The sequence below is a fragment of the Callithrix jacchus genome, chromosome 3, assembly GCF_049354715.1.
Source record: "Callithrix jacchus isolate 240 chromosome 3, calJac240_pri, whole genome shotgun sequence".
Lineage (NCBI taxonomy): Eukaryota > Metazoa > Chordata > Mammalia > Primates > Cebidae > Callithrix > Callithrix jacchus.
Window position 1 is genome coordinate 182679977 of NC_133504.1, and position 72089 is coordinate 182752065.

The 72089-nt window shown below is 38.8% G+C and overlaps 1 long non-coding RNA gene across 1 annotated transcript; it reads right to left on the minus strand.

The window, feature by feature from the left end:
- Positions 1-18151: 18151 nt before the first annotated feature.
- Positions 18152-53954, minus strand: LOC118152351 (uncharacterized). Its single transcript, XR_004741077.3, has 3 exons — positions 53830-53954; positions 49089-49204; positions 18152-18850 (listed from the first exon to the last, which is right to left on the minus strand). It is a non-coding gene; the product is annotated as an uncharacterized LOC118152351 (long non-coding RNA).
- Between the last annotated feature and the right edge of the window lie 18135 nt (positions 53955-72089).

Below are 72089 nucleotides of genomic sequence, written 5' to 3' on the forward strand. Positions count from 1 at the left end.
CCCACAGACATGTACACGTACCTATGTTCATTCATTTAAAACAGAACAGCAGGATACAAAATGATGTTATTTCTCATTTTATTTTAATCAGTAAATGAGTATTTATTTATTGTAGATCACAATAATAATACAGCATGATTAATAAGAAACAGTTCCCTGCCTTCAGGGAATTCTGAATATAGCTAGCAAAATAAGGGTGTCAGAGATCAATACAAAGTACAGGACGCCTTATAGAAGATTTTCTTGAAAAGTATCATTGGGGTTAAAGAGTCAATTCTGCAATAGCTGGTAAGGAATGTTCATCAGGGAAGACCTGGTAGGGGATATGGTCTGGCTCTGTGTCCCTACCCAAATCCCATCTTGAATTTTAAATCGAATTGTAATCCCCAGGTGTTGGGGGAGGAACCCTGTGGGAGGTGATTAGATCATGGGGATAGTGAGTGAGTTCTCATGAGATCTGATGGTTTTATAAAGGGATTTTCCCCCTTCCCACTTCTCTGTCCTGCTGCCATGTGAAGAAGGACATGTTTTCTCTCCCTTCCACCAGGATTGTAAGTTTCCTGAGGCCTCCCCAGTCATGTGGAACTGTCAGTCAATTAAACTTCTTTGTTTTATAAATCATCCAGTTTCAAATATTTCTTTATAGCAGCCTGAAAATGAACCAATACAACAAGTAGAAAGATAGGAAATGGCACTTCAGACAGAAGAAATTGTGCAATGACATCACACTGCAGTAGAAGAAGGAGAGAGCAAGGTTCAGTGAATGCTGAGTATTCTGCAGCATATGGAGCAAGCTGTGGGAAGGGATGGGGAAGATGAGTTGGGAGAGAGGGAGTGTTTTGCACCACATGTTGAAAAGCCTTGGATGTCTGCTGAAGGAGCTCAGGCTTCATCCTCGATGTCAAGTAGCAGGGGTATGACATGTTTCCATGTATGTCCTAGAAGATGGGTGACACCAATAATAGATGCGAAGATACTCATGAGAAAAGAAAGTCCAGAGGCGAAATATTCCTTTAGGAGACCATGGCTTTAGCCTAAATAAGACTTAATAAGAGCTTTAACTGGGTTTATCACAAGCTGGCAGCCTACTGACAATGTCATCTCATAGAAATGTTTTCTTTGACTTTCACATGGTTAAACAAACAAATATATTGTCACTTCTTAATGAAGACTTCCCAAATTGAAAAAGGCTCCACTTACAGACAACTTGCATATGTGTAATAGAAAGAAGTCAGAAGGCAAATCAGAATATGACTTGCAGAGTTCAAGTACATGTAATGGAAGGATGAATGTAAAACTGAGAGTCAATAGCAAAAAACCATCACGTTAAGCAATTGATGATTTGTGATATTGATACAAATGGTGTATATATGTATATATATTTTAGATAAAGTTTTACTCTTCTTGGCCAGGCTGGAGTGCAAATGAGCAATCTCGACTCATTGCACTTTCTGCCTCCCAGGTTCAAGTGATTCTCTTGTCTCAGCCTCCCAAGTAGCTGGGAATGCAGGCACATGCTACCATGCCCAGCTAATTTTGGTACTTTTAGTAAAGGTTTCATCAGACTGGTCAGGCTGGTCTCTAACTCCTGACTTCAGGTTATCCATTCGCCTTGGCCTCCCAAAGTGCTGGGATTACAGGTGTGAGCCACTGTGCCCAGCCTATGTAAATGGTATCTTTTAAATTTTCTTTTCCATGTCTTTCTGATATATGAAAATGCAATTAACTTTTATAATAACTTTGTATACAAAGGGTTTGTTCGGTTTATTTATTAATCCTAATAATTGCTTCATAGATTCCTTTGGATGTTCTATCTATAAAACATCATGCTGCCTATACATAATAAGGATTTTATTGCCTCCTTTTCAACTCTAAACAATTTGTTTAATTTTCCTTCCTTATTACATTGGCTAGGATTTCCAGTAAAATATTAAATAAAGTTGTGATTATTCATATTTTATCTCATTTTTTATTTCAAGGAGAATTTTTTCATCTTTATTGTTGAGTGTGTTTATTTGCTTTAGATTTATTTGTTTGTTTTTTTAAGATTCTATCAGATTGTGTCAGTGTTTCTGCTCATTTTTGGAGCTTTCATTATGAACAAATATAAAGTTTTATCAAATACATTGTTCATGTCTCTTAAGATAATTATGTAATTGTTGTACTTTTTTTCTTTTTGTTTTTAACTTTTTCATATTAAAATATTACAGTTTTAGAATAATCCCTACTTTATTGTCAGGCCATCCTTTTTACATTTTTCAAGATTCAAAGTGCTAATGATTTCTGTACAACTTTGTATTTATGTTCATTAGATACCAATCTATATTTTTCCTTTTTTATGTTACCATGAAGCTTTGATATTAAGGTTTTATTGGCCTTATAAAATGACTTGAAATATTTGTCTTCTTTTTGGTCTCTGTTTTTGAAAAAAAAAAAAAAAAACAACATTCTTTTGAAAGATTATACCAGTTTATGATGTGTCTAAAAAATAGCTTGTCTTCAATAGTGGAATTTTAAGAAATATAGAGAGATGATAGATAGCTTCACAGACAGAGGTAACACACTCACCTAGCAGAAATCAGGTAAAACCAAAGAGCTATGTTCAAGCCAAAGTAAAGTTGCCGGAAAGCAAAGGGGAGAAAACATAACACAGAAAGGTTTGTATCTCCTTGAAGTTGCTTGGAACCTCCCGTTAAGGAGACCAGGAAGTTTTGTGTCTCTTCTAAAATTCACAGCTAAAAGTGCTAGAAATAAATGTGTCTTTAAGATAATTAATGTCAAGGAAGTTATAGATATTAATAATAATAATAATTTAGTTCATTGAGCAATGTTAGCCAATTTTCTGGATTGAATATAGCATATTATTTGTATCAAATTCCTTAAGTTAACACAAAATTAAAATGCTGATGACAGGCAACACTGCCAAAGTTTTGATGAAATCAACATATTCAGATATCACTGGTGATGTAAATTGTCAAAACCGTCTTGGAAAGAAACATGAAAGTTAATTATTAAGAACAAAATATACAGTCATTTCATTTGAAGTAGCAGTCTCATTTCTGAGAATTTAAATGAAGAAAACTATCATCAAATCAAAAGCACTGTATATTTAAAAGTATTTATTGAAGCACCATTTACAATAGCCCAAAGATAAGGAAATATTCTTCAAAAGGACAAGGATGAGTAAGTGGTGGCACATTTGTCAACTAGGAGATAAAACACTGACATAACTATTGAGACATGAAAAGTTTAAATGATATGGTATTTATAAATACAAGCACACATGTACATTATTTTTCTTGCTATGTGAAAATTATGTGTGTGGAGGAGTAAAAACTGGAAGAGAACAAAGACAAATAAACACTATGTAATGTGTTTGGGAGATAACATTTTTCTCATATTTAGACATGCATTAATGTTTTTATAATTATGTTTATGTAAAAAATAGCACATAAAATGGCTATCGTTCATTGAAATCCTATATTAAGCTAAGCACTGTGCATGCTTTATCTTCTTTAATCCTCACAACAGCCTAGAAGGGAAATGCTATTCAGATTCATCTTTTAATTGAATAATAATTTTTATTTTCAATTTAATGCAATACATACTTCAAAAGATCAAGTGTTGTGACTATGGTCATCAAGCATAGAAGCAATCTCATGTCTCTTCTACCTTAATATTTATAAATCAGATAATACTGTAATGTTTATATTTCAGCTTTAGATATTATTCATTTATTATAATGTAGCTATTATTTTTAAATGATTCTTTGAAGAAATGCGTACAATTGACAAACCCTTGATATCAATAAAAAAAGAGAGAAAATATAAATTAACAATATTAGGAATGAAAAGAGGGACATCATATATACTCTACAGATACTAAAATTATAAGACAATATTATGCACAATTGTATAAAAATGTACTTGAATATTTTCAGAAATGGGATAAATTTATAAAAATATTAAAACTATGGGGGAATCAAAAAGATGAGTGGTTGCCAAGTGCTGAAGAGGCAGAAGGAATGGATAGACAGAGCAAAGAAAAGTATTAGTGCAGTGAAATTGCTGTGTGATTTTAAGAAATTGGATACAACCATTGTGGAAGACACTGTGGCGATTCCTCAAGGCCTTAGAAATAGAAATTCCATTTGACTCAGCAATCCCATTACTGGGTATATATCCAAAGGACTATAAATCATTCTACTATAAGGACACATGCACACGAATGTTCATTGCAGCACTGTTTACAATAGCAAAGACCTGGAATCAACCCAAATGCCCATTGATGATAGACTGGACTGGGAAAATGTGGCACATATACACCATGGAATATTATGCAGCAATCAAAAACAATGAGTTCGTGTCCTTTGTAGGTACATGGATGAATCTGGAGAACATCATTCTCAGCAAACTGACACAAGAACAGAAAATGAAATACCGCGTATTCTCACTCATAGGTGGGTGATGAACAATGAGAACACGTAACACGTGGACACAGAGAGGGGAGCACTACACACTGGGGTCTATTGGGGGGAATAGGGGAGGGACAGTTGTGGGGAGCTGGGGAGGGATAGCCTGGGGAGAAATGCCAAATGTGGGTGAAGGGGAGGAAGGCAGCAAAACACACTGCCATCTGTGTACCTATGCTACTATCTTACATGTTCTGCACATGTACCCCAAAACCTAAAATGCAATAATAAAAATAAATAAATAAAAAATAATGTATATTTCTGGCTAAAAAAAAAAAGAAATTGGATACATGTCATTACAAATTTGTTAAAATCCATAGGATGTACAACACCAATAGTGAGCCTTTATAAAAACTATTATCTTTGAGTGATAATGATGTATCAATGTAAGTTCATCAACTGTAACAAATATTTCACCCTGGTGGGGGTATTGATAAGGAGGTAGGCTATACATATGTGGAGGTAAGGAATCTATGGGAACTCTTTATACTTTTCTCTCAATTTTGCTGTGAACCTAAAACTGTTCTATAAAATAAAGTCTATTAAAAGTCATCTTCAGCACTACAAGGCTAAAAAGTTGATGAGGAATGACCAAGCCAAGTTCAAGCAAAGATCTAGAACCCAGACAAGTGAGCCTGGCATTTGATTCGCCTTTATCTTGGGCCAACTTTCTACTCTGGAAGAGGAAAGTAAGAGATGAATTGTAACACTGGTGTTTTGGATGACCTGGGTGGACTATAGGGATAGAGTCCCTGACAGGCTCCTAGCTACGTAGTGCTGGACTCAGATGGGCTGTCACTTGACTATTGCTGCAATAGCATAGCAAAGAAATCACCACAAAACCAGTGCCTGATAGCAATAATGCATTCCTAGCTCAGTTCTAAAGGTGGTGGCTTCTCTGCTCTTGGCTGAGGTCCCTGGGTTCTTAACCAGGATGTAGGTCAACTCCAGCTGTGTTTCTTACATCTGCCATCCTCCTTCCATCACTGCTACCCAAGCTGGGGAACAAGAAGCACCCTCCAACCACATGTAAAGCTTTCCTTGCTCATGTCAGCCCCACTTGCATTCTGTTAGTCACAGGAAGTCACAGGCCAGGCCCAAGTCTGTGCACCCTTAAGGGAAGTGGCAGAGGAGTGAAACATTTCTGGTCGAAATTCCAATCCACCCTAAAACCTAAATGTGAATGACATAAAAAGAATACTTTTGGAAGTCAATCTTGAGAAATATCTTAATGGGTTCAGGGCGGAGAATCCTTTCTCAACCACAATGCAAACACAAGAGAGATTGATAAGACTAACTGAATTAAAATTAAGAATTTCTGTTATTAAAATATATCACTAAAGAATGAAAAAGATAAGCCACAGAAAGGGAGAGCATTTTTGCAACACATATAACTGAAGAGTTACTTGTTTCTGGAATCTATAAGGGTGTATGAACAGTCAATAAAAGATGAAAAACAAAAAGGAAATATTATGATGTGAATGAACATTTAATTAAAGAGAAACTTCAAATAGCGAATAAAAATATGGCAAGGTGTTCAAACTCATTATTACTTAGGGAAATGTAAGTTGAATCAGAGAAAGGTATTATTACATGCCCACCAAAATGGCTAAAAGAGAAAAAAAAATATCAACTGTTGGGGAGGAAAGTTTAACTCACTAAAGAAGAGAATGTCCCTTATTCTCAGCAACTGAGAAAAGAACAGAAAACCAAACACGGCGTGTTCTCGCCCGTAAGTGTCTGTTGAACAATAAGAACACGTGGGCACAGGGAGGGGAACATCACACACTGGGGCCTGTCAGGGGGTAGCAGGGGTAGGGGAGAGATAGCAGGCGGTGGGGGGATTGTGGAGGGATAACATTAGGAGAAATACCTAATGTAGATGATGGGGGGATGGATGCAGCAAACCACCATGGCATGTGTATACCTATGTAACAAGCCTGCACGTTCTGCACATGTACTCCAGAACTTCAAAGTATAATAAAAAATAAAATAAAGTAAAAGAAGAGAGTGTCTATTGGGAAAACCATTTTGGAAAATTCTGGCCTTATCTAGCAACCTGGCAATCCCACCTCCAAGTATATACCCTAGAAAAATGAATGCATATGCACTCAGAAAGCATGCTTGAAAAAAATTATTGAAATTTTATTATCAATAACACAAATCAGAAAAAACATAAATGTCCATTGATAATTGAATGAATAAACACACTGCATTTATAAAATGGCATTTTAATGAATAAAATACAGGCCCATGCAACAGTGTACATGAAACTTGTGAATGTAATGAAAAAAAGCCCGATACAAAGTTAACGCGTGTTTATGAATCTTTCCACAGAAAATGTTTTAAATGATAATAAAAGCAAAAGCAAATGGCATTGTTCATTTAAAAGATAAAGGAAGGAGATACCGGAAGGTGATGATATGTGCTTTAGACTTATAATATTTAGAAAGCACCACACTTATGTTTTGTATACTTCACTGTGGTTTTTTTTTTTCAATAAGAGAATTAAAAACACACAGAAACCTTGGTGATTCTGTTCGTGTCATAGGACTGCCATAACAACATCTTACAGACTGAGTGGCTTACACAATGAACATGTATTTTCTTGCAGTTCTAGAGGTTTGGAGTCTGACATCAAGGTGCCACTTGTGCTGGCTTCTTCCAAGACCTTTCTCCTTGGTTTGCTGACAGCTGCCCTTTCCCTGTGTCCTCATATGACATTTCTTCTATATATGTCTGTGTCCTAACCTCTTCTTATAAGGACACCAGTCATCTTGGATTAGGGCCCACCCTAATGATTCTATTTTCACTCCATTACCTTTTTAAAGATTCTATCTTTAAACACAGTCACACTCTTGAGGTCCTGGAGGTTAGAACTTAAACATATGTATTTTGGAGAGACACAATTCAGTCAAAAATAGTGCCTAAGCGTTCCTCATAAGAAAAGTCATCACACCTCTGAACTTACAACAAGAAGTTCTGCTAGTGATGATGTTTCGTGGGTAGCATCAAGGTGGCTCGCCATTAATGCATGTTGACTACATGCCAGGCACTTCTCCGAGGGCTTCAGCCACATTCACTCATGTGGGTGAAAACAACAAAATAGGACTATATCCCACCAAATCTGCAGCTGGAACCACGCAAAAGCAGCAGCAGGGTAATTCCTACAAGAGAGTGCCTCAAGCAATCCCAATAGGGTGCCGGTTGGGATTCCAAAAAAAGAAGCGTTACAAGCCAGGGTGAAGGCAGCAAATCACACTGCCACGTGTGCACCTATGCAACTATCTTGCATGTTCTGCACATGTACCCCAAAACCTAAAATGCAATAAAAAAAAGTAAAAAATAAAGAACTTACATAGAGAGTGGGCCACAGCAAACCTTGTGACGAACAACGAGAGAAAGGGATGTTCCACCCAGGTGTGTCTGCAGCAAGGGGTCAGTGTATAGAGCTTAGATGACCTCTATAAGCTCATGTAAGCACTATACACTGAATTTTGCTTGGGGCTGTGGCTAGATTCTTCTAGTGTTTGGGGCAACATCCTAGGTACCTGTGAATATATCTAGTATCTGGGAATGTTGAAGGCCTTGGGTATGTTTAGTGCCTTGGAATGTTCAAGGCTCTGGTTTGAGGTGCAGACTGCTGGGGAAGAATTTGCAGCTGGCTATGATACAGAAGGGTCAAGACACTCTGTGACTTTTAGTCAGTACACAGAAACAAAGTGGCGGGGGTAGGCGGCAGGAACTGGGGACCCTACAAGGGACTTTCATCCTTCCCATTTCATAGATAACACTACTGATGTACAGAGATTCTAGTTTCATTAAGCAAGACCACATAGATAGGAATTGTGTAGACAGGATTTGAATGCAAAAGTTTAGATTTCAAAATCTTTTCCTATCTTCTGCACACTGTGCTTAATCTCAAGATAAAACTCTAGGTGGAAGGAGGGAGGAGTGGTTTTAAAGGTGGGGTATGTGTGTGTCCCTGTCTGTTTAACGGTGAGGGAGAGAGACATGAGAAATTCAGAAACTAGAGTTCTTGGGAGAAACAGAAAGGAGGAATTAGGAAGGCGTAAAATCTTTGAGATGCTTTGTAGGAAGCCTGGCCATAGTTTATTTGACATAATCCTCTCTTAGTCATATCTTCATGGCATTTGTAAGCACATAACTTGCTTCACAAACTTTTTCAACAGGAATTTGCATTTCTCTTAATAAGTTTTCCAACTGAGACAGGAAAAGACTGCACAAAACACAAAATGGTGCACATAATTTTAGGTGATCTTGGTGTCTCCAGGGTCAAATTTCAGAGCTCTTCGTGTGATTATTGTCATTCTAATAATGAAAGAGAAATAAAAGGAAGGCACAACAGAGCCTGTCCTGGAGAATGATTCCTTGCAGTCTGTTAGCCTGGAAGACAGGCACACACCATTTCTCACCGCTGTGCTCTGTTCACACCATGCGTTATTAACCGACCTTACTGGGCACCTGGGAACACTTTGCAGATAATCACACATGCTTCCGTATTAGATACAATAATCTCCATGTTCTTGGGGCCCACAAGAGAATCAGACAATTAGCATACCAGAGATATTAATCTATAACGTGAGCGTACATACATTTTCTTGACAGATTTAATTTTTAAAATCCATGTTCTTTTCTTACCTGCTAATTCATGGATTATTTAAACAAAAAAATAGTTTCCGTTTGTAATTTTTAAACAAAATGATCAGCAGAAACATTACTAATATGTCCAATTTAATGCAGAGAATATTTACTGGAGAATATTCTGCCCTTCGTTTCCCTCAAAGTGTACATCTTCTTAAATGCCGCTGTTACCTCCTCCACACTTTTAAATACTCATCCAAGTTCGCATGGCATAGTGGTTAGTGGCACACACTTTCAAGTGAGAATGGAGATGTTTTGGGAATGTTCAAAGCCCTGATTTGTGTTCCAGCCTGCTGAGAAAAACTTGCAGCTAGCTAGGTCACAACTGGATTTAAAGCCAAGACTTGGCCATTTCTCAACCAGTCAATTACACTCTGAGCCTCTTTCCTCACATTGAAGTGGAAAAAATAGTACTATCTCCACATAGGGCCATGTGCATATTAAATGAGAAAGTTCCCATCCAGCACTTGGTATGGGTGTGCCGCGCAGTGAACTCTCAATGAATATCATCATCATCGTATCACTGACTGCCTGTGTCCGCACTTTTCTGAACCTCCTCTCCTGGCTCTTCCCCCTTCTCTTCTCCCACACTGCAAAATAAACGAAGTCCCTTAAGTCATCACATCTAAGCCTCTGAGCATTACCTGGAGCAAATCTCACAGTTAAAAGAAAAGTCATTATTTCATCATCCTATTTCTTATCAGGAAGAGTTTTTTTTTTAAATCATACTTCTTTCCTTATGTCAGTCCCATAAAATCATAGTGTTGGAAATTTGTTTTTCTTCCCTTCCTAATTCATCAAAATGTCTCCCAAATAATCAGACTCTATACCCACCCACCCTCTCAATAGCTAATGTATTTTATGATCCTCTCTTAGCAAACCTAGACTGCAGATTTTGATTCATTAAAATTCATTAGAACCTAAATATTTATCTCAAATGCCACCATTCAAATAAAAACTCTGCCTATTTAGTTGTTTTAAGATTCAGGAAATCCTGTAGGGAAAAATAGATGAAGATTGAAATTAACCTGTACCCAGCACTTGAAAGCACTGGGATTTCATAATAGCCAGGGCACAGGAATATGTGTTAAGTAAAAACTAAAGTGGCTGCAATCATTTTGTTCCTGAGACAAAACTTTATCTCCTACTTAAAGCAAGGGTAAGTAAATAAATAAATAAGCAGTTTGACATAGGTTTTATTTGCTCTTCACAATTTCTAGTAAAATAAATTAGTCCATTTGGACCAAAATTACTGCCATTTAGATATTTGAAAACAGCCTAAGGATGTACAATTCTTTCAATAAGCTTCAGAGGAAGCATCTCAGAATAATGGTAGTAACAATGAGAGTTACAATAGGTAATGTGGGTGGCCAGAGAGAGATTCCGTTGAAAGTTCGTTTCCTATGCAGTAATTATTTGCCATTCAGATATATGGTAAGCTTTTGAGTCACCCAGATAAACAAAAGAGTCTTTTTTATTTTTCTTAAGAATCTAAGCTGTTGCCTATTTTAAGTGTTATTGTTTCTAAATGTTACGCATAAAAATAATTTGTCTAAGAAACACTTAGGTAGCATCCATCATTCCCTACACTCAAGCATTTTTCTCCATACTTTTAGTTTATCCTGTTTAGTTCCCTAAAAATCTGCTCAAAACTGGTTTAATTTCTCTTTCTCTCTCTCTTTGTTTGTAAGTAACATTTATTTACTTTTGTACTTTTTACTGGATATTTTCTTTTTATTTAAAGTTCAAGAGTTTATTCAGACTTGGCTATTTCAGTATTTATTTTCTGGTATATACACCTTTTCTAATCTTCAGAATTAGTTTTCTCTCCAGCTCAGAGGATTTTTCTTCTACTAGTTCATTAACCATTTCTTCTGTTTCATTTGCTCTGGTATATTTGCCAGAATAACAAAGGAAGGGGCTGCCTCTCAGAAACAGAACCTGATGGTAATTTTTGCAAGGACAGAGCTGCACTTTAAAAGCACAGTCTCTCTGAACAAAATAAAACTTGGACTTTATTTGTGGTTTTAATAAACATGGGACTAAAAGTTTGAAGACTTCTGGAAATGGAGGTTCCTGAGGATTGGTTAATATTTTGGCTATGGAAGCCCGTTATTAGATTGTGGCTGTTGCTGATAGGCTGACTTTCAGAAGCATGGGATTCTCATTGCCTGACGGGCTTTCAAAAGTGTGGTTATTGAAAGTTTATTCATTTTCCAAAATATCCTCTTGACTTATCTTGACAAACGACTCCAGGCCCCTCTTCTGGTGTGATACTGCCCCATGAGTTCCTGTTCCATTGTGTCCGACAGTGCAGGTTATTAGGGGATCAGGTAGACACTATTTTTCTAAATGCTGACCAAACGTAGTTCCTGCATTGTCATTCCACAAAGCATTTATTTATCTCTGCCTGTGCATGTATTATTTGTCAGACTTGAGCTCCTGGGAAACAGAGATTGTACAATCGAGAAATTTGCTAGAATACTGAGATCTAGTAAAATTATAGTTTATTAGAATGTGTGATATATTGAAACTGTCAGGATTGAAGTTTAAATAAATATTGAAACTGTCAGGACTGAAGTTTAAATAAATATTGAAACTGTCAGGACTGAAGTATAAATAATAAGTATCTAATGGTGAAGTTTTAGATACCACTTGAAGACACTTTGCAGAATGAGTTCTTCCTAGATATGTCATTTGGGTATCTGCATGTTCTCTACTGTTAAAGTGTTTATCAGATGGGTGTTCATTACGAATGAAGGAAAACACGGTAACATCCCCACCAACAAAATCAATTCAAGTCACACTGACCTCTAACCTCACTTGTGCCTGCTTATAGTAAAGTTCAGTTTGAGAACCTTACTTATTCTTTCAGAATATTTGTTATAATAGGTTATTGTGTGTATGTGTGTATTTTTCATAGATTCTGCAAAAATATAGTTTTATTCTTTTCTATATTACATATTTTGTTCAATAAAGAACCATTGTAAATGAGATTCTTGCAATAAAAAACTTTTGTAATTTTTAAATTATGTCAAAATTTTAATTTAAATTTTTGAATAAGTTATAATTAAAATAAAAATCGGATTAAAATATAAAGCTATTTGTTGAGTATTAGGCAACTACATGCATAAAATTCGCTTTCAAAAAATTAAGAGACTGAAATTTCCAACATGTGTGATTATGAGTGTTAATAAACATTCAATTTTCTTCATTATGAATTCCATATTTTCATTATGTATTTAGAGGGGTTAAGGGAGGCACTCACACACACACACACACACACACACACACAATTAACATGTAACTGTCTGAAGGCTGAATGAGGATTTGTCATTGGCTGAATGGCAATGAAAAATTAATGAATTGCAGTTGTGTATAATCTGAATCGTTCAAGAAGCTAGTCCTTGTGTCACTGCATTATTAAAACATCAGGCAGTCCATGTTCTAGCAAAACTATGTTAGAAACAGGAACAAAAGAAAATCTATCTTGTCTTCAGTCTGTAGTTTACACCATTGAACCGTTAGCTAGGTCGAAAGCCTGGCCTGCTTTAACCTACACACCCTTGGCAAGAGATTCTGAACTGTCACAGCCAATCTGCCTTTATTTCCTGACTTCCCATTTTCAGGAACTTTCTGGCATGATGCCAGATTGGGAATGGCATGCAGTTTGCAAGAAATCATGGGTTCTAAAATTAGAGTGATCAAGCAGTCAGGTTCACCCAGGACCTGGGACTGAGATGTGGTTCTTGCAATGTTAGAACTGGGAAAGTACAGGTTGTTCCCCAGAACGATTTGTCCACTCTATCAAAATGAACTACGAATTTGCTCAATGAGTGTTCCTTCCTTCTTCTCCTTTGCATCCCTCCCTCCCTCTTTTCTTCCTTCTTTCTCTTCTCCCTTTTATATCTTTCCTTCCCCTCTCCTCTCCTCCTCTCCTACTTCCCCTTCCTCAATCCCTCCTTCCTTTCATTTTCATGCTGAGTTTTCAGGGATCTCCAAAGACAGATTTGACCTGGGAGCTCCATCCATCACATTTTGCCAATTAGCTCTTATTTTTTCAGTGCCTGACCGTCTTTCAGATGTATCACTCCAGTGAGTGATAAACATGTGAGGGCCCTTAACCACTAGGTGAATATGAACTTGAATCAGCAGCCCAATTCTCTCAGGGACTCATGACTATAAGCCAGAAGGGAGTGTCAGAATTCTGACTCCTCAAACGAATTGTTTTCTGTAGTAATTTCCTGCTATTCTAACTAAAGCACATATGTATGTGATAATTAATGGCAAGGAAGGCAAAGCTATACTATTTTTGAGCTGGTAAGAATGTGGAGAAAGGAGAAGCTTTACACTTTGTCCCTGAAGATGTAAATTGTTATGGTCATTATGAAAAACCAGTGAGAAGTTCCTCCAAATATTAAAAAATAGAACTATAATATGATTTAAAATCTCACGTCTGACTAGGTATCCAAACGAATTGAAATCAAGATCTCATGGAGATGCCTGCGTGCCCATGTTCACTGCTACATTGTTTACACTAGCTAAGATATGAAAACAACCTAGGTTTTCATCAGTAAACACACTGATAAAGAAACGTGTTATATACATTTCATGAAATGTTATTCCTCCATAAAAAAAGAAGCTAATCCTGCCATTCTGAAAACATGAATAAACTAGGACATCATGCTAAGTGAAAAACAGTCAGACACAGAAAGACAAACACTGCATAATCTTACACATAAGTGGAAAGAAAAATAATTGGGCCCAGTGTGGCAGTTTATGCTTGTAATCCCAGTACTTTGAGAGGCTGAGGTGTGTGGATCACCAGAAGTCAGGAGTTCAAGACCAGTCTGGCCAACAGGGTGAAACCCCATCCCTACTAAAAAATTCAAAAATAAGCCAGGTGTGGTGGTTACTTGGGAGGCTGAGGCAGGAGAATCACTTGAACCCCCGTGAACTCGGGAGGTGGAGGTTGCAGTGAGCGAGGATTATGCCATTGATCTTACTGCCAGACTGGGCAACAAGAGGGAGACTCCATAGAAATAAGGAAAGAAAGAAAGAGAGAGAGAGAGGAGAGAGAAAGAAAAAGAAAGAAAGAAAGAAAGAAAGAAAGAAAGAAAGAAAGAAAGAAAGAAAGAAAGAAGCAAAAAGAAAGAAAAAGAAAGAAAGGAAAGGAAAGAAAGAAAGAAAGAAAGAAAGAAAGAAAGAAAGAAAGAAAGAAAGAAAGAAAGAGGAAAAGCTTACAGAAGCAGAAAATTAGAATGGTGGTTACCTGGTGCTAAGAGGCAGAATTGGGGAAATGTTGATCAAGGGGTATGAAGTTTCAGTTATGCAAGCAGAATATGTTCTGGAGATTGAATGTATCGCATAGTGATTATAGTGAGTGATACTATTTTGTAAACTTGGAATCTACTAAGAGGATACACCTTGAGTGTTCTTACCACACACACACACACACACACACACACACACACACATTTATGATTATGTGAGTCAATGGATATGTTTTTTTGTTTTGTTTTGCTTTTTTTTTGAGATGGAGTTTCGCTCTTGTCACCCAGGCTGCAGAGCAATGGCGTGATGTCAGCTCACAGCAACCTCCGCCTCCTGGGTTCAGGCAATTCCCCTGCCTCAGCCTCCTGAGTAGCTGGGATTACAGGCACACGCCACCATGCCCAGCTATTTTTTTTTTAATATTTAACTTAGTTTTCTTATAGACGAAATACAGTTGGGTTTAGCTATTTTTATCCAATCCAACATTCTCTGCCTTTTAGTTGGACTTTTTAGACCACTTATGTTTTAGTTCATTACTGACACGTTTGGGTTTAAATATATCATTTAACTATTACTTTTCTTTTCTTTTTTTTGGAGGGGGGAAGGGTAAAGAAAAAAAAGAAGTGAATAAGGAGTAGTCTTCTTTCCGCAGCTAATTTTTTGTATTTTTAGTAGAGACGGGGTTTCACCATGTTAACCAGGATGGTCTTGATCTTTTGACCTCGTGATCCACCCGCCACGGCATCCACCTGCCTTGGCCTCCCAAAGTGCTGGGATTACAGGCGTGAGCCACCATGCCCAGCCAAGTCAATGGATATGTTAATTAGCTTTACTGTGTGGTTATTTTATAATATATGCATTTATCATAACATCACCTTTTATACCTTAAAAATACCTAGTTTGTGAGACATATCTGAATAAAACTCTGATAGGGTATGTATCTGTGTTCCTGCCCAAATCTCATGTCCAACTGTAATTCCCATGTTTGGAAGTGGGTCCTGATGGGAGGTGATTGGATCGTGGGAGTGGATCCTTCATGAGTGATATAGCACCATCCTTTTGGTGCTGTTATCCTGATAGAGTTCTGGTGAGATCTGGCTGAATGTCAGTGGTACCTCTCCACTCTCTCTCTTCCTCCTGTTCTGGCCATGTAAGACATGCCTGCTTCCCCCTTACCTTCCTCCATAATTGTAATTTTCCTGAGGTCTCCTTAGAAGCTAAGCAGATATATCATGCTTTCTGAACAGCCTGTGGAACCATGAGCCAATTAAACCTCTTTTCTTTATAAATAACCCAGCTTCCGGCATTTCTTTACAGCAATTCAAGAATGGACTAGTGTAAACTCAGTCAGATAATCTACAACTGAAAGAACATGTGCAGATCCATTGGAAGGTCATTTTTCCAACTTTTTCCTGAAGAACAAAGATTTCCTTGGAAGGGCTAAGTCTGGAGGTGAGAATGCAGCAAAGCAGGCTGCCTTTTGAGCTCCCATTTGCATTTTACTTAGAATAGCCTTGATTTAATCTGGTGGGTGGAATAAAGTTCTGTGCAATATTTTGATAAAGTTTCTCACATCCTAAAAAGGGGAAAATACTTAATTGTCCCTATGCCCACATTTTTTTTTTTTAAAATTGATACAGAGTCTTGCTCTGTCACCAGGCTGGAGTTCAGTGGCATAATCTCAGCTCCCTGCAAACTTGACCTCCTGGGTTCAAGCGATTCTTCTGCCTCAGTCTTCCGAGTAGCTGGAACCACAGGCGCATGCCACCATGCCTGGCTAATTTTTTTTTTTTTTTGTATTTTTAGTAGAGACAGGGATTCACCATGTTGGCCAGGATGGTCTCGATCTCTTGACCTCACGATCCTCCCACCTCGGCCTCCCAAAGTGCTGGGATTGCAGGTGTGAACCACTACGTCCAGCCTATAGCCACATTTTATAGAGTCAAATAGTAGAGCCAAAAAGCCAGGAGAGTTACGGAGGGACAGGAGAGATGGGTGTGTGATGTCTTTGGGTACATTACTTGAACTCTACATCTCTCTCCCCACCCCCAGTCTTCAGCTTCCCGATTTGAAAAAGAAAGAGAGAGGGTAATGCTCCCATCGTGCAGTTCTTACAAGGAGCCTCATCGCATATGTGAAAGTCCCTTGGAAAGCATAGAGAATTTATTTCTAGGGTAAGCTTTCTACATGGACTCTTCTTCATTTGATACAGTCACTCAGTCACTGTATTTTCTCTTAGGATCTTTGCTTTTTGCTAGGACTCACACTCCCATGGAGTTTAAGGATTGGAAATAATCTCTGTGACAGGGTGTGGTTTCCACAACCTCCGTAAAGGAAGGAAGTATCACTTCCCCACTCATTGATCAAATGTCACCACAATTATCCTGCTGCTTGAAATAGATCTGGCATTTTTTGAGCATGCATAGCTCTGAAGTTCCTATCAAATGTGTTTCTGCTTCACTCTTTTCAGCCTCCTCTCTCTCGTGTCTTTGGTTAATATGCTTTGGGACTGAAATAACAGTCCTATTGCAGCTTTTTGTCCTGTTTTCTGCTCTTTAGTGAGTTCCAAAGAGGCTGAGTAGGAATAAGCTGCTCAGTGATTTTCTCTGCATGCAGGGAGTTTACACAGCCTGGTCTCTCTGCCCTAACTGGTATTTATGACATCTTCCAATTGTATGTAATAGATTGCATTAAAGGGCTATTTCCTCCCTTTCCCAGGCCATTAATGAAGAGATGAGTGAGTCTGCAACGTGTCACATTTTAAAGCCTCCTTCCAGCTGAAGACTTTGCTGGTGATATCTTCTCTTTGTCGATAGTTCCTCAGTCACTTTTCAATTTGTGCAATTATAAACAGTTTATAAAGGTGACAGAGAGACTGGTTCTTGTTTTCTTGTAAACATGCCAGAAAAAGTGGAAGAACAAGAAGCAGGGTCCCTCTGAGTGAACCCTTCATCTGCCCCTTCCTGTGTGATTGTGAAAGGAACTTTGTGGCCTTTTGGTCTCAGTTTCTGAAAATGAAATTGGGAATATTGATAAAACCTTCCAGAAATTATTGTGAAGATTAAGTGCCATAAGATAATACAGAAAGCACCCTATACAAGGCCCATTTTATATTAGGAACTCAATAAAAGTTGGTTCTTTCTTTTATCTCAGTAATTTGTATTGGCAGATATTGCTTGCGCCCAGCTGATAGTCTTTTGCCTTGACGATTTCAGCACATGCCAGCCCAGCTTTAAACTGCAACCATCTGCATTTTTGTGCCTAAGTGCATTCTTTTCCCAGGGAATCTCGTTTTCTGTCCAAGCATCAGGTGGTGAACCAAGAAAGTAACATCCACCAGGCAGCTGCTTTTAACCAACGAACACGGCAATTGTGTATAAACGCTCTTTCCTCAGCCTCTGGTTTGGATAACTCTGAGGTGCTAGTTCCTCGGTGGCTCCACGATTCCTTCCAGCAGGCTTGGGTTCTCGATGCCTACAGTGGCTTCATACATTTCCTTTAACCCCTGCCTTTCCTTCTCTGTTCTAACACAGTCTAAGCATATGCCTAGTACAGTGTGAGGTGCTTACTTAAAAAAAAAAAAAGAGTCTTCCTTTGCATCTTTTTCTGTCCCTAGAAATGCTCAGGTTCAGGTCAGGTATCTATTTAGTGAGTCTCACCTATAGTAGGATTGTGAATCCATTGAAAGGTTCTAAACAACTTTCAAGGTGTCTATTACTAAGTAAGAAAATATGACGGGCTTTTGTTCAGTGCACTAAGAAAGGTACTCATAGATCCTTTGTCATTATTAAATGTACAATCTATACAAATAAGACCTATTACAACTCTTATTTTTGCCTGGCAAAGAATTATGCCCCAAGGATAGTCTAAAAGGCAGAGAACCCGGGTGGTAAGTAGTGGGTAAGAAACAAGGGTAGACACATTCCAAGTCAGAGACCACAGAAGGGGACTGAATGCTGGTGGGGAGGGGTCATCATCAGGTGAAAATGACTAGTCCAAAAACTTAGAAGTGGCATCATCACAGCAACATGAGACGTACAGTGGAGAAGCACCACTGACCCTGGACCAGAGGAAGACAGCTGAGGAATGGTGAGATTGTGCCAGAAGGACTGCAGTGTTCACAGCTTACCTTTCAGCACAAACCAGGTTTACAACTTTATAGGAGTCCCCAATTACTGAGCGCTAATTACAAAAGGGGAAGCAGAGAGCAGGCTGGCAGACAGGAGGAGAGGCAAGAGAGAGGCCTCGTCAGAATTCAGTAAAGAGGGCAGTACTTTCGCATCCAGTTCCCTGCTCAATGTGCGAGTGTCTGTGTCCTTGAATTCCATCAATTTCACACAATGGCCTCTTTTCTGTCATAGTGGCTTCACTGATGACTTAACTCCCTTCTAGACACAGGCATCACCCGTTTCTGTGCCAGCTCTTCCATTGTTGACTGACCTGGAGAGGAAAATAGGTTGCTTAATAAATAGTTCCAGAATTGGTACAATATGGCCTATTTCTAGGTCAGCTGTACCTGGTGGGGAGGGAACAATGGGCTCATGGTTAAAAGAGAATGTGACTCCCTATTGGGAGTGCCCTCCCTTAGATGGCTAATTAACCAGAGGCCTGGGAGCCCGACTCCCAGAGCCTCCTCTGAAGATGAGACAGCCGTGGTGGCACGAATGTAAGCTGTGGGGGATAACCTTGGATGTCCTGCACAGGGCAGGTCACACAAAATGCTTGAAGGAGAATGACTGATTTAGCATTTATACAGTACACAGCATTGTCCTTTCTCACTGCTGCAGACCTTTGTAGCAAGGGCTGTTTAATCCAGTAGGACATTCAATCAAGTCCTTTTGAAAGTTTCCGGCCCTACATGCTCCCTTTATCCAAGCAGGTCACTTTCCCCAGTCCCTGTTCAGGCAGCCAGAGCCGCATAATGGCAATCTCAGTGCCTTTGCCTGCGTCAGCAGCTCCCCTTGACCCTCTCGCCTTGACCCTTCCTTCGGTCCACTTCTGGACTATTTTCTTTTGACTGTACTATTTATAAAATCTACAATTTATCAAATATCTTCTATGAAATATTAAGTACACACAGGAGCTGAGAATGTGAACTCCTGAAAAAAAACAGACTTGAACCTCAAGGCTGACCTTTCCTAGCCTTGTGATCTTACTCAAGTTATTTAATCTCTCTTAGTCTCAGCTGATTCATGGCTAACGTGGAGACACTAACACGTAGGTGTGCAGAAATGCTAGCTGTTATGACAGCAACTGCTACTTTTTATTACTATTATGTAATTATAATATTCAATGCGTAATTAAATATATTATGGCATATCATACATTATTATAAACAATGCTTATTTTTATAAATATAATTGTACAGCCATGTGTCACTTAATGAAGAGGATACCTTCCAAAAATGTCTTAGGTGATTTTGTCATCATGTGAACATGGAGGGTACTTACACACATCTAGATGGTATAGCCTATGTATTAGTCAAGGTTCTTTATGGGGACAGGACTAATAAAATAGATGAATATATGAAATGGAGTTTATTAAGGAGAATTGACTCACGTGATCACAGGGTGAAGTCTCACAATAGGCCATCAGCAAGCTGAGGAGCAAGAAAACCAGTCTATGTCCCAAAACCTCAAAAGTACGGAAGCTGACAGTGCAGCCTTTAGTCTGTGGCTGAAGGCCCAAAAGCTCCTGGAAAACCAGCAGTGTAAGTCCAAAAGCCCAAAGCTAAAGAGCTTGGAGTCCAGCGTTCCAGTCAGGAGGCATCAAGCATGGGAAAACAATGAAGCCTGGAAGACTCAACAGTCTAATCCTTCCCTTCCATGTTCCTCTGCCTGCTTTTATCCTGGCTGCACTGGCAGCTGATTAGATGGTGCCTACCCAGATTGAGGGCAGGTGTGTCTCTCCCAGTTCACTGACTCAAGTGTTAATGTCCTTTGGTAACACCCTCAGAGACACACCGAGGAGCAATACGTTGCATCCTTCAGTCCAATCAAGTTGACACTCAGTCTCAACCATCACATCACCGACTACACATCTAGGTTCTATGACATAGACTATTGCTCCTAGGCTGCAAGCCTGTACGGCATGTTACTGTACCAAATACTGTAGGCAACTGTAACACAATGGTAAGTGTTTGTATATCTAAACATAGAAGAGGTACAGTAATAATATGACATAAAAAGTACAAAATGGTATCCCGGTATAAGGCACTTACCATGAATAGAGTTTGCAGAACTGGGAGCTGTTCTGAGTGAGTCAGCGAGTAAGTGGTGAGTGAATGCCAAGGCCTAGAATGATATTGTACACTACTGTAGAATTTACAAACATTGTACATTTAGGATACAATAAATTTTTTTTAAAATATTCATTTATTTAGTAATGAATTACCCTGAGTTTACTGAATGACCACTGTCATATATGCAGTCTTTCGTTGACTGAAATGTCATTATGTGGTGCATGACTATTTATACAAACATAAAGTAATGTTAAACATAAATAATATATTATGCTTAATAACTATTATGACTGCTAAGAACTACTCTTATTACCACTTTAATTTAGCATCATATTAATATTACTTTATGTAAATGCTCAATTTTATGTGGCAAATAAAATTATTCATAGTTTACAAATGGGGAAACCAAGGTTTAGGAAGACAATAATTTCCCCATGGTGACACTGTTAGTGGTCATTAGAATTAGAAATGTTGACTCCCAAATTCATATATTTTTCTCATTCTCTTTTTTCTTTCTTATAGACACCCTTTCATTTTCATATAATTCTTTTTTCTTTTCCTTAGAATCTGGAGTCTTCACACTTAGGCTACACTAAGTAGCTGAAGTCGACTAAAGTCTCCACACTCCAAATCCTTAGGGGAGAAAAAGAATTATATGGAAAGGAAAGAAGGTCCTATACAACAGAAGAAAAGAAGATAATGAAAAATATATAAATTTGGGAGTCAACATTTCTAATTCTAATGACTACTAGCAGTGTCACCATGGGGAAATTATTGTCTTCCTGACCTCAGTTTCCCCATTTGTTGAGAGAGTGCTCTCACACTTGACCTTTACAGACAGGGCTTGCAGAATTGAATTTTTTTTTTTTTGCATTGGGTTAAATAATTGAAAAATTAAAAAAAAAAACCACACAGAGTTGAAATTAGAGCTTGGATCTTGAATGTCTCTGAGTAACGAATAGCTATTGAGACTACAGTCTATGGTTGGTAGTCAGAAATTCTGTTACATTCACCGGCCAGGTAAGAAAGCCTCAGCTCCAAAACCAAGTACAGGGAGTTTTCACTCATCTTGGTTGGGGTTTTCAGTCTTGGCTCTACGAACATCTTATGCCTGGTTATCTTCGTTGTAGGGAGCTGTCTTGTTATTTTAGGATGTTAAGCAGCAGCCTGGGCCTTTTCACGCTAGATGACAGCAGCATTTTCTCCTACCCTAGTTGTGACAAGTAAGCACACCTCCATCTATTGCCAAATGTCCCATATGGGAGAAAATTACCCCAGAGGGGAATGAATCATCTAGGTTAATTGCAGGAAAACCAGGGGGAAATAGAAAGTGATTTGGGGGTCATAAAATCTTTGGAGGAAGGAATACACAATACTTGCTTTCTTGGAAAGATTGTAGAATTCAGGATTGGAAGAATTCTGCTGGGCTCCAGCTTTGCATCATTCCTGGCTAGAAGAGCCTCACCTGGACAAGCAAATTTCTGCCTCTGAGTCAGAGTATCTTCAATGGGGACATAGGGTGTTACAGACTGAATGTGTGTGTGTGTTTTACAAAATTCGTATAGTGAAGTCTGAACTCTAGAAGTGATGATGTTTGGAGATGAGGCATTTGGAAGGTACTTGAGGCCAGAGTAGGGTCCTTATAATGGATCCTCATAATGAGATTAATGACCCTATTAGAAGAAACACCAGATCTGTCTGTCTCTCTCTCCCTCTCTATCTTTGAACCATGTGAAGATAGAACAAGAAGGCAGCTGTCTTCAAGGCAGGAAGAGCATCTTCAGGACCTGACCTTGCTGCCACTCTGATCATTGACTTCTAGCCTTCAGAACTGGGAGAAAATATCATTCTGTTTTTAAACTCCCAAGTCTATGGTACTTTTTGTTATGGCATTGGAATCAGACTTCCATAAGAAAAAATATCCACACGAAAAAGTATTATTGACTCATAATAATTTTTCTCATAGCTCAAGATTGTTAAAGAAATTAATTGAATTAAATCTGAAAACTGAAAAGTGGCATATGATATTTCAGTTTTTATTGATGGTTATTCATTTCAAGGATATTTAGCCATGAACTGCCTTTGAAGTTTGGCAAGCTCTGGTCCTATTAGACCAGCTTTGCTGAAGAGGTGATATAGTTGTAATTAGTTCATTACTGGCATGCCACAGAAGGCTGCTAAAAACTTGAAATGAGTGTACACTTAATTACTTCATTTACTCAATTCACAAAGAGTGAACAAGTCAGACTCAGAACTGTTCTCCTCATGTACCTTATATTCAGGTGAACATATAAACTTGACTTACAAGATTTAAGTAATACAGGCATGGAACAGAATAAAGGGATATATTATTTTATTACAATTTTTAGATGCCTTGTTGGAGAAGTCCAGAATTCTATTACAGCAAATACAAGGAAAAACTTCCTTCTTAAATAGCATCAGTAACCTTGTTTACATCTACTTTAAATAACCAAATTGGTAAGAAACCTTTCTTCATAAGTAATATGCAAATAAAACTTAGATCAGGACAAAAACTCATGATATCCTTTGATGTATTACTAGAAATTGTTAAAGGTAAACTTTTGCTTCTTACATGTACAATGCAAGAAATTAAAAGATAAATGGTCAAGTGCTTCTCTTTATGACTTTGCCAGAGCTACATAGTGCTGGCTATGAAATGGCTAGTGATGCTCAGAGAGCGAAATGAGAGCCAAAAGGAATACACATCTCAACAGACGTTTGCTCAAGAGACATTGATGAGACTCCAAGCATGTGTCAGGCATGGTGCTGGTTGGCAGAATACCTAAGTCTTACACTGCCAGAGTTTATGGCTTGCAAAGCTCTGATTCACAAACCCCTATTTCATTCACTCTCTCATTCATTTCTCATTTGTTTATCAAATAAAATGAACTATAAGACAATTAAGAATTATAATCCTCATTGAATAAGTGAGAAAACCAAGGTGCAAAGAGGATCAAAGACACATTCCTGAGCAGCATCTGGTAAGTTAGAGAGCAAGGATTCACATCAGAGTTGGTCTTAGATTCTTCTATACAGTGGCCTTTCAGTTTTCCACATGGTGGTACATTCTGTTGAAACACACGGCCCTCGGAAGTCCTTGTAAGTGTGCAACTGAAGCAGCTTGATGGGTTATAGTTAACTGAATTGATGCATTTGGTTACCACAAAAAAATATTTTCTAAATTGTCCAGTTCAAGCCCTTTCTAAGCCATAAAGTTCAAATTATCCAATGCTTTATCTGAACTCAATTTACTTTTATTCAATATAGTAGGGGTTTGTGGAGTGTATATATTTCATGTATGAGCAAAACTGCAACACATGAGATGTCCAGGGCTCTCTGGGTATCAACAGCCAGCCATTTTGGCAGAGCATTATCTTAGGAGAGGAGATCATAAGAATAGAAGGTAGGTGGAGGCTTTTTGAAGAATTGGTGACTCATGGTATATTTTTCTGCCTAGGCTACTATAACAAAATACCATAGACTGAGTGGCTTCAATGACAGAAATTTATTTTCTTACAGTTCTAGGAGATAGAAATTCCAGAGCACAAGAATTCCTATACACCAATAATAGACAAACAGAGAGCCAAGTCAAGAGCAAACCCCCATTCACAATTGCCACAAAGATAATAAAATACCTAGGAATACAACTAACAAAGGATGTGAAGAACCTCTTCAAGGAGAACTAGAAACCACTGCTCAAGGAAATAAGAGAGGGCACAGATGGAAAAACATTGCATGCTCATAGTTAGGAAGAATCAATATTGTGAAAATGGCCATACTATCTAAAGTAATTTATAGATTCAATACTAGCCCCCTCAAGCTACCATTGACCTTCTTAACACAACTGGAAAAAAACACCTTAAATTTCATATAGAACCAAAAATGAGCCTGCATAGCCACGACAACCATAAGCAAAAAAGAACAAAAGTGGAGGCATCATGCTACCTGACTTCAAACTATACTACAAGGCTACAGTAATCAAAACTGCATGATACTGGTGCCAAAACAGAGATATAGAACAAACAACGAAACAAAACAGAGGCCCTGGAAGTAACACTACACATCTATAACCATCTGATCTTTGACAAACCTGACAAAAACAAACAATGGGGAAAGAATTCTCTGTTTAATAAATGGTGAATAAACCAGCTAGCCATATGCAGAAAACTGAAACTGGATCCCTTTCTTACACTTTATAGAAAAATTAACTCCAGATGGATTAAAGATTTAAACATAAGATCTAACACCATAAAAACCGTAGAAGAAAATCTAGGCAACACCATTCAGGACATAGGCATAGGCAAGGACTTTGTGACTAAAACACCAAAAGCAATGGCAACAAAAGCCAAAATAGACAAATGGGATCTAATTAAACTTAAGAACTTCTGCACAGCAAAAGAAACAATCACTAGAGTGAATCAGCACCAACAGAATGGGAAAAAAATTTGGCAAGCTACCCATCTGACAAAGGGCTAATAACCAGAATCTACAAAGAACTAAAACAAATTTACAAGGAAAAAAAAAAACAAGCCTATCAAAAAGTGGGCAAAGGATATGAACAGACACTTTTCAAAAGAAGACATTTATGCAGCCAACAAACATATGAAAAAATGCTCATCATCACTGGTCATTAGAGAAATGCAAATCAAAACCACATTATGATACAATCACATGCCAGTTAGAATGGCAATCACTTAGAAATCTGGAGACACAGGTGCTGGAGAGGATGTGGAGTAATAGGAACACTTTTACACTGCTGGTGGGAGTGCAAATTAGTCTAACCATTGTGGAAGACGGTGTGGTGATTCCGCAACTACCTAAAAATAGAAATTCCATTTGACCCAGCAATCCTATTACTGGGTATATACCCAAAGGGTTATAAATCATTCTTTTATAAAGATACATGCACACATATGTTCATTGTGGCACAATAGCAAAGACCTGGACCAACCCAAATGCCCATCAATGATAGACTGGATCAAGAAAATATGGCACATATACACAGTGGAATACTATGCAGTCATAAAAAGGATGAGTTCATGTCCTTTGCAGGGAAATGGATGAAGCTGGAAACCATCATTCTCAGCTAACTGACACAAGAACAGAAAAACAAACACCCCATGTTCTCACTCATAGGTAGGTGTTGAACAATGAGAACACATGGACCCAGGGAGGGAAACATCACACACTGGGGTCTGTTGGGGGTGGGGGAGTAGGGGAGGGATAGCAAGGACTGGGGTGGGCGGGGAGAGATAACATTGGGAGAAATACCTAATGTAGGTGACTGGGGCCTGGAGACAGCAAACCACAGTGGCATGTGTACACCTATGTAACAATCCTGCAAGATCTGCACATGTACCCCAGAACTTAAAGTATAATAAAAATATATTTTAAAAGGAAGAAAAAGGAATTCCAGAGTAAGGCCTGGTAGAGTTGTTTTCTAATGAGAGTGCTCTTCTTGGCTTGCACACAGCTGTATTCTCACTATGCCTCCCATGGCCTTTCTGTAGTATGTGTGCATCAAGAGGGAATGATTTTTTCTGGTGTCTCTTCTTATATGGACACTAATCCTGTTGGGTCAGGGACTCATCCTTATAGCCCCATTTAACCTTAATTACTTCCTTACAGGCCCTATCTTCAAATTCAGTGAAACTGTGGGTTAGAGCTTCAATACATAAATTTTGTGAATATTCAAACATTCCCTCTGCAACATTTCACTGTTGGCTCCCACCAGTTTCTATATTTCTCGCAAACGAAATGCATTCATTCCATTCCAACTGCCCCAAAAGTTTTAAGTAGTTTCGGCTTTAGCTCTAAAGTCTAAAGTCCAGGGTACCATTTGAATATCATCTAAATCAGGTATTGGTGAGACTCAATGCATGACTCATCTTGAGGCAGCATAAGGAATGAAGGTATGATTCCTCTGGAGCTATTAACATGTGAAACCAGACAAGTTACGCACATCTGAAATACAACAGTGAGACAGACATAGGCTAGACAGTCCCATTCCAAAAAGGGTGAAATAGAAAAAAACGAAGGGGAAACAAATCTCCAGAAAGTCCAAAATCTAGCAAGGGAAACTTCATTAGATCCTTAGGCTTAAGAATAATCCCCATTTGGTGTGATGCTCTACACTTGCACTTGGTCCCACAGGGGCAGCATCCCTGTACCACAGCCCTGCTGGGCAGGGGTCCTGCTACCTTGGTTCTCCTGAGCAGTTTGGGGTCACAAAAATTTAGTCCATAGCACATGGTTAATTCTGTAGGCAATGGGAATTCATTGCGAGCTTTTATACCTAAAACTGACATGTACAAAATATTGTTCCAGAAATACCAGTTTTGTTTGAGAGTAAACAATAATTTGAGTTGAGGGAAAGACAAACCAAGTGAGATGAACTAGGAAGATCTTATAATTATTTAATTATTTATATATTTAATTATTTTCCCCATTTATTCATTTTATATTTAGCGAACAATGGTTATGTATTGGGTGTCCACTCCTAATTGCAGGTGCAATAATAACAGAACAGGCCAGTTTCTGCTCTCTCAGGGAACTTATTTCCTAGCAGGCAAAAGGATCAGATCAAACCACGACAATGAAGTCAGGTCCAGGGATAATGGGAACCCTGACTTAGAAGTCTGATAGCAAAATCTGTATCTGCATGATGTAATTTGAATGGATATAGGAAATATCGGACGACTCCAATAAGGTGTATTTTTAGGAGGGAGAACTCTTTTTGTCATAGTTTTAGTGTGAACATAAGTAGTTAGTGGTAGTTATCTTTTTCTTGGGGTTATTGAAAGGTTAGCAGAATCTGGTGTCAGTACACCGGCTGCTTCAAGCATGGGGAATAGCCTAAGGCAAATCAAAGTCAACTGAGCTCCTTCTTTTACTCGTTCATTCAACAAATATTTTCTGGATGCTGCCCATGTGTCAGGCACCATTTTTGGTACTGAAGCTATTGAGGCAAACAAAATATATGAAGTTCCTGCTTTCCTGGAGCTAACATTATATATTGAAAGAGATTGAAATCAAACAATAAATAGATAGATAATAAAGTTTCAGATTGTGATTGTGTGATATGAAGAAATCTCAGATGGGTAAAAGATTACAGGGTAACGGAGAAGGACATTGAGAAGAGACCAGAACAAAGTGTTCAGTTGTCGAGTCACTTCAAACCTTACTGAATCCCCAGTGCACAAAGCCTTGCTGTAGATCCTAGCAATAAGCTTAATACATTAAGTAACAGGACAGAATCACAGCAGTCCATATAAGGCACTCTTCCTTGTCAATCTCACACGAAACTCTTTCTCTGTCTCTCTTACATGCTCCATTTTTCGGCCTCAGAAATCATTTATCTGAGAATCACAGAATGTGCAAGTGCAGAAAAATAGGACCTAAGGAACAGAAAGAATTTTATGGGGGTAGAAGTCATTCCCCACCATTCACAAACAGCAATTAACTCCATTAGCAAATTCTCCACTTGGTAATTGCCCAAACCATGTTTGATCTGTTTGCACACTGGAAAACTCAGTACCCTGAAAGGTGTCAATTATGCTGGCTAACTTCTTCCTGCCAGTCATCGGTCTGGCCTCTGGACTCAAACTGGACACATATAGTCCTTTCTGTTCTACCTGTTGATCCTACAGACATCTATGTCCAGGTGAAAAACTTACCTGCTTTTCCTCACTGTTGCTGTAGAGTTGCTTCATACCCATGGCTCCTTTCTCTGAACCATCTCACCCATTGACTGCTCTCCTTTGCTCTTTTTTGTTTATTTATTTTCTTTCTCTGGAACATTTGCTGAGGATTTACCATAAACCAGGAGCCAGTAGTAAATTCTTATACTTTTATGTTGCATTGACATCTAATTTGAATACAAATGTAACTCTCTCCAGCCACCCTTGACACAGTCTCCAGTTCTAAAGCCAAACTCAATGGCTCAAGCTGGTGTTCAGAGATAACCGCTAGCAGACTGGGCTTCCCATTTTCTAGCCATTTCCTTTAAACTGACTGTCCAGACCTTTCCCTGTGACCTTAAAGGGGTCCACACCCTATTCTCCCATGTATATTGCTAGTTGCCACATGTGTGCTCTCTCCCTCTATCTGACTCTTCTTTCCTGCCTCATGTGACTCAGGGACAAAGGACTTTCCTTCAGACTCATTACACCATCCCCTGCCCAGGATCTGTAAGTAAAAATCTTTAAATGTTTTCCTGTTGTGACAGTGGATCAAATTTGCACTTTCTCCCTGGAAAACAAGGGATGCACTTTGCCAAATAGGTTGGGTTTTCCCAGGGATGCCAAGGAAAACACAAGGTTGGACTCTCAGCATCAGGCTGATGGTCTGGCGGGTATAAACTGGACAGGGGGCAGGCAAGAGCCGCAGGATGCCTGCCAGTATAAACATGCTCGCATGTGAGGAATCCCCTGGTTCTGAGTTAAACAACTAAGCATTAGACTGTCCACCAGGCAAAAGAAGTATCCCATGAAAAACCTGCTTCAAACTCCTATGTCCAGCTCCCGGTCATTTCCCGTTAGGGCAGTGCTGCAAGCCACTCTGATACTGGCTTTCAGTATAGCTCCGTGTGCTCAAAACATGGGTTCACTAGGCACTAAACTATCAGATCAATGAGACATAGTTCCTGATCTTTAAAAGTTATCATCTATCACAGCAAATAAAGAAATTTGGGAACAAACATGTCACAGTGTGAAAAGGATTATTTTGGTAAAGACAGGACAAAGAGCTCCAGAATAGGGGGGGAAACGTCATGGCAGAGACAGTAAGAGCCAAGCAGGACATGGCAAGGGCAAGTTTTGTCAAACAGAAAGCATGAGGCACACAGACAAATGCAGGCTCATATGATGAGCACAGGGGAACCCTTCCTTGGAACTGAAGTTTAGTATGTCTGAAGATGGTCACAGAAACCATGCTGGAAAACTAAGTATGGAGAAGTTTCACTGTGCCAAAGACCATTCCATCGAGTACAACCAAGACATCCCGGTGAGTTTGGCCATACGTTGACCATAGGACAATCCTCGTATAAAGGAGGATCGTTACCCCATTTGTTTTGGAAACTAGAGACTGTAATTATGCTTTATGAGATGCATTTAAATGGGGTTAGATTTCATCTCTTCATACATCGTATTGCATGACTTTGTCCAGTTCAAGGTGACAGCTTCTTGAGAATGTGGACTAGAATATGCTCCCCTCACACCTCGTGAAGGGAATAGCAGTCATGTAAATATAATCATTATAATAATAACGTGTTTGGGATGGCAGAATTTGCAAAACGATGTGGTATAGACTATTTACTTTGGAGGGTAGCCATTTTTTAATTTCATACATGAAGAGAGTTGATGGGGGTCTAGAAACACCACCTGGGTGGTCCCTACAATACAAACAGCAATTTCTAGAGGCAGGGCTGGGATGCAAGCCCTCTGGCTCCAATCTAATGCAGTTTCCTCAAATGTTTAGTGATTGCTTTGGGTGATGGAAGGAGGCATAAAAGAAAACCACCTATTACTCTATAATCAACTGAGCTACCGGCCGCTGCACCGCATTTATTTCTCCTCTATGACCCATTTACATTGCAATCACCAGGTTCTTGCAGAAAGTGTCTGGGAAGTCTGGGAGGTGCTGTCAGCTTCTCAGAGGATCCTTAGTCTATTTCTGAGAATGTGCCTGCCTCTGAATGCAGGTTGTGCAGCATGCCTCAGTGAGCACGGATAAGAAGCATGGACTTTGACTTGGATCACTACAATCCATGTGAGCAGTTCTTGTCGGGGTCCGGCACGTCTGCCGGAAACTACCGACCTGCGGGAGTCCCCGAGACCGCCAACGTAGATGTCTCGTTCAACCTGAGAGAGAGAGTGCGCGGAAAAGAAAGAATATAGAAAAGTAGAGTCTGGAGGGCTGCGTGAAGATTATGGCCAAAACGCAGCAAATTTATTTTTGTGGGTTACAGCTTTTATACCTTTTTTCTTGTTTACATTTACCTTATCTCAGCAGAAAGAAAGAAAGGGGTAGACAGAAAGGAAACAGAAACTCCATAAAAAATAGTTATCAGGGGCTTGTGATATCCGCTCAGAAAGCAGTTTAAGGGGGCTTGTGGTAGTAGTTTACATTTCAAAGATTTTACATTTCAAAGATACAATGGCGCCCAAGATGGCTGGTTAAACCTGTTTTTCACCAGGAGCTAAAACAAAGGCTTGGCTCCAGGGAAAATATGGGCAGTGGTCTCTGCTCCTCTTAGGCATCTCAATTGCAGCAAGTTTATTGCTTACACAGAGACTGAAGGGGGACATGGAAGCAGACAGCACAATGTCCTCATAAACTGCAGGCCTTTGCTTTGCATTCTGTTGTTGCTTTTAGTGAGTCAGCTCACGGCCCTGTCTCACTCGACAGCCCTCGAGGTGAGGAAATGCAGTACAGGTCCAGCAGCCAAACTGGGGCAAGTCAACTAGCTGTCTCGAGCCCTTGGCGCGAACACCACAAGTTCTCTCTATGGCAATGTCCCGTCTAGCAGTTTGGGTAAAATACTAGACTTAAAGATACTAGACATGAGTTCTTTTTTTTTTTTTTTTTTTTTTTTGAGACGGAGTTTCGCTCTTGTTACCCAGGCTGGAGTGCAATGGCGCGATCTCGGCTCACTGCAACCTCTGCCTCCTGGGTTCCGGCAATTCTCCTGCCTCAGCCTCCTGAGTAGCTGGGATTTACAGGCACGTGCCACCGTGCCCAGCTAATTTTTTGTATTTTTAGTAGAGGAGGGGTTTCACCATTGTTGACCAGGATGGTCTCGATCTCTTGACCTCATGATCCACCCGCCTCGGCCTCCCAAAGTGCTGGGATTACAGGCTTGAGCCACTGCGCCCGGTCTACATGAGTTCTTTTGTCTATTTTTTTCCCTCAGAAATGCACCAGATAGAGAGAGAATTGTCATTTAATGTCATATAAGAAGGTGTTATATCAAAATATTAACAACTAAAATGTTGTCAAGCTAAATAATATGATTGACACATAACTCCAATTCTTAAAATTGACTTTTGTAATAGGCATTTTGAATCCCCATTTTGTGATTGAAGAAACTACCAGAGAAGAAAAAAAGAAAAAGAATGAATAAAATATTTTAAGAGCACTTGCTCTAGTTTAGACATTCTAAGAGATTTACTTATACAATCATGTATCTTATTTATTTATTTATTTATTTATTTATTTATTTATTTTCAGGCAGAGTTTTGCCACTCTTTCACCCAGACTGGAGTGCAGTGAGTGGAGTGGTGTGATCTTGGCTCACTGTAGACTCTGCCTCCTGGGTTCAAGCAATTCTCCTGCCTCAGCCTTCCTAGTAGCTGGGACTCTAGGCATACACGCACCACCACTCCCAGTTATTTTTTTTTTACTTTTAGTAGAGACGGGGCTTCCCCATGTTGACCAGGATGGTCTTGACCTCCTGACCTCGTGATCTGCCTGCCTCAGCCTCCCAGAGTTCTAAGAGTACAGGTGTGAGCCACTGCACCACCTGTCATGTATCTGTTAACAATGGTGATACATGATGATTATGAGAAATGTGCTGGTAGGTGGTGTCCTTGTGTGAACATCATTGAGTATATTTAAACAACCCTACATAGCAATGCCCACTACACACCTAGGCTATATGGTAGTGCCCACTGCTGCTGGGCTACAAACCTGCTCAGCACACTGCTGTACTGAATACGGTAAGCAGTTGTACCACAATGGTAAGTATTTGTGTATCTAAACATACCTAAACATAGAACAGGTGCAGTAAAAATACATTATAAAAGATAAAAAGTGGTACATCTGGATAGGTCAGCTCCATTATAATCTTATGTGCAGTGTGTTTTGACCTAAATGTTATGTAGTAATTTATTTCTTTTCATAGCCACTGTATAAGATAGTTACTATTTCCTCTGTTTCACAGACAAGATTCAGTGAAGGTCAGAGAGATCACACAAGTTGCCCGGAGTCACACAACTAGTAAACATGGAAGTGAGCTAGCCAGGCTGGTAACAGCCACGTGGTCCTCCTACAATAAATTGTGGTAGGCATTTTCATTATATGCTGCCTCATTCAGTCCTGTCACTCGCCCTTGGAAACAGGTATTGGAGTTCCCATACACTACATTCTACATGGTTAGAACCTGAGGCTCACAAAAACTAAAAGACATATCCAAGTTCACATAGTTAGGACATAGCAGAGCTTGTACTCAACTCCAAGTATTTTAACCATCACACCACATATTGTTTTACATCACTAGGATTCCTATTAGGACTACACCTTTTTTTAATACTAAACCAATGATCATTTATATTCTGAAACCTACATTATGACAGTAATAATATGCATACAATTTATCATTTTTATATGGGCTAATTTTATTTCTGTTTTTAAAACTATGATGTCAGTCTTTAAAATAATTGGTGACAAATTAGTTGTAAGGAAGCTTGTTTTCTTATAAATAGTCAGTCTTTTGGAAATAGAGTGAGTAAATATTCTAGGGCAAATTTGGCAGGTTCATAGATTGAAGGACTCTGTATTGGGACCCCCTGGTCCAATGGATCAAGAAGTTTCCCTGCCGAATAGCAGGGTCCAATCAAACATATATCACTCCTCAAAACCAAAACTCCCTGGAAATCACCAAATCTATTCTCAGAAGTCCTTGGGAATTTTCTTCCATAATCCTTTCTTACTGTTTTTAACACTATGTCATATTCTTTCGAGTCTTATTCTCTTGTTTTCTTTGGCTCCTAGAAGCTCAGAGTTGGCAGAGTCTTTCTTGATTTCAGTGAAAGTACTATTCTTAAGACACCTACTCCAGAGGTTTTCTCAGTTGTCAAACCTTGTGTCATTACAGATATGTGTGTGTGTGTGTGTGTGTGTGTGTGTGTATATATATATGTGTGTATATATATTATATGTGTGTGTGTATATATATTATATATATACGTATATATATTATATGTATATACACAAATATATGTGTATATATCATATATATACATATTCTACCAAACTATACTTGCTGGCTTAAGTAAATGTGTAAGAATTGACAATCAGAGCTGTGTTTTTTACAAACTTTAATCTACGGCATCTATGTAGAAGCAAATTTTAAAATACACAAACACTGAATTTTAATTTTATCCCCACAATTTATTTTTTATATAACCATTATTATGCACTAAGCATTATAATCCTAGTTTTCCCATCTCAAAATTCAAGGTCTGTTATCTATCATGGAAGATGATTTTAATGATTAAGGATGATCATTGATTTATTCATTCAGTCACTCATGCATCATCCATTCAATAAATATGATCTGAGGGTTTACTAAATACTGAGTATTCTGTCAATCATTGTAAATGATAGAGGTGACAGTGCTTTCATTCCTATTCACAGGGAGTGCACAATCTACTGGGAGGGAGTTAAGTGCATAATTAACTGTGTGATGATTGCTGATAGGATTACGTGCAGAAGCTGCAGGAACATTAAGGAGTGAAGGGGAGGCTGGACATCTAACATTGGTTGTGTTGAGTTGTGGAAAGTGCATAAAGGAATCAAGATACTTTGTTTTCTGAGGAAGGGAAAACTAATCATTGACTTGATGAATAAATAAGAGTGAGCCAAATGTGGCGGGTCTGGGGCAGTGGGGGAAGACTGGTGTACTATTTCTGCAGATACACACCTTGGACAAAATTTGAAATGCTAATAAGTGCTCAGTATTTTGAATATCTTTGATTCTAAATAAAACAACCAAAAATTCCAATTTGACCTTAAAACATGCCTTTGGTTGTATGTAACCAAAGCTATTACTTTTCAGTGTTTAACACTGACTCTTCACAGCTTCCCAGACACAGAGAATATCCTTTGAAGTGCACAGAAGATTAGATCCTGTGGGGACAGGACTTTCTGAACATTGCGAGATTAATTTACACCGCTACAAAATAAAATTAGCCTGCTGCTAATCAAAGTTCCAATTCCTGTTTTCCAGGGCATTTCACAGGAGGATTTTCCCTATGGAAAAAAAAGTAAAAGATAATAGGAAAATCACTCCTTTGCGACTTTGGGATGAAACAAACAACGGAGTTGTTCTCTGGTGGGAAGGTTAGCAGGCTGTCATTGATGCAACTCCACAGAGGGAAAGAAGGTAACATTCCAAAGAAGAAAAAAACCTTGCTGCAGTGAAGTAATTCAATCTGTTTATATGTCTCTTTCTACATACATCTCACATGAGTACAGCGCTATGTTGGTTATTAGGATCTGATTACATGAAACCCACTTATATTAATGATGAGCACTGAGTAATGCAAAGATGAGCAGTTTTATTTCGTTTTCACTTTGCTAGTTAGCAGTGACATTGTAAGGTTCACCTTTTGTGCATTGCCTTGTCCACAGCACTTTTGATAACCAAATAGAGCAATGGATGTTAAATTACTTTGGGTGTGATCATGCAAAATAAATGTGAGACACTGATGAAATGAAAGTTAAAATGTTCCAAAGATGAATTCAACTTGAGTTCTTCCTCTAAACGTGCACACACAATGCTGGGAATATAAAAAATCTACTCATGGATATGTCATTTTTGCCATTTGTTGATTGATAATGGCTACTGTTTCTTCCCCTTTCAGATTTCTTATTAATCCCTGGGCTTTTGTTGGAAACTTAATCTTGATTTACCTATGCAAACCTCCCCACTCAGCTCGTTCTTCCTTTTCAAAATTATTAAGGTCAAAAGCCACTCATCAATCTTTGACATATTTTGCATGGTGGATATGTGAATGAATAAATAAAATTCAAGGTCTTCACTTCCAGAGATGATACTGTCAGTGGTATCCGATGGCAAGCCCCTCAGAAGGAAGAATAATGTCTCTACCTAGCATGTTCTTGGTACCAAGGTGATGATTATGTGATATTGGTCATCTTCTATCATTTTCCACCACTGTCCTCACCCTCATTCATAATTTTGATGATACAAATGGAAAAAGTAGGAGCATTATTACACTGGCATTGAGTCCCAAGGACTAATTTTGTGATTTGTTCACTGTAGGAATTTGCTAAAATTAAGATGATCGTTGAGCTTCAGTTTCTCCCTTTGTAGAGTATGTATTATTTACTCTTTTTAGAAGAGGCCATAAAACACTGATGTGCAGCACATAGTTGTTGAAGAGCACAAGGACACTAAGCTGGTTCTTTATAAAGGTAATACAACATTGGAGGGAGGAGCATAAGGATCAGTGTTATTGTGCTATTCATGCTTGGTCTATATTATTATGAGACCAGAGTATAATGTTGGGCTGGTTTGCTTTTCATTTGGGAGGTGGTGGAAGCTGAGAGAGTTATATGTGGAAAAGAAGGATAATCCAGATTCTCTGTAATTTTTCTAAAAGGAAGAATCTGGAAGAGAATAAATCTGTATTAATCAGGGTTCTCTAAAGGAACAGAAATAATAAGATAGGTGTATAGAAGAAGGAGAATTTATTAAAAAGTGTTGACTCATACAATCACAAGATGAAGCTGTCTGCAAGCTGAGGAGCAAGGAAATCAGTACAAGTTCCAAAACCTCGAAAGTAGGGAAGCCGAGAATGCGGCCTGCAGTCTGTGGCTGAGGGCCCGAGAGCCCCAGGCAAATGACTGGTGTAAGTCCAAGAGTCCAAAAGCTGAAGAACTTGGAGTCTAAAGTTCAAGGGCAGGAAGCATCCAACTCAGGAGAAAGATGAAGACCAGAAGACTCAGCCAGCCAAGTCCATCCACGTTCTTCTGTCTGCTTTGTTCCAGCCCTGCTGGTAGCTGATTAGATGGTGCCCACCCAGATTGAGGGTGGGTCACTGACTCAAATGTTAATCTCCTTTGGCAATACCCTCACAGAAACACCCACGAAAAAATACTTTTCATCCTTCAATCCAATCAAGTTGACACTCAATAATAACCATCGCAACACCTAAATCTTAATTCTGGATTTTCTCCATAAAATTTTCCTTGGTCTTGTAGGAAGCTCTGGTCAATCCATCTATTCAGTAACCTACCTGTGTCCAGGAAGGAAGGACGGAAGAAGAGGAGATGGTGACGGAATTTGCGAAAGTCCTACCTGTTGCAGAAATCAGTGGCATTGAACTTATGGCTGTGACTTTTACTTGACAACTGATTCTGCTGGACTATTCGCCCAAGAGCTGGCACAGAGGGGAGGCAGTGGTGCAATGCAGATACCTGTTTTCATGGGATCGTCTCCCAAAGAAACCTGTGAGAACCCTAAGGCAGAGCCAGAAGTACCATGAGCTTCAAATAAGGATGTTCACAGGAAACTTGTTAAATTTGAGAAGGAATATTGAGAGAAAACAAAGAGACAACAATTAAGCAGGACATTCTCAAGGTAGGATCATCCAAAATCATGAAATAACCGTGTTCTCTAAGGGAAGTTGAAGGCTTTTTCTACTAGTCAAATCCTACTTCTATCAAATTTCTTCATAAATGTATCTAAGATCTTGAATCAAGGTGCAAATGTCTTAAAATTTTATTATTTTTCCAATTGTGTATGTATATAAAAAAATAGACTTTTCTGCTTTTAAATTTTGTATAAGTGGTATTACAACACAAAAATATGAAATTGTAAGTCACATAATGAGAGAAATGCTGCAAGATGTCTGCAAGATTCCTTGCTAGCTTTAAATTGCTATGAATTACATATTTCACAAAACAGAAGGTACTCTTCAGCATTTACCAATCTTACTTGGCCATGAGTTAAAAGAAAACAAAGAAACAAACAAGAACAAGAATAAATAAGCTGCCATCAATTATCTTGTAGCAAAGTGATGAAAGGGACCCTTTCTGGCATTAAAATAAGACATTTAACTGAAGACGTAAAGGGATCCTTGCAGTGTCTGCGTTGACTAGGCCAGTTCCCAGGAAAGGAAGGCTGTAGGATTCTGGATGAAGTGAGGCTCAGGCTTAGCTCAGATGTGAAATTGAGATGAGCATTTCTTGCTCTGCTCCCTTGGGAACATGACTGTGGCTGCAGGCAGCCAGGCAGGATAAGGGTCCATGTGAGCCGAGGTCCTTTGACATATGGCAGAGGCAGTAGGATGAACCTCAACAGAGGAGGCTCCTCAGTCCCAGAAGGCATCTTCACGACAGCCCTAGTAGGATAGCTGTGAAGATTAAATGAACCAGGGGTGAAGGCAGCATTTTGTGAACTGCAGTGTCAATTCCGCATGTCACACCTCTATGTCAGAGTATTTAATTAGATCATTTAAAATACACACAACCAACCACTCTTAGGTCTTTATTCTGTTTTGACAGAGTTCTCAGTACTCCGTATGTACTAACTTTCTTAATATTAATATTATGACTATTGACGCTATTATTAAACACTATTATCCCCACTTGATATGAAAGACAGGAAGACTGAGTAACATGCTTAAGACCATTTGTTCATGAATGGGAGTACTGGCTTCCACCGCAAGCCATCTGACTCCAGCCGAGGTCTTATCCTTGTTGCTTATCCCATAATAAGCCTATCAGTGGCATATTACTACTGTCGGCTTATGAATGAAAAAAAATGAGTCCCATGGAGTACCTGCAATTAGCCTAAAATTTTACAGCTGTTTAGAAGCAGATCCAGGACTTAAACTAAGGCTCTAGCATTCTGTCTTTGAGAGAAAGATGCCTCTGGTGGAAGGAGCTGGGGTGACAGGCTCAGTGGCTGCCCAAATTTGTAATCCCAGCATCGCATATACACATTTGACATTTGGAGATAATCCCTTACCACTTTGGGTGGCTTGCATCATTTCACTCTGCCATTAACCCCAGCTACATAATCAGTTTGACTAGGTAGAGTGAAAAGCCTTTGGGAAAAGCAGGCAATCTTGAAATAAATATAATGTTTTACATTTATATAGTAAATTATGCTTTTTTGAGGAACCTTTTATATCAAATTTTCTACACCATTTGGTTCTCCCAATACCTGTGGAGAATAGCTAGCTGCTTTTCAAGAGTGCACCGGATTTAGATTTGGAGCTGTTTGAATCCCAGTTCAGCCACTTAAGAGCTCAGTGATCATAAATAAGCCCCTTACATCATTTGTGTCAAAGACTATCCTTTGGAAAATATGATTAATATGACCAGCTCATACAGTGGTGAGGAATGAATTAAATCAGTATTGATTGAGTGTTGTTTGAGATGAGGTATTTTCACATAGCTTTATCTATTCAGTGAGTATCTATCAAGTTCCCACTGTGTGCTGAGTGCCAGCACAGACAATCTCATTTTAGTTGAATTTGGGTTACGTGTAATAGATGGAAATCATTGGCTCAGGGGTGAATCAAACTCCGGGTAGTCTTGGAAAAGTCATTTAGAGTTTCTGGATCTTCAATTTTCGCTCCTTAAAAACAAAACAAGACTCTTGCATCATTATTAGCGGTTTTCTTTTCTTCTCTTTTTTTTTCAGTTTTGCTCTTGTTGCCCAGGCTGGAGTGCAACCGTGAGATCTCAGCTCACCGCAACCTCTGCCTCCCAGGTTGAAGTAATTCTCATGCCACAGCCTTTACGAGTAGCTGGGATTACAAGTGCATGCCACCATGCCTGGCTAATTTTGTATTTTTAGTAGATATGGAGGGGTTTCTCCATGTTGGTCAGGCTGGTCTTGAACTCCCTATTTGTGGTTTTCAAATTGTGTTCCATGTGTTCAAGGATTTCACCCAAGTTCCTTGGAACCTCCCATTAACGATGAAGCAAGAATCAGTTTCCAGCTCCACAAGTCCTCCTTCAGATGTGGCTGCTGCCCAGAGGGAGCAAATACACATACACTGTTTGGTCTGCAACAGTATGTTTTTGTTTTAAATATAGCTGAGTTTACTAATGTGTGTGTGTGTGTGTGTGTGTGTGTGTGTGTGTGTGTGTATGTAATTCATTTTCTCAGTTAAAGAAAAATCAAATGACTACCACACAAAGTGTATGACATAGTAGTGTAAAGCAGATTGGAATTTGTCTTCTAGCCATGTGACCATAATATGTGTTCATTCATGAAAAAAAAAAATGATTCTACTTTCTACCTATCTTTCCTTATGAAAGCATGGTTTGATCTTGACAGTTTCAGTAGTCAAATATATGATATTTATAACACTGAAATATATTGATAAATCAAAACACATCTTTGCATAGAAATACATACATATGCAGACATATACACACAAACATATAATCATTTTTGAGAAACTAATATAATTAGGGTACTTTAAGCCAGATCAGCATTTTATGATTATTAAAGACATCATTTTATACAAACACCGTCTATCATTTTATATTTTCATGTTTAGGATTTCATAGGTCAATCAAATAGCTACTACCTGTCCATTTAATACGTGCTTCAAAAAACTCTCACTGTGCACACAGCATCAAAAATGTGTGTAATAAGGTTTTCTAAACCCCTAAAAACCTCCATTACCTCATTGTACAATCCCCATGAGTGTGCAGAAAGGTGGCTGTTACACCAAAGTTTGAAACTCTTTCAGCCTTCAGTTTGCATTTCAGGGCAATTTTTGTTTCTTTTCACAATAAAGCTGCTTTCCATCCTTAATGCAGTGGAAAATGTGCATTAAAGAAAGACACTCTTTCTAAATAAAATAAAATAGGGATCATACAAAAGGTCTTTATCGGAGGATGAAGAAGAATTCACTTGAGAGATCGCTGGGGTACTTAAGTGACGCTGCCTTTGATTAAAGTGATGCTGTCAAGTGAGCGAGCCTGGGGATGAGTCAGAAAATCCAGCTCCCAGCACCGGCCCTGCCTCTTAGTCACTCAATGACCCTCATTCGTCTCAATCTTTTTATCCTACTTGCCGTGCTCAGCTCAAGAACTGAAGTGAGAATTCATTGGGATAATGAATGTAAAATTGTCTGGAAAATGATAAAAGCATAATTTTAAAAATGTATGGAATTATAATGATGTACTTAAACTTGAGTCAAATTTAAGAAGCTTACTAGGTTTGAGTATAGCTTCTGAAGACTGACAGACCCCTATGAAAATTCTCACCTCGACATCACATAGCCTTTATTTTTCATTTTTAATTGAATTGCTCTAAGAATTTTTTTTTCTCTTCTACAAAAGGGGCACAATAAAACACCTGATTAAGAGAACCAAGCAATGAAATGATTGCCCAATGCTTAGCCCAGTGGCTGGAACAAAATAAGCCCTTAATAAAAGTAGTAAAAAGAGCAAGATGGCAATGGTTCAGTCACGATATCAACCCAGACAAATAAGTGAATACAAAATTCCACTTTCAGGGTATTTTAACCTGGTGTCTTGGGCATAATATACTAAGAATTTAGTGTCTACATATACAAACCAGTGGGCATCTTTATTGATTGTTTTTATTTAATGCATTAGATTAGTTTCATTTACTGTCAGATAATACATTATCAACTGGTAAAGTTAGTTAAAAACATCAGATAAGTTTGTGTCAGTCAAGGGTTTGTCTAAGGCAAATAAACAAAGAAAAAAACCTAAAATGTAAAAAGCTCAACAGAACTGTGATTTTCCATGTAAAGCCAAAATAGTGGCTCCATGAAACACTGCTCTTTTGTGTTTCTGAAAAAATATATGGTGGACTTTGTATCAGAAAAAGTGGTGTTTCTCACATACATTCTCTGAGCTTTTGCTATGGCTCTAAGAATCTGTCTCACACGATAATTCTGATGAATTACATTAGATATTGTGCAGGAAAGGAATGGAAAGAAGGTCGTTTTTCTCACTTGAATGAGCCCAAGCACCTATAGGCTACCATAAGTGCACAATAACTAAGATACTTGTTCCTCAATCCATGGGTAACTCATTGGGAAGTTTCTGAAATGATTAACACATAACCTAAATGAATTATCAAGGACAGTAATAGACTTAGATTAAGATGCTTTCTATCCTGGTTTGAAAAACCTTTCTGGAAGAAATACCTTCTGAATCCTGAATGGTGAAAAACATTTAGCCAGATACAAATATGATGGAAGAACATAAGAAACAAGATAGGAGGATGGGAAACATTCCCAAGGATAAAACCAGGAAGCGGGTTTCTTAGTGAGAAGGAAACAACGGAGGGTGGGATAAGAGTACATTCACTTGATTGAAATCTAAGTTGTTTATTTTAACCACGAGAAAAAATGTTTAATCAACGAGCAGAGGAGATGTATGTTCATTGGCAAACATACTAGATGCACTGCACAATCATCAGGTAGCCAAATACAGTCAAACAAACCCATTTTCAAAATTCTGAATTAATTAAAGGAATTAATGTCAGGCCTTCAGGAAACCAAATATATAGCAACTCTTTCTGATTGACACACACCGATGCCCTCTGAGGATGGAACCACAGATTTGTCTTTATTCTTGGGTTTGCCTTTACTCTGGACCTTAGACTGAATCCTCATAAATGGAATGAGGAATCCAAAGAATGACTGAAAGAAAAGCTAGGATCTGAAGGGTGAGCTGCTGCTTCTTATCTTTGGGTGATGTGTATATGTATATATCACCCACACCTAATGTAATATATGTATTAGGGTAATATAAGAAGTAGACATCTCACTCTTTGGATCTTATTTTTCTTGCAACCATTCTTTGGATGCCACCTTCCATTTCTCTCTCTGGCAGAAAGAACACAATAAAAGAAGTGAAACTATAAGAAGGAACTTTACTATTTTCTAATGTCACAGGCCAGTGAGAAAATAAAGAAGAAAAATAATTTAAATTCCTTTTGAGAATGGAATCATAGTCATAGAGCTGAAGTCTGTAGGTTGACCTGCCTTGTTTTCTGCCCTCTGTTACTTTACTAATCCCAGCTGAACCAATATAACCGTGGTATAGGTTTTACTCGAGCCCTAGGGTCCAGGATTTGGGGAGGAGGAATTGGGAAGTCTATGGAATTGTAGGATCAGGTACAACCAATGTTAACCCTGTTCTTAATGTTTCACCTTAGTTTCAAAGCTTGTATCTTAAACCTCAGTTCTGTTCTAATTTTTCTATGTTGAAGTCCGACTTTTCTTCCATATTCATTTCTCTAGTTTTCCTGATTCTGAGGCCAAATAATTTTATCAATAATTTCAGTCCTTAGTTTCCAACGTTGGAACTACAGGACCATGTGGGATGGGGGATAGTGTTGCATCTATCCTTGTTAATGTATAAGGAGTGGTTTCCACATATGAACAGGGAAGAAATGTGCTGAATAGTCTAGGCAAAGATATGAAGCATCAGGGATCATGATGATTTCAGGGAACCATTTGTAGATTAATATGCCTCAAGGACAATGAACATAAAGAACTGATAGGATGTTGTTAAGAGAATTGATGGGATTAGGGAGAACTTGAAAAAAGGAGAAAAGTTAATGTATTAGTCTGTTTTCATGCTGATGATATAGACACACCTGAGACTGGCTAGAAAAAGAGGTTTAATTGGACTTACAGTTCTACATGGATATGGGGAGGTGGTCAGAATCATGGCAGGAGGTGAAAGACACGTCTTAAATGGCAGCAGCGAGAGAAAATGAGGAAGATGCAAAAGCAGAAACCTCTGATAAAACCATGTGATCTGGTGAGACTTCTTCCCTACACCTAGAAGGGTATGAGGGAAGCCACTCCCATGGTTGGAATTATTTCCCACCCTGTCCCTCTCACAACATGTGGGAATTATGGGAGTACAATTCAAGATGAGATTTGAGTGGGGACACAGAACCAAACCATATCAGTCAACAAGCTAAGACAACTGGCCAGGTGAGAGATAGTGAGGACCTGAACTAAGATAACAGCAGTGGCGTTTGAAGGAGAAAATGATACAGGAGGTATTTAAAGTGTAAAATCTATACAACTTGTCATTTCATTGGCTACCAAGTGAAGGAAATATGGATGTCCCCTATATCTATCACTGACCTATGCAGCAACTTTCTCTCATGCACTGGTAATTCCTCCAATTACCTGGCCAAATGAGGGAGGGATGGAATCCAGATTGACCAATCAGGGCACCTCACCTTGTAGGACGTGAGTTGCAGGAGGTGTCTCAGGCACAGCCAGTGGGTACTGCTATAGAATGCCTGGAACAAATGAAATACTGACCTATAATTTTCTATTCGAAATTTAAACATGAATTAACTCCAGTGCTACCATATGACACCAGAGTGAGAATAAAGTCAGCCCAAAGGAAATCAAAAGCAAGGGAGAGGAGGAGAAGAGCAGATGCTTGATGATATTGTTAGAATACTTAGGTCTGGCTGAGTCTGAAGCTGTAACGAAGCTAGACAGACTGATAAATTTACTCTTTCCAAAATCCCTTTTGAATTGTGTTTCTATCACCTAAAAGCAAGAATCCTGACTTATACAATGAAGAAACTAAAGATAAATCTGAGGTTCCCAGCTTGAGCATTTGGGAAAGCGTGATAAGATACTGTTGCAGCCTTGAGGACCAGATGTAGAGGAGAAGGTCTGAGTGAGAGCACAAGTTCTATTTGAACTTGTAGCAGCTGAGGCACCCATCAATAAGGCTAATTATCAGCATGCTATTAGGTCACATGTCATAAAGTGACCATGCTATTAGGTCACAATGCCATAGAATGACCATGAAAATGACAAGTGCTAAGCACAGAAGTAAGTGCAATAAATCTAATTCAATCACAATCTTGCTGATTCAAGAAGCATCGTATCATGCAAGCAGATAGAAGTGGAATTATCAACAACAACTTCATTGAGTTATCTATTTCAAGTTAATGGCTCAATACCCTCAAATAATTAAGCACTAATAGTGACAAATGATTCCAATCACACTTCATCACTGATCACAATATCTGAGAATGGCCCAAAGTGTGTGCTTTTTCATACGGTGGGGCAGGGATTTGGAGACAGGACAGAGCTTGAGTAGGAAAGTTTTGGAGTAGGCTTAGGGCTTTCTAAGTGTTGCTTCAGCGGCTGTGACCAAGAATAACTCAAGCGACAACATGAAGCCCTAATTCTAAGTGTAATACAAGTAGCTTTTCTCTCCCCAGTGTGTTCTATTGATTGCAGACAATATGTAATTACCTTCTGAGATATACTTTTCCCATCTTAACTCCCTCTACATGTGAAATGAACTGTAACAGACAAATTAGCTTTTTCTTTCTTTCCCATCACCTAACTTTCTTAGCTTTTTTCTGATTTGATGATTCTTTTCTCCTTCCAATATAGCAATACAATTGAGGATTAATGGTGTGCTACAAGGCCAGATAGATATAATATGAAATCTAATGTAATATCTAGAGCTCTACTACAATAGAATGTCAGATCTGAAACGGCCTCTTGAAATCATCACATCTCAAATCCTTATTTTAGCTCTTAGGAAATACAGAACCCAGAAGCAGGTGAACCATCCAAGTCAGCAGCCCCACTCCTTGTTGGTTACAGGGTTGCACAAACATCTCAGGTCTCTTGACTCCTGGTTCTTTTCATCACCTTAAGATTTGTCTCTACGTACTGAATATATTGTGCTTTAAAGGCATTTTACATGGTTTCTTGTCATACTAACAGCCCATCTTGATGTAATTTGTTTCCATTAGAGCATATGTATATCCAGCTTAGCTTTATTCCATTATCCCATCCTGGACCACCTTGGTGGCAAAAATGTCACACCAGAGAGTGTATTGGCTACATTATCACAGACATACTGGCCGTTGATTTCCAGAACTAGGGGACCTCAGCCAGTGTACATTTTAGGCACACAAATTCAGGTATTTATGTATTTAAATAATTCTTGTAGAATAATAATTATCTTTTACATTTGCAGAGAAGTTTACAGTGTGTAAATTACATTCAAGGAATTGTTTAGAAGTCATAATTAGGTAAGATTTGTAGGTGCAAAGGCTTCTGTCAGAGAACAGACCTGGAACACTTGTTTAATCCATTTAAGTGATAGATGCTGCTCATTTTTCAAAACAATTTCATCAAAGAATATTGAAACAAGAATAAATGTAAAATGCCATCCACAATTCAATTATCAAGCAAAACTACCATATTTTTTATTTTTACATGTTTCAGTTTTGAATTGGTCCACTCTGTGTGTGTGTGTGGGGTGTGTGTGTGTGTGTGTGTGTGTGTGTATATATAATATACTCATTTATGCATTTACGTTTAAATTTTTTTTAAAAAATTACTCCATATTATTTCCCCTATTGCTACACTATATTTATAATATTCTTGGTTACTGCTTGCTCAGTATTTTTTTAAAATGGATATAATAATTAAGCACACTTTTTCTCCATGAATGTTACTTTTTGCAACTAGGAATGAAATAGGGGCAGGATGAAAGGTTTCCAATGTAATCGTTGTTGTTGTTGTTTTAGTGAAAATTGAGTGAAAACAATAACTGGGGAAATAAATGAAGACAAGTCAGATGACAGCAGACTGTTTATTTAGAAGTTGCTCGATCAGGGAGTTAGCTCTCTCCCTTGTATCTGGTACAGGCTTAAAGGCACACAGGGTGATGGAGAAGCTTTACCGTGAAAACATGGGAAGACTTCTGGTACACTCCTGTTGAAGATTGGGAAGGCTGAATGTCAACTAGAAGCCTGCAATTGGTTTTGGGAGTATGTTTGCCTTCCTCTGGTTGGTCACGAGTTGGAAGTAGGAACAAAAATTGGGAATACTGGCAGTCCCTGTCCAAGTTCTTACTTTTTTAAGCCAATTTCTATAAGATTGTGGTTTGGATCCCAGAGCTGGTTGCTGCAGGAATTAGGGGTCAGAGTTCTATGGCTAAATACCATTTGGCTGTTGGCCATTGTGTTGTCAATCTCTCACTGGATAAAAGTCAGCTTGATTGCCTGCTGCCAGAATTAATCTCACAAGTCTCAAAGCCTGGGTGTGAGCAAAGCCTAAATGTCCAAGAATGTCACTGTCGTAAATAGAACACCTATAATAAATTCCTATATTTACACATCAACAGCTATTTACTGAACTAAATATTATTGTTATTCAGCCCAAGTTTCTAAATAGTGACCAAATGAGTCCTGTGTTTTATTTGCCTGTTTCTGATAACATAAATATGTTAATCAATTAAATGGACTCAGACTTGGTCTGTGCTATTCTTTCAGGCACACTAGCTCAACTACCAGATGGCTCAATATATTTTATTCTGGAGTCAGTTCATAGTTTCAGCTAGGTAATTGTTTGTCATTAAAACCACTTTAGTTCCTAGATTTACAGTATTTCATTCTGCATACTTCTTTATGTCATAAATAAATTTAATGTTAAATGTTCATTTTAAAAATATATAGTTTATCCATGGGCAGATTACAAATAATCATAAGGTGTGTGTAATCAAAACTCAGGGTAAGAAAGAGATTAGGCTAGTATGTTCAAGGCTCTGTGAGCCCATTCCCAGTTTAATTCTTCTCTCTTTCCCCAGAGGTTGTCATTATTCTGATGTTTTGTGAAATGAGTATTCATTGTCCCAGAACTTCCTGTTATATTTTATCTCTGATCTGCAACTCTTGCTCTGTCTATGTACTTCTAAAAGACTCTTTTGTTTAGATATCCTAGTTCTTCTAAAAGGCTCTATTATTTCTCCCAGATGTGGTTTAGTAGGGAAAATCACTCATCAATGGAACAATCCATAAACTGAAGAGACACAGACTTATTAGATGTCATGGTGCCCTCCCCCATGCCTATTTATAGATGATAGAAACAGGTATCTTAATAAAGTCAGCTAGTCAAAATAGCAGAGAAAATTATAGGATATATAACCACTGTCCCTAGGTTTTCTTTTAAACTAACTCAGGTTTCCTATTGTGAACCTCTCCCTGAAATTTCCCCGATTCTGTGGGATATGATAGTAATGGTGGCATTATTTCCTTTTAAAATAAATCTATATCGTTATGGGAGGTAGAGAATGTATTATTATTTATTTGGCTGATGAAGAAACTCAGAAAGGGCAAATGCTGACCCAAAGAGGCACAACTACAGATAAGAGAATTAAATTCCTATGTAGATTTCTAATTTCAAATGCTATGCCTGTTGTTCTTCCTCCTAAAACATGGTACATCCCAATATGTATCAAGAACATAGAAGGAAAAGAAGCTGTCTTATAGCTACTGTCCTTGTTTGAACTAGATGGAATAAAAATTCTAAATATGGGCTTTTATCTAGAATAGTCTAGAACCTGAACCACCAATTTCTAATAAATTACATTAAAAACTATTTTTTCATGGAGCTGGTATCCATTCCTCCATGAATGCCCATACACCATCAAATAATTAGCTTCTTATTAATTTATCATTTATTAATTCATCTTTTGGCAAACACTTATTAACAATCTATACAATAAGCAAAACATAAATTATTAATACCATTTTGCAAAAACATAATTCATGCTAAAGGGAAGTGACCTGACTAACTTATAGAGCAATGCAAGTGCAGTCTCACCAATCAGAGTTCCTCTCTGAGTGTACTGATCCCCTCTATTCTCTACATCATGACTGAAAATGTGGTCATTTTAGCCTTTATTAATACTTAAACCAGAAACTGAGCAAAAGGATCTGTCAATGTCAAGCACTGATTGATTGAAATTTTTTGGGGGGGAACATAAGGAATATATATAATCATTCTTACAAAACCAACTAATATGCAACAAGAAAATCCAAGTCAAGTTAGAGTAAATGTTGCTGTTTTGGCTACTCAATCAATTGAATTAACCCAACAATCAGCAATGCTAATTCACCACTAGTATGTTTATGGCTCAACACTGTACTCTCATAAAATAGAAATGAAGGATAGACTTTATCCCTTGCGTGGAGGAGTTTAAAAATCTTAGGAGAACATAATCATACAGAAGAAGATTAATGAGCATAGAAATTTTGGTTCTTAGAATAAGTGTTCCATAATATATATTCTTAGAATAAGTGTACCCAATATTTGTGCCATGCCTTTGGGCTCATTTGGACTGCAGGACTACATTTTGGGCTGTGTATTCTCTTTTGGAAACAGATTCAGAATAGATGATTAACTTACCTGAGATCCCACAGTTAAATGGCCGTGGAGATTGGTATTTTTAACTTGTAACATATATGGAAATCTCAAGCTTCTGGTTATAGTAAGAATATATCCTACTTCATCATTCTAATTCTGAGCTTATAGCTTGGAGGGATTGGGGTTTTGGCACAACACATTTAAAAAAAAAAAAAAAAGAAAAAGAGAGTGCACAGGAAAGACGTGGGATGTGTGTATGCCTCCGCAATAGGAAAATTCTGTGCTTGTCTTCTCACCTGAAAGATGGTATTCCCTTGCTTTCACGCATTTGGTAAGAGAATGGTGAGTTTGTTGCATTGACAAATCAGTTGGAGAACACATCTTAAGTAGGATGTAAGGGAAAAATAGACTTTTCTTGGTTTACTTCATAAGACACCTTTATTACCTGGATGAAGAGGTCACTTCAACTCCATTCTGATATTGCTTTCTGAGTTTTCAATAAGTTTCTCCAGTAACATCTTTGTATCTTAAAAGTTGCGACGTTTTCCATGTGATATTATTCTAAGAACACAGAGTGTAAAATGTAACTGCTTTGGTAACATTCTGCAGCACATCAAGAAAGACTTTGATGTCCTTGTGGTTTCAAAATTCAAATAATACCAACTGTATCCTCTCACTCTCTCTCTGGCTCTCCGTGTGTGTGTGTGTGTGTGTGTGTGTGTGTGTGTGTGTGTGTGTGTTGTCCTGAGCCACATTTGTATTAATCACAAGGTGCAACATATATTCCTTTGCACGGTATTCAGCTGATTCAACTGATATTTTTAAAAGCCCAGTCATATATCAAACGGGAAGAGAAAAAGAGTTGATAAAAATAAATTTCCCACTGTTGATAGTCAGGGCTTTAGATCTCCAAAAATTGTTTCTAGCTCTAAGGCAGCATTACTTCAAAGAGATGAAAATCATCCAAATGGAGTAGAAAAACTTCAGCTCTTCCTGAATCACATTTCAATCAAAGGAAAAGAAAAGCATCTACGTTGTTAATCAAGGTGGGGACGGGGAGAAGAAAAAAACACTGTATGAATTTTTACAGCATGTTTGTTATTTCCTTTTGGACATAGTGCTCCAAGAAGCCCAGCGAGATGATGATCCTAAACCCTGAGCAGATGGTCTTTAAAATGATCATACAGATTTTCTTTCATAATGAATATCAAGAATCCTATAGGATTTATAACAAAAACTGTTCATAAATATGAAAAGACAGATGTTTCTTTAGATGCTGCTCAACATTTCTTTGGCTGAAGCCAGGAAGAGCCATTAGCTATGACTTTATTTTCAAGCAGTTGAGTTATGTGGGACTTTAGTCTCAACTAATCAATGTCAAAACACCTTTTAAATGGAAATCATTTTTTTTCTCTGTGGTGGAGGATGGAGGGCATGTGTTTGTTTAGGAGGTCAGGGAATTAAACCCACTTTTGCATATATTTTTTATTGTTGCACAAGACTTGGGAAATCTGTCAGGCTTCTCTTTGCAATTCTATGTCAATGAAGCAAGACACTGTTCAAAACAAATATTTTCTGCCTAAAGCAGAGCACTTAGACTGAAGATACAGAGAAAGAGTAAATTCTGTGGTTTGGATATGACTGAATTTTCAGTACTGCTCTGGAGGGCAGGGGTCTGAGTTCTAATCTGAAATCTATAACTCTCAAGCTCTTGGTGAGTTTAGACAAGGCACTATCTTTCTCTGAGTTCATAGTGATCAACATCAAAGTAAACCTGGAATAATTCAGCGTATCACAAACCTGACTCCCAAAATCACCTGAAGGGTTTTTTTTTATGTGTTTGCTAAGATCCAAACCAGTGTACAGAATCAGAATGTTTGGGAACAGTGTTCTGAGAAGCTCTTGTTAAAAACAAAGAGAAAACTTCCCAAATCATTTCTAATTTCCTCACCTATCAGAGAATAAAACATGTATTTTTTTTTTTTTTACAGTTGGATAAATGCATGGATCTGTTCTAGGGTAGAATATTACTGATAGTGGTGCTCATGATATTCTTAAAGATGAAAACAGTTTTATTATAGTGTTAATTTTTAAATTCAGAACATAAATATGCATTTGTAATATAATATAAATGAATGTTCTTTTCTTCTTCCATTTCTTCCTGCCTTTCTTCTTAACATGGAATATTTTAATGCCAAACGTTTAAGGCAATTCATTTTCTTAAAGACCAATGATAAAAGGAGCTTTACTAGTTCAATTAGAGGATAGCATTCTGTACTTAGGAATTAATAACCCCCAGAGTCTCCAAACCAGGTGAAGTTGGTCACCTCGAGGACAAAAAGTGCCAAAGTCACTGAGCATCTCTCAAACACTGCGATGACCTTGAACTTGCATTTTGATGCCATCCAGGGAGAAGGGAAATAAAGCCCAAGGCTAGTATATGGTAGGTGTCCTAACAGGTGACCTCCTAAGCATGACACCTCAGTAAACCTAAATCCGCCTTGGAGGGGTGAATGTTAAATACACCCTGCACTAAAAGGGTCACCGGTTTTCACATTGGCCAGGTGCAAGAATAAATCCTAAGAATTTATTATCATGAAGCTTTCTTTATATATGTTTCTGATAAAATATTTTACTGCACATGTTTTGTCATAACATCAGTCTTTTAATTCCAAAGGGTATATCATTGATGTCCCTCAGATGGCTGACTTCTACAAATTCAAAATCTCACTGAAGCAGTGGAAGGAGGCTCAAAGGGCACAAACGTTCCATTATAAAGTGAATAAGGTTTGAATTCTAATATACAGCATGGTGATTTTCGTTAATAATAATAATGTATTCTCAAAAGCTAAGAGAATAGAAATTAAGTATTCTAACAAAAAAAACTATGTGAGCTGATTGGTATGTTAATCAGCTTGGTGGGATAATCATTTCACAATGTGTTCATATATCCTTATGTTGTATACCTTCGATATACATAATTTGTGCTTGTCAATCATACCTCAGTAACGCTGCAAGACAGTGGGAAAAGTAACATTCTCAAAGCAGGTAAAGATCTAAAGAACATAAACACTCTAGTTTGTTCTCTCTTTAACCCTCTATCTTTCTCTTTCTCCTCTCTCACACCCACCCACACACATATGCACACCCCTTTTCTCTTTTCTTTCTTATATGCTATGCCTCTGTTTCTCTCTCTCTCTCTCTCTCTCTCTCTCTCTCTCTCTCTCTCTCTCTCTCTGTCTGTCTCTCTCCCTCCCTCTCTCTCTCTCTCTCTCATACCATGTTGTCAGTTCAGGATTCTAATGATAGAGAACAAGGTGAGTGGCTCCTCTTTGAACATTTGTTTTACTGTCTTTCTTTATGACACTTTAGAGATAAAGTTTTCCCTTTAATACCTGAGAATGCAAATTTTGTTATGCCAAGAAAAGGCACTCTTGTAAGGAATGGCATACATAGCATTCATCTGATGGAATGATAAATGTTAGTGTGGGTTAGTGTTCCAGCTTTACCTTCCTCCTGCTGTATCACATGAGACAAGCCATTTTGAGTCTGCTGTAGAAATGAACCGGCAGTGTAGGCCCCAGTATATTAGCCCCAAACTGTCCCCATATTGTTCACATCTTCACAGCAAGCTAGGACCATTAGCTAAAGCCTAATGATGTTGAAATTGAAATTTGTACACACCCAGTTTCTTTAAATATAGTTTAAATTATCATATGTTTAGCCATTTAGAGCCTACCTAGTTTGCATACTCTGCAAAACTGCACTCAACATCTGCTAATTACAGATAAGTAGATGACCTTTGTAGCTAAACAATGGCTGCCTCTTTTATAGCTCTTTCACTCAGCAATTCCTCAATAGCTGCTAAGACAAGAACATCACTTAGGTGAGCTCCCTCTATGATTTTCTCCTTTTCCTAAAGAGATCCTTTTTTCTCTATTTTGCTTCTGGGTGTAGCTTTGTGTCATTGTCTTTGGAAGATCTCTTGCTGGGAAGGAGTCTTATGCAACTCTATGCAAGCACTCTATCCAGCAAAGCAATGTTAGTGCCTCTCACATCCTTATTTTTTCGTTGATCAATGCTGGAATCCTTAAATTTAACATAGTCTTATTATATGATTATATATATATTAGATATTATTTATCCAACAGTGACATTTGGAAAGAGTCTGGCATCACACCTGATATTTAATTGAAGGTCACTAAATGTGATGCTCTCTCCTCTTAGTAATGGGTTCATATGTGGTCTCATTTGCACCACAGAAAGAAAAGAGGAGTGGCAAATATTGTGTCATTTGAGTAAACATTTGAGAAGGCGTGGTCAAAGGCTGCAGGATCAGAGCTTTAGAGATAGACTGGGAAGTGTGGATCCATTACTTTTTTTTTTTCAAGTAATTCATCAGAATCTATCAAATATTCATGTTATTTAGAGCTTTAAGGACACAATCCTAAAGAGGCTAAGTTTCATTCAGTATCATTTCCATAAGATGAAAGTTAGCATCAAATGTGAGAGAATGCTTCTTGATGGGACAGAATACAAGAAACATTTTCAAAATACAGATTAAGAAGGAAGTTGGGCGGGGTGCAGTGGCTCACGCCTATAATCCAGCACTTTGAGAGACCAAGGAAGGTGGATTGCCTGAAGTCAAGAGTTCGAGACCAGCCTGGCTAACCTGGTGAAACCTTGGCTCTACTAAAAATACAAAAATTAACTGGACATGGTGGCAGGCACCTATAATCCCAGCTACTCAGGAAGCTGCAGTGGGAGAATCACTTGAACCCAGAAGGTGGAGGTTATAGTGAGCGGAGATTGCACCGTTACACTCCAGCCTGGGCACCAAGAGAGAAGCTCTGTATATATATATATGCAAGTTGATTTCTCTCTTTCATTTAAACAAGCAAAACAAGCAGTTACATTGTTGCTTGCATGAGTCCTGGCAGTAGAAATGCCGGATGTGACCGAAACACACAGGGTGAGAACTCATTCAGAGAGGGGTGTGCTCAAAGTGCACTTCACCTCAGACGAATGACCGAAATGTTTCTGCCCCGAATTATTGAAGCCAGATATTTGTAGTTGCAAAAAGTAGTAGTTTACTAGAGTCAAAAGCCCACTTCCTCTGGGAAGTACTGCTACTGGCCTGTATTACTACGTGAGCTCTCTGTCTCCACGGATATTACAGCACTCACTTTCGTGATGGCTTCTCTACTGTCTGCTCTGACAGAAAGACAGCAATTACCACGGAAATACTTAGAAATGTCACTGCCTCTCTCACAAGCACAGCTTGAGGAGAGGGTTTTCTTGTGAATCTTCTAGATTTATGTGACATCATCAATCCACTATGACTACTTCTTTCAGAATCTTTATCCTTCCTCTACTGTTGGCTATAGCCAGTCAAGAAACTCTGCTCTGTTCAGCATGGGACATCATTTTATCCTGGTGTCTGAGTTCAACTCTAGCAGATGGTGATATGGTTTGACTGTGTCCCCAACCAAATCTCATCTTGAATTGTAGCTCCCATAATTCCCACATCTTGTGGGGGAGACCATGTGGGAGATAATTGAATCATGAGGGTGGATTCCTGCATACTGTTCTCATTTTAGTGAATAACTCTCTTGAGATCTGATGGTTTTATAAAGGGAAACCCTTTTCTCTTGGCTCTCACTCTCTCCTTGTGTGTTGCCATGTAAGATGTGCCTTTTGCTTCTGCCATGATTGTGAGTCCTCCCCAGCCGCATGGAAATGTGAATTCATTAAGCCTCTTTTTCTTTATAAATTATCCAGTCTCAGGTATGTGTTTATCAGCAGCATGAAAACAAACTAATACAGACAGTTTGCCCCATACACTGGGGTCCTCGCCAAAGAGCTCAATCCTATATTGTGAGAGTGCTCTCAGTCAATGCGCTTTTGCTTGCCATGGCTTCTGTTTCAATCCACCTGGTTAAGCACCCTCAAAATCCAGCTTCAAATTTTCAGAATCTGGTCCAGCATAGAAAGGACTGAGAAGTTACCACTCCATATTGATCAAAGTAAAAACTGAACGAAGTGAAAAGTTAATAATCGTTAGATCCACCAGAAAAAGTGAGGTCACTGGGCAAACTGCTCTTCCCCAAATTGGAGAGACAGACAGCTGGAAACAGAGAATCACAACTTGCCAGAGCTAAAACCCATTTGTTGTTGTTTTTTTTTTTTGAAGCAACACCAGCAAGGTACGAACACCTAAACTGTAATTGACAAATTGTTTTGGCAGACAAGTCTAAGAGTTAAAAATTCCAGGAAGACCCAAACACAGAGATGTCCCCTCACTTTTGAGACTTTTATCTTCAGGGCTCTACCAAATCCTCACAGTGAATACCAGAGAAATATTCCATGATGCTTCCAACAGAGGGAGGGGAAAGGGAACCATTTAGAAAATACAGAAGAACATTTTATTCTTAAGAAGGTCTGACCTCAGGAGACACTTTCCACCAGAGCCTAACCTGCTGTGGTTTGATCAGAGCCTAACCTATTTAGGAGAAAAGTAATACCCAGTTCCAGCTTCCTCTAGCCATCTTATCATGTGTAAGGCAGGGAGGGACCTGTGAAACGCTGGTGAATTTCACAGTGCACAGGCTCACCATAAAACTGAAACCTAATCACGGAAGTGTAGTAGGCTGTTGCTACCCCCGCCTGGTCTCTACGTCCCTGAAGGCCTATTTACTGCAGTTCCTATTACCCAGTATGTCATATTTATCTTCCATCAAAAAATTATAAGGTATATTCAATGGCCAAAATCACAGCCTAAAGAGGCTAACCCAACACTAGAACCAAAGTCAAATGGGGTAAGAATGTTAGAATTATCAGACTAGAAATTTACAAAATAAGCATGATTAATATGCTAGGAGTTTTAAGGGAAAAAGAAGACAACATCCAAGAAAAGATGAATAGTGTAAGCATAAAGGAGGCACTTCTAAGAAAGAATCAAAACGAAATGCTAGAGATCAAAAATACTGTAACAGAAATAAAGAATGCCTTTGATGGGCTTGTTAGTAGAATAAACACAGCTGAGGGAAGAATCTTTGAGCTGGCAGATATAACAATAAAACTCCCAAAACTAAAAAGCAAATGGAAAAAAGATTGGAAACAAAATAGAATGGAAAGTCCAAGAATTACGATACAACTACAAAAAGTATATCTTGTGCGTAGTGAAAAAAACAGAAGAGGAAGAAAAGAGGAAGAGAAAGGAAGACATATTTGAAGCAATAATATCTCAGAATTTTCCTAAACTTATAAAAGAGGAAGAGAAAGGAAGACATATTTGAAGCAATAATATCTCAGAATTTTCCTAAATTTATAAAAGAGGAAGAGAAAGGAAGACATATTTGAAGCAATAATATCTCAGAATTTTCCTAAATTTATAAAACAGGAAGAGAAAGGAAGACATATTTGAAGCAATAATATCTCAGAATTTTCCTAAATTTATCAAAGAGGAAGAGAAAGGAAGACATATTTGAAGCAATAATATCTCAGAATTTTCCTAAATTTACAAAAGAGGAAGAGAAAGGAAGACATATTTGAAGCAATAATATCTCAGAATTTTCCTAAATTTATAAAAGAGGAAGAGAAAGGAAGACATATTTGAAGCAATAATATCTCAGAATTTTCCTAAATTTATGTCAGCCAAACTACAGACCCAGGAAGCTAAGAAAAAAATCAAGGAGGAGAAATGCACCCCCAGAAAAAGCTGTACATTAACATATCATATTCAAACATCAAAAAAATCAAGGATAAATAAAAATTATTGGAAAAAATAGGGAAGAAAACACCTTACCTGTGTAGGAGCAATGATAAAAATTATGTCTAATTCTCTCAGAAACCAATCAAACAAAAACAAAGTGGAGTGAATTAATTAAAGTATCAAAAGAAAACAAAAAAACACCAACCCACAATTTTTTTACCTTGCAAAATTACCCATTAAAAGTACTGAAGAAATAAAGACTTTCTCATATAAACAAAACTTGGGAGAATTTATTGCCAGCAACCCTGCCTTGCAAAAAATATTAAAAGAGGTTTTTTAGAGAGGGGAAAAATAATATAGGTTGTAGACTTAGATCTACATAAACAAGGGAAGAGCATCAGATAATGAATAAGTGAAGTTAAAATTTTAAAGAAAAATTTTATTTGTCTTATTGCTAATTGGTCTATGGAAACAATTCATTCAAAATAATAGCAACAATGCAGTTGGTCATTTATGCTTATGTATAGATGTATATTTTTGTGTGCTCATGTACAAGTGAAAAAATAGCAATGATACAAGGGACAGAGAAGGAATTAGTGTATTATTTTGTTATTAAAAGGTGCTCGTCCTACCTGCGAAATTGCATATCATTATTTGAAAGTAGACTTGGCTTAGTTGTGAAAGTATAATTAAACTTTAGGGAAACCATTCATTTTTTTAAAGAAGTGTAAGTTACGTGCCAAAGATAGAGATAAATAGAATCGTCAAATGCTCTATTAAAAGGAAGAAAGACCGAAAAAGAGTGAAAGACAGAAACAGCAACAAAGAACAATGGCAGCAAATGCCCCACATAAATAGAGTTAACTAAGCCTTGACAAAGGAGCAAAAGCAATACAATGGAGCAAAGAGCGTCTTCTGAACAAACTGTTCTGTAACAACTGAATATACACATGCAAAACATCAAGAGAGAGACTTTACACATTCTCAAAAATCATCTCAAAATGCATTACAGACGTGAATATAAAATGTAAAACTATAACTAGAAGATAATATAGGGGAAGAAACCTAGGTTACCTTAAATATGTCAATGACTCTTAGATACAACACCAAAGGCACAATCAATGAAACCCTAACTGACAAGCTGAACTTCATGAAAATTAAAACTCACACTCTGTGAAAAACAATTTCAAGAGAATGAGAAAACAAGCCATAAAATAGGAGAAAATATCTGCAAATGACGTACTTATCTGATAAAAATAATCACCACAGACATACAAAAATAAAAAAATAAATAATAATTTAATTAAAAATGGGCAGAAGACCTGGACACTTCACCAAAGAGGATATACAGATGCTAAGCAACCATATGAAAGATGTTCAACATCACATGTCATCAGGGAATTGTAAAGTAAAACAGCAGAGAAATACCAGTGCAGACCTATTAGAATGGTCAAAATAAAAGTAAATGACAACACCAAATGAGAAGGATGTAGAACAACAGGAACTGCCATTCACTGCTGGGGGAAATGAAAAGTAATACAGCTACTTTGGAAGACAATCTTGAACTTTTCTGTGAAGCTGAGCGTACTTTTTCAATACACTCCAGCAATCTTATTACTTGGCATTTACCCAAATGAATTGAAAAACATGATCATGAATGTTTATAGCAACTTAATTCATAATTGTCAAAACTTGGAAACCACCAAGATGCCCTTCATACATCCAGATAATGAAGGAAAAAAGAAAGAAATGATCTATCGAGCCACAAAAAGAACTGATAAGACTTTGTAGGTTACCAACTGCAAGAATCCAAACTTGTAAAGGCTACTCACTGTAACATTCCAAGTACATGGCATCCTGAAAAAGGCAAATTATGGAGACAGTAAAAAGGCAAGTGTTTGCCAGAGAAAGGGAGTCTACTAGTTGATTCTCATGCTGCTATGAAGAAATATCCAAGACTGGGTAATTAATAAAGGACAGAGGTTTAACTGACTCACAGTTTCACATGACTGACGAGGCCTCAAGAAACTTATAATCATGATGTCAGGGAAAACAAACATGTCCTTCTTCACATGGTGACAGCAAAAAGAAGTGCTGAGCAAAAGGGTTGAAAAAGCCCCTTATAAGCCCATCAGATCTTATGAGAACTCACTCACTCAACTGTCATGAGAATAGCATGAGGGTAGTCACCCCATGATTCAATTACCTGCCACCTGGTTTCTCCCACTACACAGAGGGATTACGGGGACTACAATTCAAGATGACATTTGGGTGGGACACAGCCAAATCATATTCCATCCTTGTCCTATCCCAAATCTCATGTCTTCGCATTTCCAAACACAGTCATGCCCTTCCAACAGTCCCCTAAAATCTTAACTTATTTCAGCATTGACTCTAAAGTCCAAACTGTCATCTGAGACACGGCAAGTCTCTTCCACCTATAAGGTTGTAAAATAAAAAGCAAATTAGTTATTCCCTAGATACAATGGGGGTACAGGTATTGGGTAAGTACACCCACTCCAAATGAAAGAAATTGGCCAAAATGTAGGGGTTACAGGCCCCATGCAAGTCTAAAATCCAGGATAGCAGTCAAATTTTAGAGCTCCTAAATGATCTCCTTTGACTCCAGGTCTCACACTGAAGTCATGCTGCCAATGGCCTTGGCAGCTCCACCCCTGTGGCTTTGCATGGTACAGCACCCCACCTTGCTGCCTTCATGGTCTGGCATTTAGTGTCTGTGGCTCTCCCAGGCACACAGTGCAAGTCATCAGCAGATCTACCATTCTCAGATTGGGGGATAGTGGCCTTCCTCCCACAGCTCCACTAGGCAGTGTCCCAGTGGGGACCTCATATTTTCCTTCGACACTCTCCTAGTAAAGATTCTCTATGAGAGCTCTACTCCTGTCACAAACTTCTGCCTGGACATCCAGGTGTTTCTGTACATTCTCTGAAATCTAGGGAGAGGTTCCCAAATTTCACTTCTTGACTTCTTGCACCTGCAGGCTCAAGAAAACATGGAAGCTGCCAAGGCTTGGGGCTTTCACCCTCTGAAGCCATGGCCCAAGCTGCTCCTTTTAGCCATGGCAGGAATGCAGGACACCAATTTCCAAGACTGCACAAAACCACAAGGCCCTGGAACTGGCCCAAGAAACCATATTTCCTTCCAGGCATGTTGTGGAGACATTTTCCCTATTGTCTTGGTGATTAACATTTGTCATTATTTACATAATTCTGCAGCTAGCTCGAATTTATCCTCAGAAAATGGGTTCTGCTTTTTTATCACATTGTCAGGCTGCAAATTTTCCAAACTTTTATGTGCTTCCTTTTCAAACATAAGTTCCAATTTCAAACAATATCTTTGCGAACACACAAAACTGAATGCTTTTCACAGCACCCGAGTAATATCTTGCTTTGCTCTTTAGTAAATTCTTCTGCCAGATGCCCTAAATTATCTCTCTCAAGTTCAAAGTTCCACTGATCTGTAGGGCAGAGGCAAAATGACACCAGCCTCTTTCTAAAACATAACAAGAGTCACCTTTTCCAGGCTGAGACCACCTCAGCCTGGACTTCAATGTCCATATCACAATCAGCATTTTTGTCAAAACCATTTCACAAGTCTCTGAGGAAATTCCAAACTTTCCCACATCTTCCTGTCTTCTTCTGAGCCTTCCAAACTGTTCCAACCTCTGCCCGTGACCCAGTTCCAAAGTCACTTTCACATATTCAGGTATGTTTACAGCAGTGCCTTACTCTCTGTGGTACAAATTTACGTATATCACTCCATTCTCACACTGCTGTGAAGAAATACCTGAGACTGGGTAATCTATAAAGGAAAGAGGTTTAATTGACTCACAGTTCTGCAGGGCTGGGGAAGCCTTAGGAAACTTACAGTCATGTCAGAAGAGGAAGCAAACACATCCTTCTTCACATGGTAGCAGGAAGAAGAATGCCAAGCAAAAGGGGGAAAAGTTCCTTATAAAACTATCAGATATTCTGAGAACTCACTATCATAAGAACAGCATGAGGGTAACCACACCTGTGATTAAAAACCTCCTGCCAATTCCCTTCCATGACATATGGGGATTACGGCAACTATAATTTAAGATGAGATTTGGGTGGGGACACAGCCAAACCATATCAGAGAGGTAGATGGAAGAAAAGGCAGAGCACAGATAATTTTTAGGCAGTGAAATTATTCTGTATAATAATATAATAGTGAATACATGCCATTATACATTTGTAAAATCCTACAGGACATAGTGAACCCTAATGTAAACTATGGGCTTTGAGTGATATTGTGCTAATGTGGGTTCATCAGTGGTAATCAATGCACCACTCACAAAGGGGATATTAATAGTGAGGGTCTGTGCATGAGTAAGGGAAGAGCATATGTAGGAACTATCTGTACTTTCCATTCCATTTTTCTGTAAATTCAAAACTGCTCCGAATCACAATAGTTATTAATTTTAAAAAGGCAAAAATTTCAATTCTAGGGACATTCCTCTGGTATATGTCTGTGCCTGCTAGACAATTCTTTCAGGTTTTTAGAGGTATGATCTCTTTAATCCTATCAAGCCAGCCACATTTTGCTTGGGTTGTACTCCAATTATTGATCAATCATCCAAAAGAAGAGATGGGCAGCTGAAGGGGACCCTTACTTGTTTTGTTGGGGAAAGTTCTCTGCAGTTTCTTTCTCCACAGCAGAAGTGCTAGCTCTTAGGGTTAGGTAGATGCACTAACTAGGTTCTGATGGTCCACCCGGAGTCTATACAGCTGAAATCCTTTGGAGAATCTATCCACATATTTCCATTGCAAATTACAGGTTCCCAGGTTTTCCCAACTAGGTCCTCTATTTTAGCATCACACATCTTTGACTGAGAATTTAAACGTCACTAGCACTCTTCATTCTTGACAATTCAATCCTGTGCTTGCACCACAGCTACGTATGCTCTTGCAATGTAGAAGAAGAGAACTTGTTTTCATGCTGCAACAAGGCCCGCTGACTCTAACACTTAGCCTTAAACTACCTGTTGCCAGTTTCTCATCCCTCCATAGGCATCCAGGACTTAGTAACAACCCACACCTCCTTTGTTTTTGTATTTTTTAGCTAGCTCCCTTTCCAATATCTGCATCATTGCACACACACACAAGGGTTTGCCGCTTCACATCACCACAAAGGACACATTTAGCAATTGGTAAATCTGTCTGTGCTGGGGACTAACCCTGATGCACATACCCTTCAGAACCAACACCGCTTTGCCAGCTAAGCAGTGAGTAATGTAGCCCCCAATCTCCATCTCACTGCCTCCCTTCTCAAATCACTTTTAGTACCAAGACTGCAGGTTCTGCAAGAAGAGACATCAAGATGCCAAGACAGAATTAGATAGATAAGACATTTTTTTCTGGTAAAATGTCTCCTAGGAATAATGGGAAGACGGAGCAAGATTATGCAGAGGGAGACTTTGGTCAGGGATGTAGGTATGGCATCTACGTATGGAGAGAAGGAAGGAGGGAGGAACTTCATGAAGGCTGGCAATAAAAGCAGCTCATCCAGGCTGATGGAAAGTCCTAGGACAAAGATTGCCTAGAGGGGTCTCATGTTGGGCAGGAATGGCTTGACTCCTGTATTAGTCTGTTGTGTGTTATTATAAGAGAATATCAGAGTAAGAATAATTTATTTTGAACAGATAATTATTTGACTCATGATTCTTAAGGCTGAGATATCCATGATTGAGAGGCTGGCATCTTATGAGGGCCTTCCTGCACCATCATGCCCTGGTGGAGGACATCACATGAGTGAGAGAGAGGGAAGGCAGCCAGACTCCTCCTTTTATTAGGAATCCCCTCCTGCTATAACTAACCCTCTCCTGCAAAAACAGCATCATCCATTCTTGAAAGCACAGCCTACATGACCTAATAGCCTCTTAAAGGTCTCCTCTCTCAGTACTGTTGAATTAGGGCTCAAGTTTCCAACACATTAGCTTTGGGTGACACATTCAAACATATCAACTTTAGCACCTGGCCATGCTTGGTCATCAGCTAGATGCCAACCAGGGAATACACCACATGACCTGGATGGATTTCTATTGTTTTATTATTTTTTAAAGAGATGGTCTCACTACGTCACAGGAAGAACTGAGCAGTATACTCCCCACACCTGCAAGATAGCAACACACTTTCAATTTAATTTGAACTTGTAACCTCCCTTGACACAATTTGTTTCCCTTTTTTCTCTTTAGCCTCTCCTACTTTTTACATACTGTTCCCAGGCTGGTAAATGAAACATCCCGTTGACCTGCAGGCAACAAGCAAGTGCCGTATTTTATCTCTGCAAAAAAATTTTGGGATCATGTGTGCAGTGGGTGTATTTGTCTGTCTGAAAATAATTTGTACACAGTGTTTACACACACAAACAGGCACATATTTAACTCTGGAGAACACTGTGAATACAGGGAAAGCTTCTGGTTGTAGTTGCAGTAAGATCTCATGGCTTTTAGATCCAATGACCAGTGGGTGATTCTCAGACTCACAGTCATTATAGGTCTTGGGATTTGGAGTTTTCTAAGCACTTTTGAAGAGATATCTAATTATCACATATTTTGTCTATTAACATGATGTAATCATAAAGGGGACAAGTAAAGCAAGATGACTTCTCAAGATGGCCTTTTGCACTAGTTAGTAAATCCTCACAGCTCATAAGATCCATTTTTCATCTCGCTTTCCAACCAGTCAGATAGAGTAGGAGGGTCTTTCTTATAGATTGAGTAACATTATGTGGTTCCTAGTAAAACCTGTCAGGGAAACAAAATTCAAACGGGTGTCTCTTATTCGGGGCACATGGAAATATTTCATTTTCTGCTTTAATAAATATTATGACTTTTAGACTAATGCCAAAGGAGTTCGGTATCTGCTACTGATTGGCTGGGTGGCAGTCTTTCTCCCTTCCCGTATTCTCATCTGTGTGATAAGAAGACTCTTGCCAATCCACTTGCTGGAGCTCCTACATTGGCAAAGAAGGGTGGCACCTGTGTCCATAGAAAGTGTTTGGAGGGCAGGATCCTCAGCAGGTGAAGGTGTGGGAGCAAATGAGAGCAGTTAGAGTCTGCCTGTCTGTATTAGTCCTTTGACATCATATCTGTTTAGCAAGGAGAGAAGTATAGGAATTAGAAGAACGTGCTTAGAAAGAGTTAGATCAATTGAATAATGCTGGGATAGTCAAGTATGAGTGAAAGGACATAGGATTATTCTCATTTTTATTGTATTTTGTAAAAAAAAAAAAAATTGGGGAGAAGTGAATCAAAACTAGTTCTCCCACAGGAACAGATTAAGTAGGACTACTCTATAGGACAAAAAACCTTCTAATCATAATAGAATTTTAAATATTAGATAACTACAAAATGGGTTTTCTTTTCAGTATTTGCAATCCCCTACTTTGAAAAGCTTCCCTTCACTTTAGCTACGTGGATATGGCTGTTGTGCCACAGATCCTATGTGACGGCCTTGTATATGGCAGGTGAGCTCACTGCTTATGTAGGTAGAACAAAAGCAGAGCCAGGTGAGGCAGAAAAGTGTTAGCCAACAGTGACTTGTCTTCCTGCTCCGTCTTTTGGGAGACTCAATTTTGTTTAGCTTTCCCCAATTCTGGGTGAAGGAACTTCTTCCCATGCTCACAGCATTCCATACCATTTTTCTTAGATTACTGTATCCTGGGTGGCCCCCACTTAACAAGCCATAGTTTGGTCCCATTATCATTACTTTTGTTTGCTTGATAAGAGAGAATTTGTGCTGAATCAACACTTGATGCAAATCCCACCTGGAGTGGTTCCAAGGAAAATCATGAGAGAATTAGTGACTACTAGAATTCAGTAAAGAGGAAAGGCACGATTTCAGAAGAAGAAACTAGTTACTGGTAACAAAATTAGGCTAGAGCCAGAGTGAATATGCAAGCAACTTGACAAGTCCAGTAGAAAATGGGTAAGAGGGCCGGGCGCGGTGGTTCACGCCTGTAATCCCAGCACTTTGGGAGGCCGAGGCGGGTGGATCACGAGGTCAAGAGATCGAGACTATCCAGGTCAACATGGTGAAACCCCGTCTTTACTAAAAATACAAACAATTAGCTGGGCACGGTGGCATGTGCCTGTAGTCCCAGCTACTCAGGAGGCTGAGGCAGGAGAATTGCCTGAACCCGGGAGGCGGAGGTTGCAGTGAGCTGAGATCTCACCATTGCACTTCAGTCTGGATAACAAGAGCAAAACTCCGTCTCAAAATAAAAAAGAAAAGAAAAAGAAAAAGAAAATGGGTAAGAGAAAACTTTCAGGAAAAAAGGCTGGAGGCATTCACAAGAGGAGTTTACCTTGGAGTCCGGAAATATCTGGCCCAGAAGATGGTCTCTGCACTAGTTTGTGTCTATATCTGCTTCTTACAGAAACATTCTTTAAAACTAACATCTGGCAAGAATGTTACAAATCCCTGTTTTTCCATTTTGGTGGAGTTTAGGCAATAGTTCCAGGGTTCTTGTCTCCTGATACTCATTTCATTGTCTGTATAAGGGCTGTTATTGCTAATCTAATGGATTTTTGACTATAAAACAGTCTGAGGAATAATTACCCCTGATATGAGCATAACATAGGCTTCTTAGTGTTTTTAAGATGGAGAGTGCCCAGTTTCACATGATAGATGACACAGACACTGCAGATTTTATGTTCTGAAATGGCCTTAGCATCCATTAGTCCACACCAGAGGTACACACAAAGTAAAACAACAAGAAAAGGCAAAATGCCAAGGGAGGAAGATGCAAATCTACACAGAATAAATCTACTGCTGTCAGAAGCTCAAATAGACTCTGTCAAGAGAGATGGAAAGGCTTGACTCTATGCACACAACAGAAAGTTTCAGGCAAGAATTTTCTGTACTTTTCAGGTGGGTCTGTATAAGTGCTCAGAAAGAGTAGAGGAAAAATAGAACCCTTTTAAAAGCAATGTAAAGTTTCTGATTCTTCATCACTCATGTACCCATTATCCATCCACTCACTTATTGTTCATTCAGCCATTCATCATCCATCTGTCTGTCCATCCATTCATCTACTCACCATGCACCATCCACCCACCCAGCAACCTAGCCATCCATCCATCCATGCATCCAAACACTGTCTCCCATATGTCTTTTTCAAAGTTGTCTTTCTTACTATTCTGATATGTGTTTATCTTATGTTACTCCTAAAGAGTAAGAGAGGGTCGGCTCATGCCTGTTATCCCAGCACTTTGGGAGGCCGAGGCGGGCGGATCACCTGAAGTCAGGAGTTCACGACCACACTGACCAACATGGTGAAACCCCATTTCTACTAAAAATACAAAAATTAGCTGGGTGCAGTGATGGGTGTTTGTAATCCCAGCTACTCAGGAGGCTGAGGCAGGAGAATTGCTTGAACCCAGGAGGCAGAGGTTGCAGTGAGTCCAGATTGCAACATTGCACTCCAGCCAGAGCAACAATAATGAAACTCTTTCTCAAAAAAAAAAAAAAAAGTAAGACAGGAGACAGTGCAAATGATAGTTAAATTAGTTACATTAATAAACACATCTAACTTCTAATTTGAGACCTCTTTGCCTCCTCCCCAGTGAGAACTTAACCTCAATTAATTCAGAATAAACAAAAGCATTTTAGAATGTTCTTAGATAAGTTGGGGATTCTCATCTGTCATTATGTCTCTGTCTCTGAACTGGTTCTCTTTAACCTTTAGGTCACTAAGCCATGCCAATCATATTACCATGAGAGGATGTGGTCCTTGCTCATTGTCATCTATCCACTCTGGTATCTGCCGACTTTGTCCACGTCTCTCCTGGTCCCCAGTTGTTAGTCCCTAGAGGTCTTTCTATATCTACCTTTTTGATCCTTAGGGCACTCAGCCAACTTGCTCTTATCCCTAACTTCTGTGAACATAGGACACTTGAGCATGCTCTCCTCTGACACTCCAAGTCTGGGAAAATTCAAGAGCCCAGCTCAGACCCTCTTTTTTCCACATGCCACTCCACGTTACTGACTATGCACACCACTGACAGGCTCTGCAAGAAACTTTTGCCTGGTTTCTGGCCAGCTCACACCATCTTTTGGTTGGCTGTGATAATGAACCACGTGACCTTTGGTCATTAGATTCTCAAATATGTCTCTGTATTTTATATTTTTTAGTTCTTTTACTGTGCCCCTCCCACAAGCCGAAAAGTAGGGGGTAAAATTGGAGCCTAGGTCTCTCAACATTCATGTCTAAACTGCTGCTTCTCTATATACTTTCTATCTCCCCATTCTGTCTACGGGAACTTTATGGATTTTAGGGGAAAAGTAACTCTTTTTCATCACTTTTTTTTGAGACCTATTGGTTACAGCATCTTTCATGTTCTGATTCTTTCAATATTTATGCTATTACGAAATAAAAACTTGACTTCCAAGACTATTTATGCCATGAGCTTCAAAATGTTATTTGAAAAAGCAAATATTGAATATTAACTTGTGTGTACAGGTGTTTGTTTCCACTAAAACAACCCCTTTACCTGAGACATGGAAGTCAAGGAGTGTAATACACAGACTTGTAGGGGTGGTGTAAGGAACGTTTATTAAGGTGTCAACTTATCATCGTACCACATGCCCCAGGCATGTGACAACCTGGATCCCTGCTTCATCTCCTGCAGCCACCCTCCACCTGTGCTCTGTGTTCTGCTTTAATCACTCCCAGATCCACTTAAACCTGACATATTGCCCTAACAGTCTGTGGCTTTGAACAAACCCTAACAGTCTGTGGCTTTGAACAAACCCTTGCTTTGCTCTAAACACCTTTCCTATATGGAAAACTCCTATGCATTTTCCCAAACCCAATTAGAGTTTGTTTTTTCAAAATCTTCCATAAAATTCCTAAACTAAATGGGACATTTTCTTACCAGCACACTGTCTATTTGAAACTTACATTTCCAATATTTAATATAGTACTGGCACATAGATACTCAGAAATTAGCAGAAGGGAGTTTCTAAGTAAGAAAAAAAGAATCAAGGGAAGGAAATAGAAAGTTTATTCCATACCCAAGTGAGTAAAGTGTTATAAATAATCAAAGCCAACATCTGCCTGTTGCCTGCATTGTAGTTATCACTATGCTACATACTTCATTAAAATTATTTCACTGGACGTGACAATTTTATACCCCCATTTTTTGCATATGAAGACTCTAAGCTACAGATAAGTTAAGCAACTTATGCAACCTTTTTGATGCTCTGCTGAAAGGCTAGGGAAATATGCCTTAGTACCTGCCTTAGGTGTTGTTTTAGTGTCTTTTTCTGCTGTTCTTTGCTTCTTCATGAGCTTTTCTTGGCTGTCCAGCTGCTACTGAACACATTCTCTTCCCAACACCTAAGACTCTGCTTCTTGGATATTAAAACATAATATCTGGCATCAGAAAACCCTTCTGTAAATACAGTCCTATCATATTTTCTCTTCATTGAGTTAAGTTCTTGAAGCCTATTTGTCTTTCAAATGTACTTTTTTGTGAAGACTAAAAAAGATAACTTATATGCTCCTTAAATGTAGTTTTCAATTCCATCCTCCACCAAGATGATTATGCAGAGCCCATGTTTATATGTTCTATGCTCTTCTAGTCTTAAAACTCTGGCTGTCGCACCCACAATTAATGGGTTGGTTAGATGATCAGAGGCACTGTGAGGCGTTTTCATGAAGCAGGATATAACTGTCTGGCACCATGATGACTGCAAATAGAAATGAGTTTGGTTGGAGGCCATGAAATAGGTATTTTGGAACACCAGGCCTTACATTACTAAATTCGGCCAATACTACTCCCTGCCTCCCCAGTTACAGGCAGCACCAAAGAAGCACAGCCTTCAAACTACATGGATATAATTTCTTTTTATTCCTTTTCTAATTTCATTGCCTGGCTGAAAATATATTGGATCATATCTCTTTTGAATGTGGCAAGTCTAAAGAAGAAGGCAAGACCAAGGCCTCCAGGCACTATTCCCATCCACGCCCACCCTCCAGACAGCCATGTGACACTTGACAGATGGAGTTTGGATGGGGTCAGAAGCCAGGAGTGTTTGAGTCAATGCTGGCTGAGAAGAATCACAGAAGTGGGATGAATTGGTTCCCTCGAACACATGGGACATGAGATCTCTCTTTAAATTTGGAAACAATGTCCACCGATACATGGAAAGAAAATTTTCTGTACTTCTCCAGAGTTCAGAACTTGTACCATGAATGGTTTTGGGATATGAGGGATCAGATCATCTTGAGTGAGAACCCCAACACTTAGGGTTAGCTTCCAGGGGAATGAACTGACTGATGAATTATATTCCATGCAAGGGCAGGGAGAGACCAGAGTTCAAGAGCTTTATTGCCTATCAGAAGAGCAAGTTTAGATTCCGGTTAGATCATATGGAAGAATCCAACTCTCGGATGAGGCACACATCCCTTGGCAAGCCATGACACCTGAAGAATCTTACTTAACTGGAGCCTGTGGTCCTGTCAACAAATAAGACTTTGAAACTAACCACCTCAAAGGTTACTACTTCCAGATCTAAAATTCGGGCAGCACAAACAACCCAGTGGTCTCTTCTATTATTTTCATCTCTCTTTTTATAAAATTCAAATAATCTGTTGCAAGGGTGTTACATTTTCTATTATTTTATAGAGCCATGTGCCTAAGAAATGGATTCTGTGAAAAAAAAAGGGCCAAACCACAATCCCAGGAAGAAAGTACAATTAGTTCAAAAGAGTAGGTTCAATAAGATCATCCTGATGCTCAGTCACAGTAAAAGTAAAATAATTTTTCATAGTAAAATATAACATCTAAGGCAAAATTATGCTTGAGGCTAACCAACCTTTTCCTAGCAAAAAAAAAAAAAAAAAATGAAAAATAGAAAAAAACCAGCACATCCTGAAATAAATTGCACAATATAGATACTTGAAATGATGAATATTCCCAGCTCTTTATTTTGTTTATGTCCTGAGAGTCCACGGTTGATTTTACAGATGATTATACATTACTTTAAATATTTAAGAGGCTTTTGAAACACTCAAAAAAGAAAAAAAAAGAGACATTGTTCTTAAGGTATGAGGTAAGGATGATTACGCTCTGTTCACTACAGTAGCTATTGTTCAATAAATATTCAACATAGGTAAAAAAACGATGCTTTCTATTATACTCTGTTAACAGCAGAACAGGTATCCTTTTATTTCACAAAGAGCATTCCTTCTTCCATACAATGTGCCCAGTTGTTGTTCGCAGAGTTCGGGGTGGCTTTTCTCACTACAAAAGAACATTACTAAAGGCCAGAGGATGCAGGCCATCTTCCTTTTCACTCCTGGGGAAGATGATGCAACAGATGGGTTTCTGGTGTAGAAACTAGCTCCAATGATAATAGTCAGCTAACTTGAAAGTGCTGAGGAGGCCATCCCACTGAATGGTCAGGATGGCCTGTGAGTCAACCCTTCAGAATGCTCGCGTGCTGCCATTTACTGTGAATGAACCCACATTTAACTCATAGAAACTTATCGTGGTGTCTTAGGGGTGAGGGAGAGAAGATCATAAGACACCTCCATGATATTCTTGGAAGCTTCTTGAAGGAATTTTGTATTTCTTGAAAAGGAGCAATCCCAGGAGTGATGTTAGAGCCTGTGTAGCTTCATTTGCAACTTTGCAGCTCACAGCTTTTTCACACCAGAACAGTGGCAGGGAGGGGAGAGAGCTCTAGGCTTACTTAGAGTTTTGCAAACCATGAGCTTGTTGGATTGGCTTGGGTGAGGCAAGTAATCCTTTGAGTGTGCTATCTATAAAACCAGCACTATTACTTAGAGGTATAGCTTAGAGTAAAGGGAACCAAATGAATGGAACAGCCTGGAAAAATCCTAAGATAGTACTTCCCAAGAATATATATAGTAAATGCTCATTTAAGGTCATTGGTAAGTTCTTAAAAACTGCAACTTTAGGCAAAATGACATATAACAAAACCAATTTTACCATGGGCTAATTGATACCAACAAGAGTTCCGTTCTTGCTGTGTATATCTGGTCCCCAGCAGTCACCAAACATCTAAATAAAGACCCAAACCACAATGTTAAACATTAAAATAAGTGTGAGTTATCCATAGATTTCAGAAAACTTAATAAAAACAAACAAATGCTTTTACCCAGTTTGTGGTGAATCGATGAATCATGTTAGTCATAGTGATGCTGGGTTAAATCAAGATATTCTTTGTTGGCAAAGAAAAATTGTAAGATTCTTCTCTTACTGCCATATACTTCAAAGACAATAACCAACAGGCTGCGCTCTGAGAGCTTTCAAAGTGCGTTGTTTATTTTCATGCATTTCTGTGACTATTGTACACTTCATAGATTTTTATCGCACAATATTTTGTGTTCATTCATTTTCCAACCTGCTTATTCCAGCTCAGGGTTGCAGGTAGACAGAGCCTATCACAGCAGCCCTGGGTGCCAGGTGGAAAGCAACCCTGAACAGGACAGCATTCCACCACAGGATGCACTCACAAACACACCCACACTCATCAGACTCAGACTGGGTCAATTTAGACATGCCAAGACACCTAAGGTGCACATATCTGGGATGTAGGAGACAACAGAAACACCCAGGGAAAACACACACAGATGTGGGGAGAACATGCAAATTCCACACAGCAGACCCAGACAGAAATTGATTTTTTTCATCAACATTGTAACAAGCTGATGTTGAGCAAAATGGCTGTACTCCAGGAATTGCTACATTAAAAGAAGTTAGTCATAGGATATATGTCAATAGTTTCAAATGGGTGTTCAGGAAAAAAATGCAAGAACGAGTGAGAATAAATGGTAGAAGGAAAGGGAGAGTTAGGTGAGTGAAAGAGGAAGAAAGAAGAAAACGAAACAGAAGAGAAAGGAAATAAGGAGTTAAAGAAGGGAGGAAGACAGGGTGGAAGAATCCCAGCTACATTCCCTTGGGAACTGTCGCTGATCACACCCCCGTAGAGAATCTTCCCCTGAACCTCGGAATCTTGGCTCTGAATCCATTGCTAGCACTGTCGCCAATTACAAGAGGCTGCAAGCAGGATGGGCACCTCATTGTTTGACTTCTCTGTGGCAGGAAGCACAGGGCCTGGCACAAATGATTGCTCAGCATCTGCCTTGGCATGTACTGATGGAGATACGAGGTGTGGTGGAGGAGAGGACTCTCCAGAAGGTAGGGTCAGGAGACAGAAGTGTGCTTTCTTCTATGCCATTTAGTAGCTTGGATCCTGGGAGCTCTCTGTGCTCTTTTCTCATTTGTAAACTGAGGAGACTGCCGAACTCAAAGTCCTTCAGTAGGATCACACAAAATCATTGAGTAAGGCTTTGTAACTGAAAATGTCTTATCCAAACAAGACTATTTGTTATGGTTTGAATTGTGCCTCCCTCAAAAAAATTATGTTAGAATCCTAACCTCCCCTACCCCAGTCCCTCAAAATGTGACCTTATTTGGAATTAGGGTCATTGCAGCAGTAACTGATTAAGGTGGACTCATATGGAAATAGGATGGTTCCTAAACCCAACATGTTTTGCGTCCCTTTTCAAAGCAATGGACATAGACATGGAAATACAGACACAGGGGAGAACTCGAGTGAAGCTGGAGGCAGAGACTGCAGGGCTGTAGCTGTAAACCAAAGAACACCAAGGAGTGCCAGCCCCCACCAGAAGCTGAGGAGAAGCAAGGA